The sequence below is a fragment of the Coptis chinensis genome, chromosome 8 (genome assembly GCF_015680905.1).
Source record: "Coptis chinensis isolate HL-2020 chromosome 8, ASM1568090v1, whole genome shotgun sequence".
NCBI lineage: Eukaryota > Viridiplantae > Streptophyta > Magnoliopsida > Ranunculales > Ranunculaceae > Coptis > Coptis chinensis.
In genome coordinates, this window is record NC_141463.1 from 76,064,271 (window position 1) to 76,136,359 (window position 72,089).

At 37.2% G+C, this 72,089-nt stretch overlaps 6 protein-coding genes and 1 pseudogene across 21 annotated transcripts in view; 2 read left to right on the top strand and 5 right to left on the bottom strand.

The window, feature by feature from the left end:
- Positions 1–12,997: 12,997 nt before the first annotated feature.
- Positions 12,998–14,457, bottom strand: LOC147483094 (uncharacterized). Its single transcript, XM_086579488.1, has 2 exons — positions 14,076–14,457; positions 12,998–13,830 (listed from the first exon to the last, which is right to left on the bottom strand). The coding sequence occupies exons 1-2, from the start codon at positions 14,455–14,457 to the stop codon at positions 12,998–13,000; spliced, it is 1,215 nt and encodes a 404-aa protein (XP_086435614.1).
- Positions 14,458–30,690: 16,233 nt separating this feature from the next.
- LOC147483095 (uncharacterized) lies at positions 30,691–31,191 on the bottom strand. Its single transcript, XM_086579489.1, has one exon. It carries the CDS (start codon positions 31,189–31,191, stop codon positions 30,691–30,693), a length of 501 nt encoding a protein of 166 aa, XP_086435615.1.
- A 10,734-nt stretch (positions 31,192–41,925) lies between these two features.
- On the bottom strand, positions 41,926–45,436 carry LOC147483096 (uncharacterized; annotated as a pseudogene). Its single transcript, XR_015205506.1, has 3 exons — positions 45,422–45,436; positions 45,171–45,232; positions 41,926–43,729 (listed from the first exon to the last, which is right to left on the bottom strand). The product of XR_015205506.1 is annotated as an uncharacterized LOC147483096 (transcript).
- LOC147483097 (uncharacterized) lies at positions 44,405–50,082 on the bottom strand. The gene is made up of 3 exons (XM_086579490.1): positions 48,784–50,082; positions 48,550–48,566; positions 44,405–46,548 (listed from the first exon to the last, which is right to left on the bottom strand). Exons 1-3 carry the CDS (start codon positions 49,943–49,945, stop codon positions 45,457–45,459), a joined length of 2,271 nt encoding a protein of 756 aa, XP_086435616.1. The 5' UTR covers positions 49,946–50,082; the 3' UTR covers positions 44,405–45,456.
- Positions 50,083–51,553: 1,471 nt separating this feature from the next.
- LOC147483098 (uncharacterized) lies at positions 51,554–56,673 on the bottom strand. Of its 6 annotated transcripts, none has more exons than XR_015205875.1 (3): positions 55,321–56,628; positions 52,142–52,235; positions 51,773–52,038 (listed from the first exon to the last, which is right to left on the bottom strand). XR_015205875.1 is itself a non-coding variant. In XM_086580312.1 (2 exons), exon 1 carries the CDS (start codon positions 56,445–56,447, stop codon positions 55,347–55,349), a length of 1,101 nt encoding a protein of 366 aa, XP_086436438.1. In that variant the 5' UTR covers positions 56,448–56,628; the 3' UTR covers positions 51,554–51,771; positions 55,321–55,346. The 6 variants fall into 6 exon arrangements, 4 of the variants coding, with proteins under 4 accessions (XP_086436438.1, XP_086436437.1, XP_086436436.1 ...); XR_015205874.1 differs by having other exon boundaries at positions 52,142–52,241; XM_086580312.1 differs by lacking the exons at positions 51,773–52,038; positions 52,142–52,235 and adding an exon at positions 51,554–51,771.
- Positions 56,674–60,937: 4,264 nt separating this feature from the next.
- Positions 60,938–65,294, top strand: LOC147483099 (uncharacterized; the record flags this gene model as incomplete). Its single annotated transcript, XM_086580111.1, has 3 exons — positions 60,938–61,651; positions 62,974–63,080; positions 64,980–65,294. A coding segment is annotated over one exon (699 nt), but the record flags the coding sequence as incomplete, so codon positions are not given.
- A 2,655-nt stretch (positions 65,295–67,949) lies between these two features.
- Positions 67,950–72,089, top strand: part of LOC147483100 (putative CCR4-associated factor 1 homolog 11) — a 5,773-nt gene continuing 1,633 nt past the window's right edge. For 4 of the 10 annotated variants that reach the window (XR_015206728.1, XR_015206721.1, XR_015206726.1 and 1 more), the window contains exons 1-2: positions 67,950–69,134; positions 71,288–71,402. Coding sequence is in view for 1 of the 10 variants with exons in the window: in XM_086581215.1 (XP_086437341.1) it covers positions 68,276–69,127 (852 nt within the window). In the remaining 9 variants the exon portion in view is untranslated. Of the gene's footprint in view, positions 69,135–70,963; positions 71,108–71,254; positions 71,403–72,089 lie in introns of all 10 variants that reach the window. The other 6 variants (XR_015206720.1, XR_015206725.1, XR_015206722.1 and 3 more) reach the window with 5 other exon arrangements.

The following is a 72,089-nucleotide window of genomic DNA, read 5'->3' on the forward strand; positions in this document are numbered from 1 at the left end:
TTCTTTTTTGAATGAAAGGGTGTCCAAGTGAATGAACGTGAGAAAATGGATGGTTGTGGAAAATACGTAGGATATGGATAAGTTTTAGAAGGATGGAATGGAAAAAATGAGAATGTGGGTTTAGCACAAAACTCATTTATGGTGTAAGTATGAACTGTCTCAAATCTAAAAATAAAGGTGTCAGGTGGCTTGTCTTTGGGTATTATTTTTGTATCAAGAGGGTTTAGAAAATCATGAAGCATAGGAGAAGCAAGAAAGTCAAGTACAAACTCAAGGTTCCTTTGAAAATGTGGAAGGTGGGGAATATTGGAAGGTGGGGAATATTGGAAGGTGGAAGGTGGAAGGTCAAGTACAAACTCAAGATTCTGTATCAAGAGGGTTTAGAAAATCATGAAGTACAGGAGAAGCAAGAAGGTCAAGTATAAACTCAAGGTTCCTTTACAACTAGATTTATCTAACATATTCTTACGTTATCAATTATTTATTTCCTACTCTCACATATATATTCATGCAATATATAGAGTATGGAATCATTCCACTCTTAACTCTCTAGACTTAACAAATTCAACTAATCAAACACAAGAAAACAATGGTGATAGCAATATTTATGGATGTGAATTTATACTATGAAACTAAATATATGAATTTAACTTATACTAAATTAATTAAAGCAATTGAATATGACTTGAATAAAATATGGAGAAGAATAGAGAGAGATTGAAATCCACTTTTTAATTTCTTAACATGCTAACATAGATTTGTATAGAAAACCCTAGTCTAGATAGTCTCACACAAGGTTAAAATATAAAGTCCAGACCTTTAATGACCTCTAATTATTTGATACTATCTCTAGTCATAAACTAATTAGTATGAGAGAAAGCTTGTTCCCATTCTCATGGCAAACTCACTATTCTCTAGTTTAGGTTAAACTCTTATTATCTCTAAGTCAAGAAAAACCTAAACTTGAAACCCTAAACAACAAATCTATACTAACAAATCAAGTCCTCTCAAAACTTCACCAAACTCCCTTTAATGGGAGTTTAGCTTGATTCATGGGACTATCATAAATAAAAGAATGAGAAGAAGACATAATAGAAAGAGAAGCAATTGAATTGAATAATAATAATAACTTGAAGGTATTTTAATGGAGGTTTTATGGAGGCTACAATTACAAACCCTAATTACTTAAACTATATTAACTAAATAAAGGAGAGAGAGAGAGAGAGAGAGAGAGAGAGAGAGAGAGAGAGAGAGAGAAAGAGAATCCTAATTTACAACTAAACTAAAGAAGGGAGTAGCCAAGTTTTGTTTAGCCTTAACCCTCTTTATATAGGAGAAGGTTAGGTTTACAATTTCGTGCATGGGCTTTAGAGCTGTGTTTTAGGCTACTAAATCAAGCCCAAAACCTAATTACTTAAGTCCAAAAAGGGTTTCTCTGTGGTAATTTACTATAACACTTTTTTCGTCCATTTTTACTACTCTAATTGGGTCAAAGCTTGAACCATTATAAATCTCTTTCCGAGCTGGTCGTTTTGACATATAATAGGCCTAATTCCGAGGTATGAGTCCAAATATACGGCCTGCGAAAGTTCTGTTGACTTTTCTGCTCTTTTTTTACCCGCGTTGACTTTGACTTTTCAGCTTTGACTTGGCTTTAAAAAGGTTTTTTCTCCTTGAAACTTAGGCTTTAATCATATAATTTCTCTAGCAAGCAATTTGACTCATTTCTCTTACAAAAGTTATGTATTTCTTACATAATTGATTCCAAGACCTGAAATACACAAAAATACGTAAACATTACTAACACTTATTTATTATAAACATAATTTGTCTAAATATAATATTATTAAGGGGTTGAAACTACAATTTTGGGCTCTTATCATAAAGAGAGAGAAAATAGATTTTAGTGAGTTTGAGAGACAAGAGAGAAAAGCATTGTAATCTTTCTCTACCCCTTTCTCATAAGATCTTGCTCTTGTGTACATAGGCACAATTGGCTGAACCACGTATATCGCTTATGTATCTTGTGGTATGTTTTACTTTCTTTGCTTTATTATTACTTGTTTGTAATAGTTGTTGATTGCTTAGAAAGTTGGGTTGGTTTGTTTGATTGGTGATAGTGAAAAGTTAGACCTTTATTAGAGTTAGAGTGTCCAAGTGCAAGTTATCTTAGTGGGGATTGATTGGTATCGTTTTTCCCAACAATTAGTATCTGAGTCGTGGTTAGATCAATCACAAAGATTGTTGTTCCAAACTTTGCTCGAAATGTATGTGATTAAATTCCTAAGAGAAAGTTTGAGTTGAAATAGTTTGTTGAAGATGGATAATTCTATAAACACTCGCATGACTAGTCTAAATAGAAGTAACTCCACTATTTGGAAAGCCAAGATGGAAGACTTGCTTTATTGCAAGGACTTGGCACAACCTTTTAAGAATAAAGGAGTAAAACCGAATGCAGTAGTCGATGCCGAATGGAAGAAGCTTGATAGAAAAACTATTGGGTACATTCCAAAGTGGATTGACGATAGTGTATTCCACCATGTATCCCAAGAAACCACAACCTATGGTTTGTGGAAGAAATTGGAAGACCTGTATGAGAGGAAGTCTGCAGGAAACAAAGTGTTACTCATTAAAAAGTTTGCTAACTCGAAGTACAAATAAGGTTATTCAATGTCTAAGCATTTTAATGAAGTACTGAATATCATCATTTCAATCAGTTGCATTTGATGAAGATAGACATGAGTGACGAAGTTGAGGCTTTGTTACTATTGAACTCTTTACCTGATAGTTGGTAGAGTTTGGCAGTTTCTATTGGTGAAGCCGCCAAGGACGGAATCGTTTCAATGAAAATGATTAGCGGGGCATTGTTGAATGAAGAGACAAGAAGGGGCACATGGAGTAGCTCCTCTCACTCAGAGATCTTTGTCAGAGAACAGTGGGGGAGAGGCAGCAGCAAGTAGAAAACCACCTCATTCTAGAAGTGATGACATAAACAAATCTAAGGTTTAATCTAAAACTCACAAGAAAGAGAGACAATGTTACTATTGTGTCACCAAGGGTCACTTCAAATATGAGTGTATAACACTAGCGAGGGATGAGAAGAATAATTATGTACATGAAGACATGGTAAAGAGGAATGGAAGCACAAGCTGAGATACTACCGTAGTAGTTTCAGATGATGATCTTGTAGGAATTGTGTCAAATTGTGGTGAGTATTGTGTTAGTACCTCATGTCAGGATACAGAGTGGATGGTAGATATCGGAGTATCCTATCACGTTACACCACACAGGAGTTTCTTCACTACCTACAAATATGGTGATTTTAGTGAGGTAAATATGGGTAACAGTGGAGTATTAAAGATTATAGGCACTGGTGATATTCATGTAGAAACTAATGTTGACTACACCTTGACACTCAAGGATGTAAGGCATGTCCCTGACATTTGGCTAAGCCTAATTTCCACTGGGAAGTTAGATGACGATGGCTTCTAAAACTCGTTTGATAATGGGGTATGGAAACTTGTTTGGTAACGGGGTAATGCGACACAAGAAGAAGCTTCCACTGATCTATGGCATAAGCGATTATGTTATATGGGAGAGAAAGGCATGAAAGTTATTGCCAAACATCAAAGGTACGCATTTAAATAGATCTACTCATTGTGTGGTTAGAATGCACATAAAGTGTCTTTCCAAAGATTCCCCTCTCACAATGAAAAGAATGTTCTTGAGCTAGTACACTCGGATTTATGTGGTCCCATAAAAGTGAAGTCCCACGGGAAAACTTTATACTTCTTGACTTTCATTGATGATGCTCCAAGAAAGATATGGGCATATGGTTTGAAGACCAAGGATGAGGTTCTTGGTGTGTTCAAGATTTTTCATAGCATGGTGGAAATAGAAATCAGGAAACCATTAAAGTGTATCCGTACAAACAATGGGGGAGAATACATTAGGTCGTTTGAGGAGTATTGCAAGAGTCATGGGATTTTTCATTAGCAGATAGTACCCAAGACACCACAAAGCAATGGTATAGCCGAGAGGAGGAACCGTACCATTGTAGAGAAGATGAAATGCATGTTGTCTCATTCTAAGTTACTGAGAAGTTACTAGGTAAAAGTAATGCGCACAGCCGTACATGTGATCAACCTATCACCTTCGAAACCTCTAAATAGTGATTATCCAGAGAAAGTATGGTCATGCAGAGATGTTGATTATGGATACTTGAAGGTATTTGGGTGCAGAGCATTTGTTCATATTCCCAAAGATGAAAGATCCAAGCTTGATGACAAAGCCAAGTAGTGCATTACTTTTCTGGGTTATGAGGATGAGAAAACTTTATGATCCGATCAACAAAAAGGTAATCTAAAGTTGAGATGTTGTGTTCTTGGAAAATCAGACAATAGAGGATTTTGATAATGGTGAAAAACTAGAAGTTTTTGTTAATGATCTTGTTGATTTATAACCATAAGTTCCTACTATGGAACGAGTTATATAAGGCATTGAAAATGCAGAGCGAGAACCATAGATTTGAGGCTCATGATGATGATATTATTGTTCATGATGAAATTGAACCTATTAAGATAGAAGATGTAGAATATGTGCATGAACCACCACCTGAGCAACCAGATGATGAGTTGAGGAGATCCGAGAGAGAAAGACAAGCTTCAACAAGGTACCCACCACATACATATGTATTGTTATTAGATAGTGGAGAACATATATACTATCAAGAGACTCTTGAAGGTACAGACAAAGAGAAGTGGTTGAAGGTCATGCAAGATGAGATGGGTTCTTTGCATAAAAATCACACCTACGACTTAGTTGAGAAACCGAAAGGAAGAAAAGTTCTAAAAAATAAGTGGGTTTTCAAAGTCAAGTATGAAGATAGTAATCCACATCGCCTTATTATGAAGGGATTCGGTCAGAGGGAAGGTATTAATTAACTTTGATGAAATTTTCTCTCCAGTAGTTAAGATGACTTCTATCAATATGGTATTGGGTTTGGCCACAAGTATGAACCTAGAGGTTGAGCAACTAGATGTCAAAACAACTTTTCTTCATGATGATCTTGAGAAAATTGTCTACATAGACCAGCCAGAGGGTTTTGACGTCAAAGGCAAGAAGCATTTGGTATGCAAAGTGAAAAAGAGTTCGTATGGCTTGAAGCAGGCACTGAGACACTGGTACATAAAGTTTGAGTCATTTATGGTGAAGCATGGCTACAAGAAGTCTACTTCCGATCATTGTGTATTTGTTAATAAGTTTATATATGGCGATTTCATAGTGCTCTTGTTGTATGTAGATGATATGTTGATAGTTGGCCAAAACATCAACAAAATATCCAAACTAAATAAAGGCTTGTGTAAGTTCTTTGAGATGAAAGATTTGGGTCAAGAAAAGCAAATACTAGGTATGCGGATCACTCGTGACAGAAAGAGTGGGAAATTATGGTTTTCTCAAGAAAACTATATTGAAAAGGTGTTGAAGAGATTCAACATAGATCAAGCGAAGCCAGTGAGTTGTCCACTTGGTGGCCAATTCCACATGACCAAAGCTAAGTGTTCGAAAGGTGAGCATGAGAAGAAAGAAATGCAAAAGATTCCTTATGCATCCGCAGTGGGCAGTTTGATGTATGCAATAGTGTGTACAATACCAAAGATTGCTTTCGTCGTGGGTGTTGTAAGCCGATTTCTGTCAAATCCGAGTAAAAAGTATTGGGAAGGTGTTAAGTGGATATTAAGATATCTAAAGGGAACTTCCAAAGTGTGTTTGTATTTTGGTGGAAGTAAGACATTACTTAAAGATTGCTTTCGTCGTGGGTGTTGTAAGTCGATTTTTGTCAAATCCGGGTAAAGAGCATTGGGAAGGTGTTAAGTGGATATTAAGATATCTAAAGGGAACTTCCAAAATGTGTTTGTGTTTTGGTGGAAGTATGACCTAACTTGAAGGCTACACAGATGCAAATATAACAGATGATGTCGACTCGATGAAGTCCACTTCCGGTTATCTATTTACATTTGCAGGAGGAGCAGTTTCTTGGTAATGAAAGTTGTAAAAGTGTGTTGCCCTCTCCACTACATAAGCCAGGTATATTGCAGCTACTGAGTGTTGCAAAGAAATGTTATGGATGAAGAGGTTCTTAAATGAACTAGGGATAAAACATAAACTGTTTGTGGTTCTTTGTGATAACCGAGCTCCATCCATTTGAGCAAGAATCCGAGTTTTTATTCTAGATCCAAGCATATACATGTGTGCATTATCATTGGATTAGATAAATTCTTAAAGAGAAGCGATTGTGCATTGAGAATATCCATACGGATAAGAATGGATTGGATATGATGACCAAAGTTTTGTCGAAGGGCGAGTTTGATGCTTGTTGTGCTACAACCGGATTGGTAGCACTGCACACTCCTCCTGTTGATTTGGGAATGCGTAGAGTAAACCCCCCCTCATGGCTCAGGAGGGAGAGATTGTTAGGGTTGTCCCTCACCATGAGACACCCAAGAGCATGGGCAGAAGTATGCAACTCAAAATGGCATGAAATATGACACTGTTTGTGGCATATGCAGTAATGTTTCTGTTCGGCTCAATGACACCGAACAGAGGAAGATGTTTTCAGAGTTTCAAGAGGTCTGCCGAAGTATATCTGCGTGATTTGTGGGGGTACTACACCTAGAGTGAAAACTCTGTACCCATCCCTATGATGTAGTAGTACCTTCTGTATCATTTAAAGGATGAGTGAATACTCTTAATGCTTTCTATAGCTGGTTTTTCCAGTGGGGTGTAAAGATACAGTACACTCCTGATAGAGGCACCTATATGAGTGAGGAAGTAAAGTCGCTTCCTATGAGAACTTATAGGCTTGTTCTCTAGAGCACTCATGAAACCTGGGAAGCTCATGGCTATACGAGCACAACTGAGGGAACTCTATGATGTTTTTGAAGTTATGTGTGTTACACGTTGACTTGGCTTACATATATGTTGAACAGTTCAAGACTAAGGTCACGGGTCAACTAGTAATCCCGACAGACAAACACCAGCCGAAGGTTCAAGTCGTGATGACACCTTCACCCATTCATAACTTCTTCATACTCCGGACATTCTTGTTTTGTTTTTCTTTTCTTTCGTTTCTTAATAATTCCATTCATGTGGGGATTGTTGGAAATGTGAAGGAATTTGTGTCCTCATGGGTTTGAACCCATGACCTTTTGTATCTACTACACTCTAATGTGGGGGCTTTAGTCCCATTATTGGTTACTAAACTTAAGACTCTTAAGTTTATATTGGTTGTGTCGTTATGGAGGGATAGTGTAGAGAGATATAAGGAGGTGCTCGCGACGCACACAAGGCCTCCTTGGTTTGGGGGCTCGGGAGGTGGGAGCTCCAGAAAACCTTAGTCTTGGCGTGTGCCCACACACCGCCGCTGCAAAAGTGCAAATCCACCCAATTGGGCTTCAAGCGTGGGTGCGAAAGTAATTGGACTTGTTTTGTGGAATCTTTTGGTCTTCTTTCCAACTCAGAACCGTTTCAAAATCTTTCCTTATTGATTCGAGTCAAAACAATATCACGCTTTTGCTCGCACATTAAAAGCGGAGTCGCGGACTCTGCCTTGAGTGGCAAGTGTCAGATCTATAAAACCAAACTCTCTCTTAAAATCAAAAACCTCGTCTGGAGTATGCTGAGAGTTTCTACTGAGCAGGTCATTGGCTGGTGACACGCTCATCCATTGTTGTATCCCGAGAGGCGGCGCTTTGAGGTGGGCAAAGAACCATACCGGCGGCGTTTTTCGTCTTAAGGAAATTGTGCCGAGCACAATCCTCAGTGATAAGTTTTACTTGCTTTCTTATTACTGTTTTTCGATACTATTTGAATACAATCTTAAGACGAAAAATCGATTGTCTAATAACGATCTGTTATTATCTAGTATTGTGCTCGTTTGTTCTTAATACTGCTAAGATGGAGAAACCTAGTGGTAAGTCTGTCAAACCTGAAATTTTTGATGGCAGAAATTTTAGTATTACCGCGAGATGAAAATGCGGTTTTATCGACTACTCTGAAACCGGTTGAATGGATTTCGATTGAGAAACCCATTTACAATGAAAATGAAAATGAACCCGGTCGATTCGGTGGTGTGGAGAGATGGGAAAAGAAGGATTATTTATGTCGAAATTATATACTTGATTGTCTTTCCCTTGATTTGTATGATGTTTATTTTTTATGCGGGTACGATCGCTACGTGAATTGTGGAGTTTACTTGATAAGAAGTATGCTACTGAAGATGCAGGTTCTAAAAAGTTTCTTGTAGGAAAGTTTCTGGAATTCAAGATGGAAGATGGGAAATCTGTTGTTTCTCAAGTGGAGGAGCTGCAAATAATCATTCATGAGATTTTGCAGGAAGGTTATAAAATCTGCAAAGGTTTCCAGGTTGCGTCCATCATTGAGAAACTCCCTTCCTCGTGGAAGGAGTACAAAAACAGTCTCAAACATAAGAAGAAAGAGATGACCTTAGAAGATCTGATCGTCAACCTTCGGATCGAGGAGGATAACAGGAAGGCTGAAATCAATGTGGAGACTTCATAAATGAAGGCTAAGGCTAACCTGGTTGAAGGTAACGCTGCTAGTTCTTCTAAGTCTAAATCAACTAAATTCCCCGTCAAAAAGAAACCATATGCGAACAAGAATAAACAGTCCCAACCTCACTTTAAAAGAAACCTTACAATCCTGAAATTCATTGCTATGTAATGCGGATCACGAGGTCATATAGCCCCGTTGTAAATTCAAAAAGGTCCGAATGATGGGAAGAAAGATAAGGCACAAGCAAATGTAGTTCGGGATGGTAATTTTTCTGCTGTGGTTCCGAGGTTAACTTGGTGAGTAACATGGTGGGTAGACACCGGGCTACCAAACACATCCGTGGCACCAAAAGTGCATTTCGTCCTTCACTCCCTCGGGAGAAGGAGAAAGTCTGTTCATGGGTAACTCATCTGCTTCTAGAGTTGAAGGAAAAGGGACTGTTAATTTGAAGTTCACTTCTGGAAGTGTTCTTAATTTGAAGGATGTTCTTTATGTTCCTGATATTAGGAAAAATCTGGTTTTCGGTTCTTTTTAAGTAAGAAGGGGTTCAAACTTGTCTTTGAGTCAGACAAATTTGTTCTGACTAAGGGGGGAACCTTTGTGGGTAAAGGTTATTTAGATGAAGGCTTGTTTAAGCTCAATGTAACTGATTTTGAATTTAATAAAGCATCTACTTCTTCTTATATGGTTGAGTCATTTGATCTGTGGCATAGTAGACTTGGACACGTTAATAATGTTTCGATTAAAAAACTGATGCATCTAGGTAACATATCCAAGTATACTATTTGTGAAAACAAGAGATGTGAAGTATGTGTAGAATCTAAATATGCTAGGAAACCTTTTAAAAAGGTAGAAAGAAACACTGAGTTGTTGGCATTGATTCACACTGACTTATGTGATCTTAAAGGTTACATGACTAGGGGAGGTAATAAATACGTTGTTACATTCATTGATGATGCTTCACGTTTCTGTCATGTTTATCTTCTTAAGAGTAAGGATGATAGCTTAGCTAAATTTATTTCCTTTAAAACTGAAGTTGAGAACCAGTAAGACAAGAAAATAAAAATAGTTAGGTCCGATGAGGAGGTGAATATTTCGGTCCTTTCAATAAATTTTGTGAAAATAATGGTATTGTACATGAGACCATCTGCCCTTATGCTCCCCAATCCAATGGGATAGCAGAGAGGAAAAATAGGACTCTCAAAGATATGATCAATTCAATGATCAATAGCTCGAGCTTCTATGAACCTATGGGGGAGGCTTTGCTAACTTTGTTATATTCTGAATAAGATACCTTTCAAAGACATGAGATAAAACTCCATATGAGATGTGGAAAAATAGGACACCGTCTTATAAATTCTTTAAAGTGTGGGGGTGTTTGGCTAAGGTGTCTATACCAACACCCAAGAGGACTAAACTTGGCCCTAAAACTGTAGATTGTGTCTTTATTGGGTATGCATGGAATAGCGGCCCTCTGGGGTTTTAGTTTTCAAATCTAAAAATAAATTTGTTGATGATAATACCATTATTGAGTCTAGGGATGCTGTCTTTTTTTAGGATAAATTCCCATTTATTGAGAGATCGGGGGGGACTCCGAGTTCTTCTACACTTGCTCCTAGAGTTCGAGAAGATTCTTCTGCTGAAGATGAAATTGAACTCAGGAGGAGCAAGAGACCTAGGACTAACACCTCTTTTGGACCTGATTTCCTTACTTTCTTGGTAGAGGATGATCCTCAGACTTATTTAGAGGCCATGTCATCTTCTGATGCCATTTTTTGGAGGGAGGCCATTCTAAGTGAATATGAGTCCATTATAACCAATAACACTTGGGAGCTGGTTGAGTTGCCCCCTGGTTGTAAAACTATTGGGAATAAATGGTTATTTAGAAAGAAACTTAAGGCAGATGGATCCATTGATAAATATAAAGCGAGATTAGTAGCAAAAGGCTATAAACAGATAGAAGGGTTTGATTTCTTTGATACTTACTCTCCTGTGACAAGGATTACATCTATTAGGATGTTAATAGCTTTTGCTTCTACTCGTAATCTCGTAATTCACCAAATGGATGTCAAAACGGCATTTCTAAATTGGGAATTACAAGAGGAGATATATATGGATCAGCCAGAAGGGTTTGTTTTAGAAGGCCTTGAGAGAAAAGTTTGTAGGCTAAAGAAATCTCTTTACGGTCTCAAACAAGCTCCTAAACAGTGGCATGAGAAATTTGATAGTGTGCTAATCTCTAATGGTTTTAATATTAATGAGGCAGATAAATGCATTTATTGTAAATTTGAGAAACAATCTGGTGTAATTATCTGTTTATATGTGGATGACATGTTGATCATTGGAACCAGTTTAGACACCGTCAATAAGACTAAATCTTTTTTGAGTAAGCATTTTGACATGAAAGATTTGGGTATCACTAATGTCATTCTTGGCATTAAGATAGTGTATAATTCTGATGGAATTACTTTGTCTCAATCTCATTATGTAGAGAAAATGCTTAAAAGATTTAATCAATTTGACTGTGTACCTGCCAGAACACCATATGATCCTAGTATACATTTGACTTCCTATAATGGGAAATCTCGACATATTCGTCGAAGACATAACACTGTGCGACAGTTGTTAAGAGATGGGATCATAGCTATTGACTTTGTGAGGTCAAAAGAAAATTTAGCTGATCCTTTAACTAAAGGCCCGGCTAGAATTTGGTTTTAGTACATCGAGGGGGGGGGCTAAAGTCTATTAAAGACTAATTGCCTATTTAATTAAATCACCGATAACCGACACCCAACCTTCGTGAATGGAGATCCCGGGATCAAGGTTCAATGGGGAAACAAGTTATCATTGTGATTTGTGGGGGTACTACACCTAGAGTGAAAACTCGTACCCATCCCTATGATGTAGTAGTACCTTCGTGTCATTTAAAGGATGAGTGAATACTCTTAATGCTTTCTATAGCTGGTTTTTCCATTGGGGTGTAAAGATACAAGATTACACTCGATAGAGGCACCTATATGAGTGAGGAAGTAAAGCCGCTTCCTATGAGAACTTATAGGCTTGTTCTCTAGAGCACTCATGAAACACAGGAAGCTCATGGCTATCTGAGCACAACCGAGGGAACTCTATGATGTTTTTGAAGTTATGTGTGTTACTGTTGACTTGGCTTACATATATGTTGAGCAGTTCAAGACTAAGGTCTTTGGTCAACTAGTAATCCCGATGGACAAACACCAAAGCGAAGGTTCAAGTCGATGACACCTTGACCCATTCATAACTTCTTCATACTCCAGACATTCTTGTTTTTGTTTTTTCTTTTCTTCTGTTTCTTAATAATTCCATTCATGTGGGGGATTGTTGGAAATGTGAAGGAATTTGTGTCCTCATGGGTTTGAACCCATGACCTTTTGTATCTACTACACTCTAATGTGGGGGGCTTTAGTCCCACATTGGTTACTAAACTTAAGACTCTTAAGTTTATATTGGTTGTGTCCTTATGGGGAGATAGTGTAGAGAGATATAAGGAGGTGCTCGCGCGCACACAAGGCCTCCTTGGTTTGGGGGCTCTCGGGAGGTGGGAGCTCCAGAAAACCTTAGTGCGCGTGTGCCCACACACGTCGCGCGCAGGGGGGGTGGACCGTTTATATCACGCTTTTTGCTCGCACATTAAAAACTGGAGTCGTGACTCTCGCCTTGAGTGGCGAGTGTCAGATCTATAAAACCAAACTCTCTCTTAAAATCAAAAACCTCGTCTGGAGTATGCTGAGCAGGTCATTGGCTGGTGACACGCTCATCCATTGTTGTATCCTGGGAGACGTGCGCTTGAGGCTGGCAGCAACCATATCGGCGGCGTTTTTCGTCTTAAGGAAATTGTGCCGAGCACAGTTTTACTTGCTTTCTTATTACTGTTTTTCGATACTATTTGAATACAGTTAGCTCCATCAGAATTTTATAATAACCAATCTTCAAGGGATGGGGTCCATAATCACCACAGCCAACTTTCTGTATAACTTTTTGTCATCATAAGATGATGCGCTTGTAATTGTTCTATAAATTTTCTGTCAATCTCCAATAGAATGTCATATCTACTATTCCGTTGAATCTCTAGACTCTGGCTCCATCGGAATATGCAATACAATACAATCTTCCTTGAAGGAATTCCCAAGTTCATTTGAGCTCTTTGCCTTCTCCTAAACCTCTGGAGTCACTAATAATTTCAGAAAGTTGACACAGAAAGAACATAAACTTTTGGGGAGGCAAAGCATCTATACATTTCCCAATAACACCAACACAGAAACAGGTCATAAAACATATCCACCAAGAACAAACAGAAGTAACGTAGCAGCAACTGTAAGGATATACATTCGCCTTTAGTTTCTCAAGTTACATTTTACTAAGATCATCTGATGCTGCAACAAAATTATCAACTATTTGTCTTTCCTTGATATACACTCAAAAGCTCAGGAACTTTACCTTCAAATTCGGTGACGTACTTCCTCAAGAAGTCCTTCTCAGACATGTTTACCAGAGTCATGATTTTGTAATCTTCCTTCACAATTCCATTTGAAACTAAAACTTGTATTACCGATAACCTCGGAATAGTCCTCTTCTCCAAACTGTATGATAGAACCACAGGGGTCTTAGAAATTAGTAGCGGATCAAAACCCATCTTGTTCACTAGAAATTCCATGGTGCTCATTATGTTCTTCTCAGATAACCCCATGCAAGTAGGTTGTAGTGTGAATGCGGAGCTTATCTCCTTCTCAGACCAACCCCACCTCTTATAGATGCCACACTTTGCTTCCCAGGATGATTTGCTCAAGCATGACAATACATGAACTGCCATAACAAATACAACTTTTGAAGGGTCGAACTCCCTTTTCTTAGTTTCCTTGACATTCTTAATAAACGAGTCTGTCCTCAAAAATGAGCAACCACTTAACAGTAACAGCTTTGAAATATTTGAATCTGGTACACCATGAGTTCGTAGGAGCGCAATGCTGGGTACAAGTGTTTTTTGTGGATCTTGGGTAAGAATCCATCTTGTGCGTTTAATCATTCTTTTGACATCGGTTTCTGAGTGAACAATACCTTTCAATAAAGCAATTGATGGTATGATTTTCTTCTCTAAGCTATCCATCAAGATCTTTGGGTCCCTTAAAATGACCTCCGCAAGGTCCGGACCAGAAAGACCAATAGACTTGCAGGGGCGATCCTGAGTTGACCGGGGCCCAGTCGAATTCCTAAAGCAGAGGCCTAATTTTACACCGGATAAATTAAAACTTAAAAAAAATTAGATTTGTAGGTGGATTATATGGCTGGTAATGCTGCTATTAAAGAAGCTTGAGCTGTTGAACATGGTAATGGTGTGTGAAATTTATAAATGTGTCAAATGGACTTATAGTTTGGGGCCCTTTTTTGGATCAAAATTTGGGGGCCCCAACCTCCCCCCCCCCCCGACCCCGCCTGTGTGGACTGTCCTCAGGGCCACCCCTGTAGACTTGAAAAACTCAAATTTGGGTTAAGGGTTTTATCGACCTTGGCTAGGAGCAGTATTAGGACACTTGAATTATTTTGGAGATGCATGTGGGTGTTGGGGAAATTATGTTCTCTAAACAAGGTGAGGACTAAATCTGGTTTGGTGGAGGTCTCGAATTGGACTTTTTTGGATGCAGAAACAGCTTTCTCATGAGACAGTCCACATGAATCAACGAGGTAAGAGACTGCGAAGGGATGTTCATGTTTGGGTTTGCTAGGTCTAATGAGAAATGGAGTTTCAACAAAATGCACTACTGTTGTTGAATATTGAGTAAACGAAAACGAAAACCCCTTTGATCTACTGCTACTACTAGTACATACTCTTTTCCAGGCAAAACAAAACATTGCTAAAACTAAAGAGCATTCACTTGTTTAAAAAAGAGGGCAATTTTAAATTGCAGTCGTTGTAGCTGCCGCTTACTCAAAACTCAAACCCCTCCACGGAAAAATTGCAAGGAGGTTGCACGTGAAATATGAAATATCAACTCTCAATATTTCGAGGTTAGGCTTTGGTCCTCCTAAAAATAATTTGTATTAGGCTTTGGTCCTCCTGACTAATAGTAAACCAACCAAGTTGACTATTTGTTGGCTGTTGGTATTTTGTAAATACCCATCATACCCTTACGTGTGTGAGGCACGTGACTGTTAGTCACGAGAACCAAAACCTAATAAGCCAATTAACGCGGACCAAACCACAAATACCAACTATTTAGGAGGACCAAAACCTAAAAGACCCATAAAAAAAACACGTGTCAAGATCTCCATACTTCAAATTAACAGTTATTGTGATACTAATAAGTCGATTAGTGATGCGGACCAAACCCCAAATATTGATTATTTAGAAGGACTAAAACCTAAAAATACCCGAAAGAAACTAGAAGAGTCTAGTTTAGTTTCCCACTTTTTTCCTGCCGTATTTTTGAGATTGTGATAATACAAGTGTCTGTATAACAATGGTTTAGATCAAGTTAATTTATGCATTATGGCTGTCAGGTTCCATTATATAAAGAAATCATGAAGTACGATTAGATTTAAAAAAAACAATAACACAAAAATTTCTTAACCCACACTCAAAAACTTGAAAGAAATAATATTCACCGTCGATGTAGAAAGATAACTGCATAACCATCCTTCACAAAATACCGACAACATCACCTGTGAGTCCTTGTAATAATTGATTATGCATAAAGAGAATTGTCCCAAATTGAAGGGTCTTTTAGGTTTTGGTCCTCCTAAATCATCAATATTTGGGGTTTGGTCCAAATCACTATTGACTTATTGATATCACAATAATTGTTAATTTGAAGTACGAAGATCTTGACACGTTTTTTTTTTGGGTCTTTTAGGTTTTGGTCATCCTAAATAATTTGTATTTGTGGTTTGGTCCGCACTAATTAATCAACTTATTAGGCTTTGGTCCTCCTGACTAACAGTCACGTGCCTCACACACGTAAGGGTATGATGGGTATTTACAAAATACCAACAACCAACAAACAGTCAACTTGGTTACTGTTAGTCAGGAGGACCAAAACCTAATAAGCCTATTAGTGCGGACCACCAAATACCAATTATTTAGGAGGACCAAAACCTAAAATACCCTATTTCGAGATAAGCTCGCCCGTCATATTGTTACTTTGGGATTTTGGTCAACATAATTATAACACCCTGTCTTTTATTTGCTTTTCCTATAATAATAGTAGTAATTAATAATAATAATAATAATAATAATAATAATAATAATAATAAAATAGATAAAACAGATATATGATAACTATCAGCTTAGGGATAAAAATCCCGTAAGTAAGTAGATAAGTTTCAACCCTTGTTTTTCGGTGAGGTTTTAAAAACTAGAAAAAAAAAAAAAAAAAAAAATATATATATTCTCACGTAGAGTTTTTGAGGGAAAGACAGCGAGAGTTTTAGAAAAAAAAAAAAAAAAGAGTTTTACTGAAAGAAGAAAAGGTTTTGAACGAGGAAGATCGTCCTTTCGCGCAACAGTCGACTTCGGTCTTTCGGGATTTTTTCTCACTGTTCGGTTTATAAACAGTGAGTAGTCTGAAGATATTTATTTTTTAATATTTGTTTATGCTAATCATATCAGTAATATTGTTTCCATATTTTGAGATATTGTAAACCCTGTTAATGGTGCCGGCTATTAGATACAAAATTTAGCAGTACTATAGTATGTAAAACTCTGATGAATTTGAGAATTTAAAACTGTCTAAGCCTTGACGCCGGTTGTTAAGGGCGTCGCCATCAGAACCAAATCGTCCTATATATTTTTTGTTGTGTTTGAATGATGTGTTTTTGTTGATTGTGTGGTGATGTTAATTGTTGTGGTTATAATTGAACTGAATGGTGGTTGTGGTGGATTTTACTTGGTTGTTAGTCGTTGGATGGTGAAGAATAGAGTGGGTGCTGGAGAGCGTGAGGGGAAGCTTTGGAACCGGTGCATTAATGGAGGTCAATGTCGATCTAGTGTGAGGGACGAAATTGATAAACAATGATTTGGGTTTTTGGTAGGAATTAAAGTAGTAGGGGTTTTGTTGTAGGTTAATTTTGGTTAGTTGGAGAGGTGAGTACGTGGTGGTCCGGCGAGCTCTACGGTGGTGGTGGAGGCGCTGGAAGAGGTGACCTAGCCTAAGATTGGGAATCGCGATTTGTGAGTATAGGTATGTAAGGGTTTGCAAAATGGACCAAACCGCTAGGTTAACTAGTGGTGGCTAGCGGTGGCTGGTGGTGGTGGTTGAATGGTGGTGAATGCGCTGGACAAGGGTGAGAGAGGAAGATGAACAGTGTTTTGTTGTTGTTGGGCTTGGGCCCGAATTTCGTGGGTGGGCTTGAATGTTTAATTTTTGAATTTTCTTTTTTGGACTTAAGTTTAGACTTTGGGCCTTAGGAGTTGGGCTTTTTGGGTTAGAGGAGTTTAGGTCTGGTTGACTGTTGTTGACCTCGCTAGTTGACTGCTGTTGACCATTGGCAGGTTGACTTTGAATGTTGACCAGGGTTGACTTTGACCAGTTGACCCAAATTTGACTTTTACTTTAGATTATGATTCGGTCTATAAGGATAGGTCTAAGATTATTAGCATGCTTGACTTTAGGCTAAGACCTTTCTAAATAGACTTGTGTACGTGTATTTACTACTCTGTGATATGTCAGTCTTTTATGATACACAACGTTATGACACTTATACATCCATGAAATTAATAATGCGTAAACCAAAAATACATGAATCAAGATATTCCTTCGTTCTCTGAAATAATATATGCAATAAAGTTCAATAATGCCAAAAAGAAAATTTACCGCACTCTTTTAGAACTCTCCACGCCTCAAGTTTTGGAATTGAGTTTTATGACTGATGATGTCATATGTTAGGTGGGCATTTATTGAATGTGCCATAAATGGCCCGTTAGCGTTATATATGGGTATTCATTGAATGTGCCATGAATGACCAAATTGTTTGGACTGCCCTAAAGAGGAACTAAGGTATTCGCCTTGCGGGTTAGTTGTATTCCTTGAGAGTACGGGAATGTAGGGTTGGGTATTCCTTGAATGTGGCGGGAATGACCTAGGGCATTCATTGAATGTGCCATGAATAGCCCGTTAGTGATATGATAGGTATTCCTTGAATGTGGCGGGAATGACCTAAGGTATTCATTGAATGTGCCATGAATGACCTGAGTTTTGTGCCCAAAGAGGTGTGAAATATGTGTATGAATGCCCGAGGAGGGCTATGATATTGTGGTATTCGATTGGGAGAGGAGGCACAGGGAATGTGTGATTTGGCAAATGTGTGGAGTGTAAATCGTGGAGTAGGTACTAAAGGGTGGGTGTATAAGAAAAGTAATTGATTAATTGATAAGAGAAATTGATTTGATTATACGAGTGTGTTTGGACTTACATTTGAATACCTATAGGATATCTACATATGTTACATAAGATTTCTAACTTTCTTTTGCAGGAGAGTAGGACTTAATAATATTTTGTGCAGGGACGTGGTCCTACCCTAATACAGCAGTGGATATCGGTAAGTTTTAGTTCAATTACTTAGTTATCAAAACAAGTTATTATAACGAGTTAATAAGATGGGAGTCTTACTTGGGAAGAAACTATGCCGGTTGAAATGACGGAACTACCTGTCTTCCAAGCTGAGAATGATTATATTCTGATATATTTAAGGTGTTAGTTGGATAAGTAAAGATTGGAAATGTTTATGTGGTTAGTCTCCTCATACCAGCAAATTCCATTTTGCTGACCCATATTTGCTTTGTTTTGGTAACATGGGTGTGTTCTTGGGAACATAGGTGGAAGGCAGTGGAACCGCGGCGTGTGATTTGGATTCTTGCCTAGAGCAGTCCGTTAGTTCTTTTATTAGGTCTGATTCTTATTGAAAGGATGTAATAACGTAGTTTATATTTTTTTGCATGACATGAGAACATGGTAGTGAGGACTATTATTCAGAAAGTCTGTTTTATGTTTTGTTTGGACGGGAGATAGCTTAATAAAGTGATGGTGGAAAATTGTTGGGATTATTTTAATTTAAGTTGATTCTTGTATGATGTGGGTTTTAGGTTTTGGACAGGTGTTGTATCCACCCCGTCATAGCCTGGGTTTTTAGACAATTAAACCGAGTGATGTTTGAGATATTTATATTTCAAATATTCACTTTGCAATTGTTTAGAAATTCGGGCTGTGACAATAATTACAGAGGGTTTTGACTTGGGGTTCATGGTTTATTAGAGCATTCCCAATGCAAGAAACAATTTTTCACCTCCACGTAGGACTATTTCTCCTCTTTGCTATCTTTATGGTGAAAAGATGTCAATGGTTGCCCAATGCAGAGGTGACTATAAACTTCGGACGGAATGTTGTATTCCGTCTAAACGTAAAAATTGAAAAAACGTGCCCGGAATGAAACATCCTGTCCGAAATTTAAAAAAAAAACAAAAAAAAGTCGGAAAAATATGGTGGTTCATTCTGTCCGGGGAAAAAAAAACAAACAAAAAATTTCAAAAGAACACACGAGACGGAATAAAAAGGTTCCGTCCGAAGCTCACAACTCAGTAACAATCTCGGTAGCAAGTGCTATCTTCATTGTCACTAAGTTACAAGCTACCCTTGTAGTGATCAGAGAAACTAACTAAATCTAATAAGAATGAAGAAACTCAATATGAAAAAGCAAAGATTCAATTGAACTACAAATGAGTGTTTTTGAAGAATAATATCGGTTATAGTTCTCTCTCTCTTTTTCTCTCTCTCTTGTTCTTGTTTTACAGATTTTGTGTAATGATTTTGGAATGGAATCATTTTTTCCTTTTCTAGTCTTTATATAGTGTTGTAAGTACAGCTTTGTCCAATCAGCTTGTGCCACGTGTCCCTTCTCTTTCTCTTCCTTCTTTTCCCGCTTAGACCTGCAACATACAAACTACAATTGCGAAATATCGACCCTTACATCGATATTTCTCATTTGTCACGATATATGGGCTGGAATATCAGGTTGACGATATTTTCCCACGACATCGCCCCCTTTCGACACTTTCAAATTTCGATCATGAAAAATTTGAATGTTTCGAGAACCAACATAAATTTAAAATTTTCAAAATTCAAAATTTCAAAATATCAAGCGGTTACCTCTGAAAAATGAACAATTATCACGAAATATTAGATATAAAAGCTTCCAATCACTTTCTCTCTCTTCACTTATTCACAAAAACTTGAGACACTCCAAACCCCACCACCATTAACGAACTGAAAAAGCTTCAACTTGGATTGTTCTGCTGTCTCTATCATCAAAACTTTCTGCAAACTTGTTAGGTTAGTCAACATAAACACTTAATATATGATTTTCTAAAATAAACTCGTCGTTGTCTTTAATTTTCTTGATGAATTAAACCTGTTTCTCTTTCTAAATCACTAAAAATTAGGATTAGGGTTTTGAGCTTAAACGTGCTATTTGTGTATCTCTATACTAACTAGACCTTGAATTATAATTTTTAACAGTATGGCTAGGAGAAAAACTTGTGTTAACTTTAAACGCACCCTCTTGAAACAATCCTAGCTTCAACGTCAAGAACGCATGCTATCGACACACAGTTCTTCACCTCGAAACTCGACATTATCCCCAAGAGACTTCGATACGCGTTTAATTAATAATATATTATATATTTATACTAGATATAGCGATAGTGGCTCAGATAAAAGATATAATTCTAATAAAAAATTTATTGTTTCTAGTGATACCGACATGTCAACCGAAAGTATTGAATTTGCAACTCGAATCAACTCATCCTTTTCAGCCTCGTCATCACAAAGGAACGAGACTGACGAACCAGAATGGCGTGCCACGTATCTGGCTGATGGCTTAGCTTGCCATCCCTTCGAGACCGTGGAATCTAACTCTGATCGCGAAGTTATGGACGATCATAGCATATGGAGTAGTGGTCTAAACCCTTACTTCCCAAAAAGACCCAACTTTGACATAGTTAGAGTTGCCTACCAAATACAAGACTCTATCCATCTTCGACATTACGCTGGAGGTACAAAAGGAACTCGATGCCAAAGTGGCGAACTCAAAACCACCATTATTACTGTTGGGCAACTAGCTGCTGGCTTGCGCCTTCTCCTATCTAACCTCGATCGAGAAGTGCTGAACTACCTGGCCATTTCTCCTGGCCAAGGCATAGGCAATTTTTGGAGATTGTTGTACATTTGTAATTTCTATAATTCTCACCTTGCCCACAATATCCGGCCATCCCAAAGAATTCGTCTTATCGATATCCAAAAACACTACTCCTTTCTTGAACATAATGAGAAGAACAAACATGGTATAAAAGAACCCAGTGGTTATTTTTACCCCAAAAAATGAATGAACCGCGCAAGCATCATAAGGATAAATCGAGATAGTGATTTCAGATGGCCATTATACCCTATCGTCATATCTGGTCAATGGGAATCATCTACTGCGATCGTTGTTCCATCCTTGATACATCCTGTCTTTAACACTAGAGGTACGTTATTTTACGACATCCTATCCCTCCTCCATCTCGGAGCTGCTATCTGATTGGTCTATCGTTGCGACTTTGTTTTAGTGCCAAAACCAGCCTCGATGAAAAGTCTTGGAGAATCCACTAGAGTAACAGATCTTCTAAGAGGCACTGATGAGGAAATCACTGCTCGAACTGGCGCTGATAAATACGGCAATCCAAAACTAACAGTCGATCTTCCAAATATCAACAACTATGTCACTCCCTTATACTTCTTAAAAAGTACCATCCTTCGAGGTCAAGATTCTTTACCTCCCCAATCTATTATGCCATGTAAAACTACTCCATGTCCCTTACAACCTTGTTCCTCTGAAAAAGTATTAAGAAAAACTTTTGATTCCACTGAATTACCTGCTAATACTCCTCGATGTTATTTTAAATATATGCTTAATGGTTTTAAAATGACTAAAGATCTTTTTCCTCAAATCAAACAAGAGATTCCCGATTTCTATAATTATCCTCTTTTGAACGATGTGTTTGATCACCACTGCTTATTGTTCACAGATATGACATCTCGTATTCCCCAAGTTCCAGTCAAATCATCTAAATCTCTAGACAAGTGTCTTAAAGGAAAACCAACAGATGGCAGTTCTTCCCAAGCTCCCACTTCTTCCAAAGATAAGAATGTCGACACCGGACTTCTTTCAAAGAAAAGAAAAGAACCTTGCCATATTCCCGCACCACCAGCCTCGAAACCGAGCAAAACTGCAAAAACTATTACCATCGCACCTATAAATATGCCCTCCAAATCTTCAACTATTCCATCAAATCCAAAGACTACTACTTCTGATTCTTCTTCCTTAGGTGGTGATTTCGAGGTGAAACTTGTCCTTCGAGATCACACCAAAGTTCCCAAAACTGCTTCCCTGTTAGCTGAACCTCCGATACGAGGTCTCGGAGAAGCTCTTGTGCTGAACGCTATACTTCCTCGAGATAGGTCAGCAATGACTGAAATCAACATAGATGAACGATTCCAACTTCTTTGTTCTTCTATTGAAAACGTAAGTATCTATCAGTCCCTTTACTCTTCCCTTAATTTACTTATTCCATATTCATTAACTATATCTCCCTCCCAGGTTAAAATTGATGTTGTGGGACAGTTTGATAGCGAAATGGCTAGTTTTTGCCGTTATAGGGAGGAGAATCAACAATTGAAGAAGGACAAAGAAAATCTTCAACAAGACCTTGATAAAGCTCAGAAAGATCATGTCGTCGAGATGAAAAAATATTTTGTTGAACACAAGGCGATGCACCAGAAACTGCAAAGCTCTTTTGAGGCTATGGAGAAAGAACTTGCCCAAACCAAAACCTCCCTCGCTACTGAAAAAGCTGAAAGGGCAGCTGAGAAAATTGACCTGGAAGCTGAACTGGAGAAAACCCATTCCAAAGTGGCTGCTTATGCTAATAACATGCAATACTGTGTGGACACCATGAAAAGCTTCAGACCATATCTACCTGCCGCTCTTATCAAAGAATCCAATCTTGATTCAGATGACGAGAGCGAGGTGCCCTCCAGTATTGCTGCTCAGGATTTGGATATTGATGCTGTGGACTCTGCAACCCATGCTGCTAGGACTGTCGAGGCCAACATGTCTACCCCATTATTCAATCCTAATTCTTTCATTAGCACTCCTAGCTGCTTGGACGATCCAGAGGTTTGAGCTGGTCTCAATACCCTTCTCGAGACGAAAAAGCTTGATACAAATCCTAACGAGATCTCCACCCAGCTCTAGTTTCCTTGTCTTAAAGCTTTGTAATTGTACTATTGATACAATGATCTGGCTATTTCTTGGAAATGATCTTGATGTTAAATATTGAATATTGATGCTGGTTCAACTGCTCTTGTAACTGCTTAACACTCCTTTTGAATTATGGAAAATATATTTTTTTGCTTTTTATAATCTCATTTTGTATGCAACACATATGATATTTATCATACTTAAACAGGAAATAATCTCATTTTCGATACCACTCCTAATCAACAAAATATTGATACTTCATATGGGTACTTAACATATATTTGAATATAAAAAACGAGTTTCGATACCACTCCAACTAAAACTAGTATCGATACTGAACATATATTTGAATATAAAAAATGAGTTTCGATACCACTCCAACTAAAAGCAATATCGATACTGAATATATATTTGAATATAAAAACGAGTTTCGATACCACTCCAACTAAAAGCAGTATCGATACGGAACATATATTTGAATATAAAAAACGAGTTTTGATACCACTCCAACTAAAACCAGTATCGATACTTAACATATATTTGAATATAAAAAAATGAGTTTCGATACCACTCCAACTAAAACCAATATCGATACTGAACATATATTTGAATATAAAAACGAGTTTCGATACCACTCCAACTAAAAGCAGTATCGATAGTGAACATATATTTGAATATAAAAACGATTTTCGATACCACTCTAACTAAAAGCAGTATTGATACTGAACATATATTTGAATATAAAAAACGAGTTTCGATACCACTCCAACTAAAAGCAGTATCGATACTTAACATATATTTGAATATAAATATATTTTGATATCAACATTTGTATTAAAATATCACTTACAAATACATACCTTATTAATTCACCTCACATTGCTGCCCGGAATTGAATATTTTGATTCTGATCCGAAAATTGGATTTTATTGACCCGAACTTGACATTTCTGCCAAGAACTGAATTTTATTGACCTGAACTTGCATTTCTGCAAAGAATAGGATTTTATTGACCTGGTATCGAGATGAGGATCTACAGATCACCAGGATTTTTCTACCCGAACTTGACATTTCTACCAAGAACTGGATTTTATTGACCTGAACTTGAATTTCTACCAAGAACAGGATTTTATTGACCTGGTATCGAGATGAGGATCTACAGATCACCAGGATTTTTCTTGACCTGGTACCGAAATGAAGATCTACAGATCACCAGGCTTTTGCTTGACCTATTATCAATCATATAATTCTAGATATACGAATATTTATTATACATTTATAACTATTGATTTCGAGAATGACAATATCTTTATTGAATGTATAACCTTGATAACAAAAATTACATCATGATACTTGAAATATTTTTTATTGATAAAATGCTTTCAAATTGCTTACATTTTGAGGCTTTGGTAATATTACACCTTCAGCCGTTTTTAAGTAATAAGCTCCATTGATTCCAACCTTGTGAATGATATAAGGCCCATCCCAGCTTGCTGCTAGTTTGCCAGCCCCTTTTTCTTTAGTAGCTTGAGCGACTACTTTCAATACCAAGTCACCTTCCTGAAAATGTCTTTCTCTTACTTTCTTGTTGAAAGCTTTTTTAAGCTGCCTATGATAGGTGTCGAGCTTTAGCCTTGCTTGATCCCTTGTCCCCTTGAGATTGAGAACTTCTGAAGCCATTCTTTCATTATTTTGACCATTCTCTATCATCTTTGTTCTGGATGTCGATACCACCATTTCTAATGGAGTTACTGCCTCCATACCATAGGCTACACCATAAGGGCCAATTTGTAACAGACAATATTTTGGATTTCTAATGGATATATCCGTAACTAAGTAACTAACGAATATAATTGTTAATTATCAAGTTATCCGTTAGTTTATTTCTTTTTATATTCTGAATTGTTTTTTAATTATTTTTCTAGCAAATAAAAGGCAAAAACATAAAGGATTAATTGTTCTACCCGACTAGAACTCTCTCAAACCCCGACTCTCTCCATGTTATTCAAATCTAGGGTTCCAAATATATCACCCATGAAGATGAAGATGACGCATCTAGTTCGATCTTCGATTAAAATTGGAGGTACACCGTTATTTCTCTTCCTCACTTGAAATTTTTTCTACTTATTGTCACTCGGTTTGGGAATTTGATTTTGGATAATTCAATTGAGGAGCTATTGTTGCAGAAGTCAGTTTTTCAAGTGTTGGGTTTCATGTTTAGGATTTTTGTTAATAAGTCTTGGAAAATAATAAATCTTGTTACTTTGTGAAGTTGTTGTGTCCGTCTGTGTCGAAGTAGTGTGTAGAAGAAGTAGTGGTGTTGGAAGATGAGAAGGTGGACATGGGGTTCATCTCTCGTTACTTCGGCCGGGACCCTGCTACTGTCAAGCTCAACAAACACTTAATCGGCAATGTGTGTCCTCTTCTTCTTCCCTCACTTGGAAATCCCTACTCTCTTGCAGTCGTCCGAGTTTGATTTCTTTGTCTGCTGAGTAGCTGCTATTAAGCATGTTTACTCTGGCATGCCATTTGTTTGTAACTTTGTTTGTGCTTAACCTTTTATGTGTACCTTATCTGCATTTCTTTTTTAATCATCTCTTTATTACTGTTGTGATTGTTTTGTAATAAATTGCAGTCTCAATTCTTGACAAGTGGAGCCCAAGGAGATGGACAATGGATTGTCCCAATCATAGTATGCTGTGGTTTATATAATGCTCGTAAAAAATTTCTCTTACAAACAAAATCAGAAACTATAGAAATGATGGATCTTCTGGGCTCTACAAGTGCTACAAATAACCACCAAAAATGGATTAAGCTTAATGTTGACCAAACAGGCTTCTACAGAGTAAAATATGATGATGAACTTACAGCCAGACTCCGACATGCAATATAAGCCAATCACCTTTCTCCAACGGATAGATTTTGTAAGATGATTGTTCACTATGACAGGCTAGCTTCTGCAGTATAAAAAAACTCAGTCATTTTATTCTTTCTGTCAGGCATTTTGGATGATTCATTTGCTCTGTCTATGGCTTGCAAACAGTCATTGTCTTCATTGTTCAACTTGATGAGCGCTTACATAGAAGAGCTTGAGTATACTGTCTTGTCGAAAATGTTCACTGTAATGTTGATCTCCATAGTTTGTATGTGCTCGCTCTTCCTAGTATATGCTTCCTTAACATTAATTTCCGGTTTCCTGATTTGTCAGATGAATAAGAAAGTTGCAAGGATTGCTGCTGATGCCAGTCCTAAGTTGTCAGAGTACATCAAACTATTCTTGATCAATCTTTTTCAGTATTCTGCGGAGTAAGTCTAATATCTTCATTCCATTAGTACTTAAAACATACTTAAATATTCTTTTTTCTTTACCTGTAAAACTTATGTGATTCTAGATTAAACCATTTATTTTCGTACTTGTTAACAGTTCATGATCTTTAGCCTAAAATGAATTTTTTCTATGTGCCTTACCCTTTTTTACGATAAATTTTTCGAGAGGCTGCTAACAATGGCTTGCTTGGTCCTCCTTAAATGTCTCTAGAACTAGGACAAAATGTAATGAATATAACATTCTTCCCTATTGAACTCTCTTTAATTTGAGAAAGTGACGTCTGATTTGTTGAACAAAGTACAAAAAAACTCTGCGGATTTACTCTTATGTATCCATGTTTTCTCCAATTTTTCTACATGAAAAGATTCAAAGCATCAAATGATGAAGTTGAGAAAAAAAAAAGTTTACACCAAAATGGTCAATTCCTTCAGAACAATACTAGGTAAACTATGTAGGCTCTGTTAGCTTGCGATGATAACCTATTTCTTGATTCTTCTACCTGCATTGTTTATTGTTTGACCTAAATTTATGATATGAGATTATAACATGGTGTGAAACTATCATTTTTATTTTTATTTTAATATAAAATGAGTATTTCCTTGTAACATACTTGTTATGCACTGTCTCTCCTCCATTGAGATGTTCTAGAAATATCCAAATTCTATTGAAGCCCTGGACCTGGACTGCTTTCGTTTTGTTGGGTAGAGATTTTAACTTTCTTTCTTTTTCTAACTTTCCCTTGAGATCTCTTTTACCACAAATGATAAGCCCTGACACAAATCTTCTTCTCAACAGTGAAGTGATTCTTTGATGCTTTTCAAATATATTTAATGTTTTTTTTATGGGAATATATATTTAATGTTAATGGCAATGTACATCTAAATGATCACCTTAAGTGGGTTGTGTCTTCCATATGGAATAACTTTTCATAAGTTCAATATCAAAATCTCCAAATGCTTTTTTGATTTTTCTCCAATAGTTAAGTCTTTTTGGGGAACAATATTCCATCCACATCTTCAGTTTGGAACGCTGCTCTTTTGGAAGAAAAGAATGTGTCTTCTTTTCTAGCTTTGTGGTACATACCATTTCTTTCCCTATGGTTTTAAATTTAAAGATTTTCTCCTAGTTATGCTTCTTTTGCAATATAGTATTTCCATCTTATTTGAATCAGCTATGTCTTCTTTCCATTAAGTTTTTTTCGTTTTTAAAGTCTGCTCAATGATTTCCTCTGGCATCTTTTGAAATTACTATGATATACACATTTTTGAGTTGTGTGAGATCGTAAATAGTGAAACCTTCAGAATTCATGTAGTTGTAACATGTAAATATGGACTCAACTTATTTACGTCATTACAAGGAAAGTGTCAGTTACAATCACATTGTTTACTGCAGTCTAGATGGTATCTTGGAGTTGAAACCAATGAGTTCGTATAATCGCCTTCTTTTGCATCGCCTGGCGAACATTTTCGGGTAAGTTTTTTTTATGTTACAGCCCAACTTCTTTCTTCATTTTCATATCATAATTATATTTGAAAGTTATAGCTAGATTTAAAATTTCTAAATCTTTTTGCATAATTATTTGATACTGCCGATCATATTTGTTTCACCCATATGTCTCTGCTACAAGATCATTCTAGTGACTCCGTGAAGTTTTTTTGGTACTAGATTGGCTCATGAATCTATTGGTGAAGGAGATGACCGCCATTTAATCCTAGAGAGATCCCCTGAGTCATCAATGTATGTTGATCCCACAGTCGAATGGAACATTGGTTCATAGATTACTTTTCTTGAATGTTTCTTGTTCATGTTTGGAATTGCAGACCATCAGTCTCCTGCTGCATCCCATCAACTGTTGAGGAGAACAAAGGCTTTACCAGGTACTGCATTTCCCACTTCTCTTTGTGCTTAGTATCAGTAGTTTTAAATAACAATATTGAACTCGACCTAATATATGTCCACGAAGCTTGACTTCGTACTTATTAAAAGTTTGTCATTTTTCACATTTTCATGTGCTACAAGCATTACGTAGAACTTATAGCTTCGTTCTACAACGTACTGTATCTTTGATAGACTGAATGGTATAAACACATAGATTGGAAATTGTATGCATCCATTTATATAAGTGATTAAAGAATTGTCATAATTGTGTACTTTAATGTCTTACTTTTCCTGATTATGATATCTTTCTCACAAAATTTAGTTTGTTACCAGTGTGATTGACTTTTTCTTTTCTTTTCTCTTTATTTAAGCCACAAAGAATAATCCAACATCTTTGGGGACTACGCTAGAGGAAAGAGAAGCAGCTTATCTTGCTGCTCGTGAGCGGATCTTTTTTTTAAGAGAATGGAGGGATAAGAGAGTCAGTCGCACCAAAGCCGCAGAATGTACCTATATATGGTTGCACACCAAATGATTGCTCATGCACTGTTTGAAAAGAATGAGGAAACCTCAAAGAACCCTCATATTCATGCAAATGCTTCGGGTGTCAAAGACGATAAGGAATTTGAAGGTCAGGAGATGCTTCATAATAGCATATTCTCTCTCCTTTACTTTTACTCCTTTTTATCATCTCTCCTGGTGTCATGTAAGACACTGAAAAAGGAAAAAAAATAATCACTTTTCTTCCACTAGACTGAAATAACTTGCATTGTGATATTTCTTCCTTACATTGTTAGGTGGCCTTGCTAATTTCTAGTGAAGTTGCAATTGCTTGTCGCCTTGGTGTATAGGTACTTCCAAAATCCTCTATGTACAATTCCCCCTTCCACTTCTGCATCTAATACCTCTTTTAAACGGTTTAGGTAGCAATTGTTATTGGAGGTCGGATTCTTTTTTTGTGAAGACTCATGGATAACTGTTACTGGGCTGGGTAGACCTACAGCCTATAAAATCGGGTAATGGCTTTGTGATTTTTCTTCTTTCTCGTTTGTATTACGATGTTCATATAAACTTGTGCGTAAGTTTTCTGCACGTTCTTTGTTGTGTGCCTTATGCAGATATTTAGGCGCCTAATGCCTTTGAATGATTCTTTTTTGTGAGTGTGATTGTGGGTGCTTTAGTTGCTGGAATATATTATACAGAACCTTGTGCATGCCAAGGGTGCATTCACAAACCTGAATATGAAGATATGGCTCTTGGAACCCGATAACAAATTGAAACACGCAGTCCACATGCATTTGCTCCAGAAATTGTACGTCATGTGATGGCATCCCTAACAAAGAGTAGAGTAAGGACTCTCTTTCCTAGTGTCTCAAAAGAAGCGGGGGGTGGGATTTGCAAGAAGCCCACGTGTTTTGGTGAATTCAATTCTTTGTAAGTTTGATTTGTAAATTGGGATTTGGATTGGTGACTATGTTCTCATAATAATACTTAATTGAGGATGTTTAATTGATTGGTGGTTTTGTTTCTGGATATTCATTTGTTGATCAAGTTTGTCGTATGTGATATCTCTATAAGAGAATAATCTGCAGGGGAAACAATTTGACCCAGGAAATTTAATTCGTATTTTTTTTTGTTTATTGGCTATAGATTACTAACAAATATTTCTGTTACAAACAATAGTTAGTAAATAACACATCTATTACTAACGGATCCGTTAGAAATGACAAATTTAATCGGGCCATTAATTGTTGGTTATCTGTTACAAAGAATTTTAGTAACGGATATAACCGTTACTAAAATTATTATCAGTAACGGTTATATCCGTTACTAAATTTGGCTTAAGTGAGAGTGACGCCCCAGAGCTAACGGATATAACCGTTAGTAAAAATATAAGTAACGGATATAACCGTTGATAAACGCCTTTTCTGGTGTAGTGGCCAAAGTAAAAGGTGATTCACCTGTAGCTGTTCGAGGTGTTGTTCTATAAGCCCATAAAACACTGTTTAGCTCATCCACCCAAAGACCTTTCTTATCTTCTAATTTTTTTCTTGATATTATCCATAATGGTCTTATTCGTTGCCTCTGCTTGCCCGTTACCTTAAGCATAGTATGGCGCAGATGTGAAGTGCTTAACCTTGTAAGATTCCAAGAAAGCTTTCACCTTTCTTCCTTCGAACTGCGGACCATTATCTGATATAATAGCATAAGGCAATCCATATCGACATATGACTCGTTCAAAAAGGAAATTTATGACATCCTTTTCTTTGATATACTGCAGAGCTATGGCTTCTACCCATTTTGTAAAATAATATGTGACTGCTAATATGAACCTTCTTTTGCCTCTCCCTGGTGTAAGCGGACCGACAATATCCAGAGCAAAAGGCCATGGGTTTGAGACACAATATAACTCTTCAGCAGGAACATGTATGGCTTTCCCATGAACTTGGCACTTTACACACTTTTTCGCATATCGAAGACAGTCCTTTCGCATTTGAGGCCAAAAATATCCATGTCTCGTGATTTTATTGGCCAACGATCTACCAGTTGAGTGATTTCCACATTCGCCTTCGTGAAGCTCAACAATGATTAACTGCGCGCTTCCTCATACGATATGCATTTCAAATGTGGACCTCCAGGATTCTTTTGATACAATTCATTATCAACCAATACATATCTTTGGGCGCCAGACTTGATTCTTCTGGCCTCATTTTTGTCCTCCACTACTTTCCCATCAGCTAAATATGAGATGTATGATTCCATCCATGACGCCCCCAGTGTATCAATTTCCATGACTGCTGAGTTGTCAATGTCGATGCTTGGCTTCTCTTGAACTCCGATATGCAGAGTACGACCCTCTGTGTTTTCCAGCATCGCTGCAACATATGCTAAGGCATCCGCGTGCCTATTCTCATTTCTATTGAGATGCTGCAGTTTTATTTTACTGGAATTCTTCAACTTGGATTTTATAAAATTCAAATAATCAACTATATTTTCACATTTTGCCGTGTATCCCCCATTAATCTGGCTGACCACAAGCATCGAGTCACGAAAAATCGATAACTCTTTTATATTGAGAGATTTAGCCATCTCGAGACCAGCTATTAAGGCTTCATATTCAGCCTCATTATTGGACGCATGGAAACCCAATGTTATTGCAATCTCGAGCCTTTGATTTTCAAGAGTAACCAACACCACTCCGATGCCACACGCTTTCCTCTAGAGGATCCATCGACAAATAGTCTCCAACCATTTGTTCCCGCCCATGGATCGTCTGCATCGATAACATTTTCAGGCTTTTGCAGCATTGTGAATTCTTCTCCTTCCATACCCCAACTAGCATCCTCAAATGGAAAATCAGCCAAGAAGTCGGTCAATACCTGACTCTTTTCTGATACGTGGTTTCGATACTCAACTCCAAATTCATTTATTAGCACAGACCATTTAGACATTCTTCCTGACTTAGCAGTTTTCGCCAGAGTTTGCTTTAATGGGAGATTCATCATCACGATCACCGAATGCGCTTGAAAATATGGCTTCAATCTTTGAGACGAGAATAAAAGTGCCAAGGCATACTTTTCTATCATCGAGTATCGAGTCTCAGCCTCAAGCATTGTTTTACTTTGAAAATAAACTGGTCTTTCCAATCCATTTTCTACTTTCATGAGGACAGAACTTATTGCAAAATCTGGTACAGCCAAATAAAGAAGCAAACTTTCTCCCTCATCTGGCTTTGTAAAAGTTGGCATTTCTTGCAGATATTTCTTTAATTCAGAAAATGCTTCTTCACATTCCTCATTCCAACAGAATTTGGCATTCTTTTTAAGCAACTTAAAAAGTGGCTTACAGTGATCAGAAGTTCTGGATATGAATCTATTGAGCGTCGCTATTCTCCCCATCAACCTTTGTACATTTTTCAGGATTAAGCTTCATATTAAACTCTCTCAATATTCTAAATACAGTGTTGAGGTCTTTTATGTGATTTCCAGCTTTCATAGATTTGATGACCATATCATCGATATAGACCTCGACAATACGTTTGATGAGTTTCCTGAACATCTTCTCCACTAGCCTTTGGTAAGTGGCTCCCGCATTTTTCAATCCAAATGGCATTCTAATGAAGCAGTATATTCCTCCATTGACCACGAATGCCGTTTTTAATTGATCTATCATAGCCATTAGAATCTGAAAGTATCCTGAATAACCATCACAAAAACTGATCAACTCGAAACCAGCCGTTCAATCGACCAATTCATCAATTCTAGGCATGGGATAGTGGTCATTTTGACACTTTTTATTCACATCGGTAAAGTCAACACAAATTCGAACTCTACCATCTTTCTTGGGCACAACCACTATGTTTGCTACCCATTCAGAATGCTCAACTTCTCTGATGATGCCATTATCTAACATCTTTTATATCTCCACTTGCACAGCTTCTTTATACATTGGCCTCATTTTTCTATGTTTTTTATGCACTAGAGTTGCGTTTTCTTCCATATTTAGTTTATTCGAACATATATCTGGATCGATACCGATGAGATCCGACATCAACCATGCAAAAATATCTTGATTCTCTTTCAAGAATATCACTAACTCCTTTCTTATACTTTCAGCCATTTATGTACCAATGAACGTATGACGCTCACTTTCTGCTATACCGATATTAATCTTCTACACCGCCTCTATGGTTTTTCTTTCCCATGGTGGTTCTTCATGTTTGTTCATCTCTTGAGTGAACTTTACCTGCTCTTGTATCTACATTTTGGTATCGGCAGGTAAAGCTTGCTGTAACTACTAAGCGGAATTTTCCAAGACTCCCCCAGTGTCTTGGATTTTCCCTTTCATCATTCCCTTTACTGTGAGGAAATTACACTTTTTTTATTCGGACTGATCACCCCTGATCTCGTGCAGTCCATATACAGTTGGGAATTTGAGGACTTGATAAAATGTACTAGGCACAGCACGCATTTTGTGTAACCATTTCCTTCCCAATATGGCATTGTGATCAGATTGGTGCTTGATGACCACGAATTTCGTCATCACCGTTTGAGGCCCAGCTCAAACTGGCAATTTTATCTCTCTAGCAGGTTTGGTAGAAGTTCCATTAAAACCATATAAATTGAACTTTGGTGGTTTTAAATATGACTCATCGAGATCAATTCCTTTGAACGCTTTCCAAAATAAAATATTAACTGAACACCACAGTCCACTAATATCTTCTGTACATCATAACCCAAAATGCGCAAAGTGATTAGCAACACATTATCATGTGGCAACATTACCTTAGACAAGTCCTCCGGTACAAACATGATTGCCCCAAGAATGCTAGCCGATATTAGCTGCTGACTCACAAGTACTGGTTCGATATTGACCTCGAGCACTTCTTTGACCGTCGAGATCTTCCTTATCTTATCTCGAAAAAAAAATCTGAGGAATTTCCCCCTTGTAAATCATGTTTATTACGCCCAATGGCTTCTCCCTTATGGTCGCTGTCTCCGCAGGTCTAACATCAGCACGAAACTCTCTCAGCTTCCCATCTTTCATTAGCCTGTCTATTTCTTTTAATAATTGGAGACACCTATTAGTCCCATGATTCTCGATCTTGTGAAATTGACAATAAGGCCTTCCTTTCATTTCCCTAAGAGTATATTTCGGCCATACCACAAAATCTTCCTTTGCCTCCTCTACTATGATATCGCTATCCACCTTATCATACAACTCTTGCAATGTTTTCACCTCTTTCCTCAACAGATACTTATGCATATAAGATCTTGGTATTACCCCAGCTTGAAAAGCTATGACAGTTGTCATTTCTGATTCATCCAATCTTTCTACTGCCTGCGTTTCAGCCTTAAACCTTGTTAAGAAATATTTTAATGACTCCTTCTTCGCTTGCTTCAATTGGAATAAAGCTGACACCTGCTTTGGCCTCACCCTCTAGTGACCGTAATTAGTGAGGAACCTTTCTTCAATCTCTCTGAAGCATGAAATGGATCCCTCTAGAATTGTGCAAAACCACTTTAATGCTTTCCCTTTCAAGCTTGACAAAAATGATCGACATAATACAGTATCCCAATATTCGGTGCCCTGATATATCGAGAACTGATATCAATAACCAAAAAGATGGTCCATGGGGTCAGTAGCTCCTTCATATTGGCTCAATTTTGGATTTTTGAACTTCAGAGGTAACGAGGCCCTCTCTATTTCCTTTTTTAATGGATTTCTACCAACATCATCTGCCAGCTTTCTTATCGACGCCGAGACCTTTTCCAATAGCTGGTCTCCTAATTGCTTCTACATCATTTCCTGAACCATTTCCTTTATGACTAGTGTTTTACCTTCTTCTTCTTGCACCACTTTCAATGTCGTCCTCGCTACAGATTGTACTTCTTCAACATGACTCCTTCTCCTCTCCTCGAGATGACTCTTTCGTACTACTGGAGTTCCAGAACTCGACTCCTCGTTATCCTTCTCATATATAGCGTCTTCAGCACGCTTCTCCTTCTCCTCCCTTATTGCTTTATTCTCAGCCATTAACATCTGATTTTGCTTTTCTAACTCATTCATCCTTCTCAACAAGTCTTTCAGAGATACTTCTTTTTCTTGTATTTCCTCTACTTCTTCTATCATTCTACTTGTTGATCTTCGATCCTTATTCTTAGACACAGCCTGAGAAGTGCTTCCCTCATTCACCATCATTGCTTTACTTGCTGTAGCACGCTTTGGAGGTATCTTGATTACTTTCTTTAACCAAATTTCTATTCTCCACTAATCCTATCAAACTCTTTCCAACTCCTTCACAATAGATTGCAAAACTTCAAAGAAATTAAGAAAATAATGTCCTTTCTTGATCCTTAATCCTTCCCTGACCTTACCAACAGTTTCTCTTTACCACCATTATTTCAATCAATGGATTCGATCAAAGAAAAAGAAACGAAAAACAAAACAGTCGATCTTTGTCTTTGAACCCAGACGGCGCCAATGTAGTGATCAGAGAAACTAACTAAATCTAAATAGAATGAAGAAACTCAATATGAAAAGCAAAGATTCAATTGAACTACAAATGAGTGTTTTTGAAGAATAATATCGGTTACAGATATCTCTCTCTCTTGTTCTTGTTTTACAGATTTTGTGTAATGATTTTGGAATGGAATCACTTCTTCCTTTTCCCGTCTTTATATAGTGTTGTAAGTACAGTTTTGTCCAATCAGCTTGTGCCACGTGTCCCTTCTCTTTCTCTTCCTCATTTTCCCGCTTAAACCTGCAACATACAAACTATAATTGGGAAATATCGACCCTTACATCGATATTTCTCATTAGTCACGATATATAGGCTGGAATATCGGGTTAACAATATTTGCCCACGACAACCCTATCACTTTTGCATTGGACAAGGGTTTTTGGCTCCATAAGGGTGACAAGTCCCTATTTCCCCTCATAGTGACTTGTATTGGGAATGCTTTTACAGTACCACACAGCTAATTGACTAGCACGCATGTATTGATATTGGACCAATGGACCATGCCATGGCATGGAAGAGTTTGAGCGAGAAGATCCAGAATTCAAAGTTTGACTGCATACAATGGAATGATGTCGGGCATAGGACTAGGACCAAGCTTTTGATAATTAAAGAAAATGTTGTGAATATATGACTGCGGAAACAACGTTACCCACAACAAACGGATCGATCCTTCTCAATAGACAAGACTTCAACACCCTCCAAGCAATATCCCAACACTTCTCAATATCAAATAACAAGCATATAAAGTAAAACAATTAATGTAAAAGAAGAACAAACCACAAGACGAGATATATCGTGGTTTGGCAATTTGTCTACGTCCACACTGCGAGTTCCAAGCTTTACTAGATGTCCGGAGTAACATATTACAAGTCTCTCAATTCACTCACAAAGAATGAATACTCAACTCACAAAGAATTGCTCTCTTATAATCTCTCTCTTTCTTGGTTTTGGAAAAGTTAGGTTTCTACAGAAAAAACCTATTTTTATACTATTTCAGAAAAGCTTCCGAAACAGTGAATTTCGGGCTGAAATTGGTGGAGCGCAAGTCGCGCCCATCGGAGGCGTAGGTGCGCCCAAAACACTGGAGGGTCGCGCCCATCGGAGGCGCAGGTGCGCTCAAAACACTGGTCACAGTGCAGGTCGCACCCATCTGAGGCGCAGGTGCGCTCTAGACATGAAAGAGAAAAAAAATCCCTTTTTCTCTACATTCTCCACCTCGGTGAGGTTTTAACACATAAAACCAAGCCGAACACATAAAACCAAGCCGAACACATCCAGCAATAACACATCCAGTAGGAACACATCCAACAAGGAAGACTCGCAGTCAACTGCCCCGAAGGGGCATGCCCACAAAAGGCTCTTTCAAACATGTAAGATTTGGAGCAAGTCCAAATAGTGTTGGAACTTAACTCCGGTGACAACTTTCGTCAACATATCAGCAGGATTGTCATGGGTGTCCACTTTCTCAAGTGCTACATCATCATCCTCAACGACATCCCGTATAAAGTGATAACGGACATCAATATGCTTGGTCCGAGCATGATGAACTTGGTTCTTCGCCAAATGAATAGCACTCTGACTATCACAATACAAAGCAACATTGTTCTGCTCAATACCCATATCATCTAGAAGACCTCGAAGCCATAGTGCCTCTTTCTTCGCCTCTCGCCAGCGCCATATACTACGCCTCGGTAGTAGATAGAATCAGCTTTGTAGCATAGACCTCCAACTAACCGGTGCACCGTGCATCATAAACACATAACCAGTAGTCGATCGTTGTCTATCTAGATCACCTGCATAATCAGAATCCACAAACCCACTGACATAACAAGTGCCTCCACCATAAGCTAATCCCACATCCAAGGTACCCTTCAAGTACCTTAGTACCCATTTCACTGCCTCCCAATGCTGCTTCCCAAGATTTGCCATATACCTACTTACAACACTAACTGCCTGTGAAATATCTGGGCGTGTGCACACCATAGCAAACATCAAACTGCCCACGGCACTTGCATAAGAAACATTAGCCATATGCTTTTGTTCCTCCACCGAACTAGGAGAGAACTTAGCTAAAAGCCTAAAATGCCCAGCTAAAGGTGTAGAAACCGACTTTGCATTCTCCATACCAAATTGAGAAATTACTTTCTGAAGGTATTTCTTCTGAGATACAACTATCCGTCGCTTTTTTCTATCTCTGTCAATCTCCATGCCCAGTATCTTCTTGGCTCCACCTAAGTCTTTCATCTTAAACTCAGAGCTAAGTTGAGATTTTAACTTGTCTATTTCCACCATGCTTTTGGAAGCAATAAGCATGTCATCTACATAAAGCAGGAGATAGATGAAGTCATTATCACGAAGCCTTCTAAAAGTAGACCACGCGGTCATACTTACCCGGGTGTACTCATGTTGCATCATGAATGTGTCAAAGCGCTTGTACCATTGCCTGGGTGATTGCTTTAACCCGTACAGTGACCGATTCAATTTGCATACATAATCTTCTTTCTCATCAACGACAAACCCTTCAGGTTGTCTCATATAGATCTCTTCTTCCAAGTCCCCATGCAAGAAAGCAGTTTTCATATCAAGTTGCTCTAACTCCAAGTTGAAGTGAGCAACTAAACTCAATAACACACGAATGGACCTATGTTTGACCACCGGGGAAAATGCCTCATTGTAGTCGACTCCTTCCTTCTGTGAAAAACCCTTTGCTACCACTCTTGCCTTGTACCCGTCTTTGTCGGTTCGGGGAAGGACCTCTTTCTTTCGAACACCCATTTTTTGCCGATAGTCCTTTTGCCCTTTGGCAATAAAACTAGGTCCCATGTGTGATTTTTATCAAGAGATTCCATCTCGCTTGCATAGCTACCAACCAATCTCGTAATGAGCATCTCTAACGGCTTCCTTGAAACTATCCGCTCATCATCTTCGATATTCGGTTGCATATGCCACTAAATCCACGACCATAGTGTTTCACGGCTTCGTGCCCATACTTGTGCACTTCTTTAACTTGTCTCGTGGCCTAGGGTCGGCCACTACAAGTTCGCGGATGCTCTTGCTCTTCTTCTTCTGTTCTTTGTGTGGTTCCATGATTTGGTACCTCATTATGATCTAACCGGTCATCTGGCGCATCAGACAACTCAAGCTCAGTAGCTTGAACTTCTATAGACTCACCATTCTGCCCAGCTACTTCCGGCTTACTGAAAGATAACACGGAAGTCTCATCAAAGGTAACATCTCTGCTGACCAGGAACTTGTGGTCTTCTAGACACCACAATCTATATCCCTTTACCCCATTTGCGAAGCCTAAGAATATGTCCTTCTTAGCTCTAGGATCTAGCTTGTTGTCCCTCACATGGTAGTAAGCTGTCGATCCAAACACTCGCAAAATACTATAATCAGCTGGGTTATCTGACCACACCTCATAAGGTGTCCTGCAATCTATAGCTGGTACTGGTGACCTATTATACGGGTAACACGCCATGGACATAATCGTGCATCCGCCTTAATACTCTTTGCCTAGACGGCATTAGACAATAAACATCTTGCTCTTTCAAGCAAAGTTCTATTCATCCTCTCGCCATTCCATTCTCATTGTGGCGTGCCCCTCGACGGTATCAATGTCGGCAATTCCTTGTTCGCCGCATTTAACTCTTGGAAAGGTCCATAGGTATACTCGGCATTACCATTGTCGATTTGTAATGTCTTTACCTTCCTATCGTGCGATTCTCAACCCTTGCCTTCCACTTCTTAAATGTCGCAAACACTTCATCTTTCGATTTCATCATATACACCCACACATAGCGAGTATGATCATCAATGAATGAGACATAATAGCAGTTACCTCCCTTGGAAGCCACCCTGGAGGGTCCCCAAACATCCGTATGCACATAGTCAAGGATGCCTGTTGTCGTGTGCTTGCTTGACTTGAACTTGACTCTGCACTGCTTTCCATAAACGCAATGCTCACAGAACCCCATACTTGGCTTCTTTAAGTTCTTCAAGAACCCTCGCTTGCACAACTCAGACAAACCCTTTTCACTCATATGCCCTAAACACATATGTCATATCTTAGTGCACTCAGAATCATTACTACATGCACCCACTACTACATCGCCTATCACCGTACTACCTATCAGAGTATACAAGGTTCCATATTTTGGACCCTTCATAACAACTAAAGAACCATTAACAATATTTAGGACTCCACCTTCGCCCACAAACTTGTGGCCTTTGGAGTCCAAGGTACCAAGAGAAATAAGACTTTTCTTTAGCTCAGGAACATGTCTCACATCGGTTAAAGTCCTCACTACACCATCATACATCTTGACCCGTATAGTTCCAATTCCTACCGTCTTACAAGCAACGTCATTACCCATTAAAACGGAACCACCACCAATGCTCTCATAAGAAGTAAACCACTTTCTATTCGGGCACATATGATAGGAACATCCAGAATCAAGAATCCACCTTTCGGCCATATAATCTTGTGTGGACACACAGAGACTGAACTCATCCTCTTCAGAGCTTGAAGCATAATTTGCCTCAATTTTTGCCTTACCTTTCTTCTGACCATCTCTCTTGTTCTCTTTCTTCGGGTGAGGACAATTACTTGCGTAATGTCCATTTTCATTGCAATTGTAGCACTGTACATGTTTTAAAGGCTTCTTTGACTTGGACCTAGAATTCTCATTACTTGAATAATTACGTTCATCTTTAATTTCCTCTTGCCACTAGCCCCCGACTGCATCAATGTTATTCTCTACACGTGTCTTCTTCATCAACTCATAAGAAAGAAGTGCACTCGAACTTCGTCAAGATCGGCGACTTCTCTGTTCATGAATGTAGTCATTAGATGCTCATAGCTTTCGGCAAGGAGAATATTAAACATGTCGCTTTGATCCTCATCATCCATCTTCATACCAACATTCAAATAATCCGCTAGACGCGTCGACGGAACTCACTAACGTGCTCTTGCATCGTTGAACCATCGACCATCATGTACCGATAAAGACGCTTCTTAAGGTACATCTTGTTAAATCATGCTTGGTCATATACATAGACTCTAGTTTGAGCCAAATACCGCGGCGGTATTTTCTCCCATCACACTATACATGACCTCATTAGCAAGACATAACCGGATTGATGAACAAGCCTGAAGATCGAACTCTTCCCAATCATCATTACTCATACTCGCCGCCTTAGATTTAATCCTCTTTAAAGCCTTGTGCAAACCTTGTTGGATGAGGATGTCCTTTACTTGGACTTGCCAAATCCCAAAGTTATTCTTCCCATTAAACTTCTCTACTTCAAACCTTGTGTTTGACATCTTGGGAGCCATCTTTCAAGTTACACACAATAACCCAAAAAAAAAATTCACCTCGGAATTTAATCGAACACCTTGTCTACACAAATTTCGAGCACTAAACTCAAAATCCTAGGTCGTATACCTACGCTCTGATACCAATTGTTGTGAATATATGACTGCAGAAATAACGTTACCCACAACAAACGGATCAATCCAACACAAGGATCGATCCTTCTCAATAGACAAGACTTCAACACCCTCCAAGCAATATCCCAACACTTCTCAATATCAAATAACAAGCATATAAAGTAAAACAATTAATGTAAAAGAAGAACAAACCACAAGACGAGATATATCGTGGTTCGGCAATTTGTCTACGTCCACACCGCGAGTTCCAAGCTTTACTAGATGTCGGAGTGCAGATTACAAGTCTCTCAATTCACTCACAAAGAATGAATACTCAACTCACAAAGAATTGCTCTCTTATAATCTCTCTTTCTTGATTTTGGAAAAGTTAGGTTTTCTAGAAAAACCTATTTTTATACTATTTCGGAAAAGCTTCAAACAAATTGAATTTCGGGCTGAATTGGTGGGCAGTCGCCACCGAGGTGTAGGATGCCCCCAAAACAACTGGAGGGTCGCCCCATCGGAGGCTTGCGCTTAAAACACTGGTCACAAGATGTCAGGCAGCCCATCCGAGGTAGCGAGTGCGCTCTAGACATGAAATAGAAAAAAAATCCCTTTTTCTCTACAGAAAATATATTGAGAAGGATGAAATTGTTGTGAAATGCCTACTCTAAGAGTCTAGGATATGTATATATGTTGAATGTTTTTTCTTTGAGCATGCGTAATCATATAAAATCTGCAAGGGATGGGACGTGGGAGAATGCCACATGCCTCTCCAAGGATCCAGTATACAAGAGTACGAGACAGGAACACACACATCCAGAATAATTATTCCATGAAACACCATATAGAGGTCGACGTTTGAACCAGGCATCAGACATTGACTAACGATAATCATATCTAGGTAAGTATCGCAGATTGGTTCGATAGAATTCGACTTAATTCTGTGGTGGAATCTGGATTAAGGATTTTATTGAATAAAAAATTATTGACGAAAATATAATGGATTTTATATTATGGGTACTGTATTATTATTTTTGTAAAATAGAGTACCGTATATTTCAAATATTGATAATATGCTAATATGGGTACTAGTTATGTACGTTGTTAAATATTTATACGTATTTGATGATTTGGCAAACAAAGTCAACTAATTTTGCAACGGTCAAAATGTGTTTGCTTTATAATTGTACAATGGTCAAATTTTGAAATTAGTTCTCTTTTTGTCAAATCATCAAATACGTATAAATACTTAACAGCGTACATATGGAGTACCCATATTAGCAATATTTAAAATAAACGGTATCTTATTTTACAAAAAAAATAATACAGTACTCATAATGTAAAATCCACTATAGTTCAATACCCATATCAATAATTTTTTCTTTAATGAACTTAAAGAGCTACAAAAATAACAAAAGATGATATTTTGGGAAAGTGTATTGTTTTCCCTGAGCACAGTGACCATTTTGACTAAAAAGCTCTATGCTAAAAACAGCTGCTATTAACCTTGAAAATACACAAACATACCCCCCTAAGTTTAGACTCCAATCAATAAGTAAACATGTGTATTGAATACCACCATCACAGACGAGGTAGAACTAGGGAGAAAAAAAAAAGGGCATGTAGCTGCTGTTGAAAGTTAAAACCTCCGAAGCCCCAACCACTTTTGCTGAACAATCTTCCAGCATAATGGAAAACATAGCACCACCGTTTCACGAATCAAAGGCTTGACTGAAAAGCCAAATAATCCAACAATGTCCTTCCTAGTAAGTTCCACGCCTCAACAAGGCAATTAATGATGTTTCGAGCTTCAATGAATTCCCTGCACTTCTGCATAAATGGTTCCTCCAATTCTGCCCATGTTACTTTCATGTCAGCTCACGATCCCTCTAGACAATTATGCAATCCTCTGTGACTCGTCAGAAACATTCTCCTACTACTTCCGATCTAAGTTACATTGACTTGGACAAATATTGTCTTTCAAAGCAGCAGGCCACTTTCCCTTTGTTTGCAGTAATGCTCTCGCAAGTATTTGTCTCTACTAGTCTACTACCAGACTCAGAGTCTAGCCATTCTAACTTGTAAAAGAAATCAGCATCACCAGCACATTTTTGTTAGGATTTACTCAGCCATGAAAAATGCTAACTCTATGGAATTCCTGTCATTATAAAAGATCTGTAGGATAAGGGAGAAATTTAATTTCAGTTTTTACCCGACCGTTTAAATTCAACTGTTCAAGGTTAATCCAAATCCATACAATTGGTTCTATTTGGATAGAGAACTCCAGCTAACTTGCAGTAAGGTCATCTGACGCTGCAGCAACAAGGTCACAAACCATTTTTCTTCCCTTGGTAGACACTCAAAAGTTCAGGAACTTTACCGTCAAATTTGGTGACATACTTCCTCAAAAAGTTCTTCTCAGAAATACATAACAGAGTAGCCAATTTGTAATCTTCCACAACAATACCATTTGAGATTAAAACTCTTATTACTGATAACCTCAGAATAGTCCTCTTCTCCAAACTGTATAATAGAACCACAGGGGTCTTAGAAACACAGGGGTCTTAGAAATTAGTAACGGATCATGACCCACCTTGTTCACTAGAAATTCCATGGTGCTCATTATGTTCTTCTCAGATAACCCCATACAAGAAGGTTGTAGTCTGAATGCTGTGCTTATCTCCTTCTCAGACCAACCCCACCTCTTATAGATGCCACACTGTGCTTCCCAGGATGATTTGCTCAAGCATGACAATACATGAACTGCCCTAACAAATACATATTTTGAAGGGTTGAATTTCCTTTTCTTAGTTTCCTCAACGCTCCTATTAAACGAATCACTACTCAACAATGAGCGAGCATTTAACACTAATAGCTTAAAAATATTGCAATCGGGTACACCAAGAGTTCTCAAGAGCGCAAGAACTTTTTGTGGATCTTGACTAAGAACCCACGATCCGCCGCGTTTTATTACAGTTTGGACATCACTTTCTGTAGGAAGGATACCTTTGAGGAAAGAAATGACAGGAATAATTCTATTCTCTAAGCTTACCATCAAGGTGCTAGGCTTCTTGAAAATGAATTTGACAAGGTCAAGGCCAGAAAGACCTATAGAGTTGAAATACTCGAGTTTGGGTTTAAGGGTTTTATCAGCATCAGATGATAGTAGTCTGGGAAATCATGGTTTCTAAACAAGGTGAGGACTGAATCTGGGTTAGTCGAGGTTTCAAAATAGACTTTTTTGGATGCAGAAACAGCTTTCTCATGAGACAAACCACATGAATTGACGAGGTAAGAAACTGTGAATGAGTTCTCATGCAGAAATGGGTCTGATGAAAAATGAGGTTTCAACAAAACGCAAAACTGTTGTTGAATCTTGAGTAAACAAAAAACCCCTTGATCTACTACTATTACATACTCTTTTGCAGGCAAAACGAAACATTGCTAAAACTAAACAGCATTCACTTGTTTTAAAAAGAGGTGAAGGATAGAGAAAGCTCACCAAGCCTATAAATTTTAAACTGCATGCCGTTCCCCAAAGCTAAAACCCCTCGAAGAAGAAAAAAAAAATTGCAAGGAGGTTGGAGCCGTGAAATATCAACTCTCTGCTGATATCCATTTGTCAATGTTTCGAGGTCAACATAATTAGAGAGGATTTTGACTTGTGTCCACTACTGGTAGACTCCGCTAATTGCCTAGCACGCATATACTGCATTATCAGCCCTCCCATATTCCCATGGCATGGAACTGATGGAAATGTAGGGCTAGGACCAAGTATTCGATAGTTAATTAAGTCTTTGTTAGCTAAAGCATTTTTTTTTTAGAGGATTAAGTGGGATTACAGATTTACGGCAATCCTAGCTTTCATTAATAAATCTTTGATGCACAGTACCTAGTCCATCCTCCGTTACAATTTTGCTAATTCTTTCATCAAAAGGAGGATCGAACATCAATACATAGCTAGAAGTCTAGAACTATTACATTCACTAAAGTACAGGGAGGTTAGATAATCAGCAGGCCACCAATTGAAAGATGGATTCTAACACATTCATACAAAAGCAGGGAGGTTCCTACATTCTCATGATTGCTTGAACAACACGCAAAGAATCCAACGCCACTTCCATGCATCATCTTGCAAGCCTATAATCATTCCTTAATGCCTAACACTTCTTGGTAGACCACTGAAACATTTGCTCTCCTGAAGTTATAGGACCAAATTCTTTCGTAGTACCAGACAGGCAGACACATACATTCAGAACAATTAATCCATAATGCACCAATCAAAGGCTTGACTGAAGAGCCAAAAAAATCTGACCATGTCATTCCTAGTAAGTTCCACGCCTAAACTAGGCAATTAATGATGTTTCGAGCTTCAATGAGTTCCCTGCCCTTCTGCATAAATGATTCCTCCAATTCCTCCAATGTTACTTTCATATCAGCTAACGAGCCCTTAGACATTTGCAGCAATCCTCTGTGACTCGTCAGAAACAATCTCCTACTATTTCCGATCAAAAGGGTCCCCTCCTTTGTCTTTCAAAGCAGCTGGCCATTTTCTCTCTCCACCTCTTACAAAAGAATGAAGCTCGTTTACAGTACTGCTCTTGCAAGTACCTGTCTCTACTACCAGACTTCTGAATGTAGCCATCCCGGCGTATAAAATAAATCAGGATCACCTGCAAATTACTGGATTCACTTAACCATGAAAAAATTGCTAACTCTTTGAAATTTATGTCATTCTAAAAGGTTGGTAGGATAAGGAAAAAATTTAATTTCAGTTTTCACCCAAATGTTTAAACTCAACTGTTTAAGGTTAACCTAAATCCTCAGAATTGGTTCCAACCGGATAGACAACTCTAGCTAACTCGCAGTAAGGTCATCTGATGCTGCAGCAAAAAGGTCACAAACCATTTGTCTTCCCTTGGTATGCACTGAAAAGCTCAGGAACTGTACCTTCAAATTTGGTGACATACTTCCTCAAAAAGTTCTTCTCAGAAATACATAACAAAGTAGCCAATTTGTAATCTTCCACAACAATACCATTTGAGATTAAAACTCTTATTACTGATAACCTCGGAATAGTCCTCTTCTCCAAACTGTATAATAGAACCACAGGGGTCTTAGAAATTAGTAGCGGATCATAACCCGTCTTGTTCACTAGAAATTCCATGGTGCTCATTATATTCTTCTCGGATATCCCCATACACGTAGGCTGACGTCTGAATGCAGTATTTATCTCCTTCTCAGACCAACCCCACCTCTTATAAATCTCACACTTTGCTTCCCAGGAAGATTTGCTCAAGCATGACAATACATGAACTGCCCTAACAAATACATATTTTGAAGGGTCGAACTCCCTTTTCATAGCTTCCTCGACACTCTTATTAAATGAATTATTACAAATATAAAAAGTGCGAGCATTTAGCAGTAAAAGCTTACAAATATTGCAATCGGGTACACCAAGAGTTCTCAAGAGAGCAACGTTGGGCATAATTTTATTCTCTAAGCTTGTCATCAATATGTTTGGGTCCCTTGAAATGACATTGGCAAGGTCAGGGCCAGAAAGACCTATAGAGTTGAAAAAGTCGAGTTTGGGTTTAAGGGTTTTATCGACCTTAGAAGAAAGTAGTTTTGGCATCTTTTGGATGATTTTGGAGATGTGGGTGTTTGGGAAATCATGTTCTCTAAACAAGGTGAAGACAAAATTTTGTTTGGTGGGTGTCTTAAATCGGACTTTTTGGGATGCAGAAACAGCTTTCTCTCGAGACAGTCCACATGAATCGACCAGGTAAGAGACAGTGAAGGAGTTTTCATGTGTGGGGTTGCTAGAAATGGATCTAATAAGAAATGGGGTTTCAGCATATCGCAATAATATAGTTGCGGAATCTCCACTATTGAAAAACCCCTTTGCTCTATCTAGCCTTCTCGAACAGAGAGAACGAAACATACTCGTAAAAAGAAAATAACTCGCATTCACTTGTTTGCTAAAGAATTAAGGATAGAGAAAGCTCACAGTTTTCAATATTGAGTTGCAGTTTCATAACCTTCAAAACGCTCCAACTGGAACGTTGAAATTGCCAATTAAATTTGAGCCTTTGAGGGTTTGAGGGATAAAATGCCGGACAGATATTCGATATGCTAGCGCTACCAAAACTACCAGTTCGCAAATTTCGTTTTGGTATAAATGTCGTCTGATAACTAGGGTTGGCAATGGGGTCAGGTAAGAACCGATATCCGATCCGGTCCGAACCAAAAAAAATGGGTCTGATATAGGTAGTTAGCATTTTAGACCGGTTCTGGGTCTTGAAAATCAGAACCAATTTCTTATTGGATTGGTTATGGATTAAGTATGTATTGAACCGTGACCAAATTTTTTATGTGACAGTAAGCATTATAAAATATAATAAACAATAGTTTTTTTTTTTTGGCAAACCTATTTTAAATGAGATCAGTAACTCTTTGATAGAGTTCTAAATTGATTAAGTAATAAAATTTTCTTCTTTAATCAATGAGTTATGCCTTTTGGATTTTTGTATATATTTAGCAAAAAAATATATACTTATAAATGGAAATTAGGATTCAATTACTAAAGATCCGGTCCAAATTGAAGTTATTGGTTTGGAATGGATCGGATTCGGAATCAAAAAAGTTTTCGGTTCGAGGTTATTGGTTTGGAATGGATCGGATTCGGAATCAAAAAAGTTTTCGGTTCGGTTTTGGTTTCTAACTCAAATATCCATTTAGGTTCGGTCCGGTTCTAGATCTGCATTGCTAAAAAGCGGAATGGTTCTGGATTGCAATATATCCGAACTGATCCAACCCATTGCCAGCTCTACTAATAACAAAGATGGATACCTGAAAGTTCCACACATATTCCATGTGTTGCTGATTCTGCGAGCTTTTAACATTTATCGGCAGAGTCGTTTGTTATCATGATAAATCCAACAACATCATTTATCGGCAGTTCTGCACGGCACGGATACAGTACTCACTACCCAGAAATAGCCAAAAAGACCATTAACAACATGTAACAACTTGATCCCTCCTTTTGGGCAATGCAATGGTAGACGGGACAATTGTTGCCTATAAGGTCAGTTCCTGAAGGCTAAAGCTTGGAGTGAACTTGTTCACTGGAAAGACTTTTTTAGGAGTTTGGTCATTTCCTAAAGCGTGTTTTGTCATTTTAATATCCTGAGTTGTAACAATCCATAGCAGAGCCTATTTGGACATCTAAAGCACGTTTAACAACCGTGTTTAGTTTTAACTTTTAACACAGCATGAAGGCTTCAAACACAGTTTCCAAACAAAAGGCGCCTATAGTATGTAGTTTCCACATGATGGGATCTGTTTCATCAACAGCATTCAGCCTGATTCCATTTACTGCTGAGCTGACCAAAAAAGGTCAACCTCAGACTGTTCAGGCCGTGTGCGTTCGGCCTTTAGGTTTGCTTATGCTATGCCCGAGTCCAGTGCTTTGCTTAATAAAGAGCCGTAACAGAGAAAGCGGCCATCTAAAAACAGAAAAATAAAAGAGAGAATGAACTTCTAGTCATTCTAGATTTGGTGCTACAACACCAGACCACTCAAAATTAAAATCCTCTAGCTTCTGAGAAGGAAAGCTTAACTTGGGTAAGTTGACTCGTATAGGTTTCCACTGTCCAAAGAAAGTCAAAGCTGACGCTTGACACTAAACCGAAGAAAATATTTAAATAAAAGTGCAATTTGAATAAATAACTCTCAGCATGCTCTGAATACAATAATGCCCATGGAAGTTTTGGAGGTATTCTTTCAACAGCACACAAGTCCTCGACTCCCATAACTCCAGAGTGAACAGAAAATACGCAATGAGAACATGTGTAGACCAAATACTCAAAGATTAGATAGATAAGAAAAGCTATTGAAGGAAAGAAGCACTTAACACCCACACTTGCTGATAGAGAATAATCGGTCTTTCAGCAGAACGAAGCACTTAGAACCCATATTTTTTACCAACCAGAGGCAAGAACGCAGCTGAAATCATTAACAATGCAAGCATCCTTACTATGTTCCATACTCAAAATTCCACCACATTATTCCTAGTATGTTTCACACCTGGACAAAACAAAAAACTCTTTGACATCTCAGAAGTCAAAATAAATACTATTGCGTTACGGAGCTGAGGGAACGTTTCATTCAAATATTGATTCAGTCTGAGACTAAGTCCACCATTGAGACATGCGTTGTCAGCATGCAGGTGCTTCATTAACCATTTGTCTTCTGTGGTATATACTAATAAGTTCAGGAAATTTATCTTCAAATTTTGTGATATACTTCCTAATGAAGTCCTTATCAGACATTATCAACAAAGCACTGATGTTGTGAGCTTCTGCAATTATCCCATCTGAGACTAAAACTTGGATTACTGATAACCTTGGAATAATCCTGTTCTCCAAACTTAAGTTTAGAAGCTGTGGGCACTTGGAAACTAGTAACGGATCGTAACCCATCTTGTTCACTAGAAACTCCATTGAGCTCATTACCTTCTTCACAGATAAGCTCATAAAGAAAGGTTGCCGTTTGAATGCCATGAGTATGACCTCTTCAGACCAACCCCAACTCTTGAAAACGTCACATTTTGCATCCCAGGATGATTTGCTCAAGCCTGACAATACACGAATTGCTTGAACAAATCTATTTTTTGAAGGGTCAAACTTCATTTTCTTAGTTTCCTCGACAACCTCACTGAACCGAACCATCAATAATGTGTTAGCATTTCGTAGTAGTAGCTTCAAAATATTGGAATCCGGTACGCCATGAGTTCTCAAGAGCGCAATGTTGGGTGCAAGCCTTTTTTGTGGATCTTTATAAATAACCCACTTTGAATGTTTAAGCACAGTTATGACATCACTTTCTGTATGAAAAATACCTTTAAGGAAAGCAATGGATGGTATAATTTTGTTCTCTAAGCTTTTCAACAAGATGTCTGGGTTCATTGAAATGATTTGGGCAAGCTCAGGGCCAGAAATACCAATAGAGTTGAAAAAGTCGAGTTTGGGTTTAAGGGTTTTATCAGCATCAGATGATAGTAATTTTGGGCGGTCTTGAATGAATTTGGAGATGTGGGTGTCAGTGAATCCATAGTTTCTTAAAAGGTTAAGAACGGAATCTGGTTTGGTGGAGGTCTCAAATTGGACTTTTTTGGATGCAGAAACAGCTTTCTCATGAGACAAACCACACGAATTAACGAGGTAAGAGACTGTGAATGAGTTGTTATGTGTGGGGTTGCTGGAAATGGACCTAATGAGAAATGGGGCTTCAACAAAACGCAATAATATACTTGTTGAATCTCCACGATTCAAAAACCCCTTTGCTCTATCTAGTCTTCTTGAACAGAGAAAGCGGAAGTACATTATAGTGAAAATAAATATGAACGGAGAAAGCTCACAGTTGTTTTTTTGATAGAGAATTGATGTAGTTATAGGAGCCTTCACACTACGACCAACTCTCAAAACGTCGTCGCCAATTTCAGCTGGAATGTTGAAATTTGCAAAAAAAAAACGTCGTCGCCAATTTTCCTCCATTTGATTTTTATTGCCTTCAAAAGTTGTTATATGCAGACGTACAGTGTCTACATACATCCTTTGTGATAAATTGCCGATATTTGTTATAAAACTTGAAATATTTCACTGATTTTATTGTGACATTGTAGTATTGTACTATCCAAGTATCAACAATTGTAATTTGTCGAGATATTCACAACCTGTAGCTACTAGATCCCTGTTTTCGTTTCCCAAGCCTCAAAGAAATCTTGTTGCAACTTCTAGGCTTTCAGTAACTTTGTCCCTAGGGATTAGGGTATTGTGATATGTTATGGGCAGTTAAATGCTGGAATGCGTCTTCCTTTTTCTAAGTTGACGTTTGATGTTTCGAACTTCTGTAAAAAATCCCCATGTCAACCATAGTTTCTTCAATTCGAACAACATGAGTCGTCAAGGTAGCCTTGCAGGAGAGCCTCATAAACTGTTTTCGAAGAAAATGAGGGCTCCGCTATCGAGAATTATGGAATCTGGTTCGGAAACAGGAATTAGCCAGTTAGCCCGATGCCACGGGTACTGTAGTTCAGATTGTTTACGCTGTCTGACAAGAATTTATTCACCTTCGTTTGATCTCTAACACTTACAAGTGGTGCTGCCAATCTGCCATATCATGGAGCATTAACAGAATAAAGCCTCAGTTTTAAGGAATCTTCAATAATTCAGTTGCCTCATTCCAGGGTAGTCAAGGCGCGCGCCTAGGCGCGCTTAAAGCGCAAGGCGCACTTTTATGACCAAGGCGAGAGGTAATATTTTACAGTTTTTCTTTTTTTTTATCAATTTTACAGTTTTTTCGTTTTTTTTTACAATTTTTGCTATACGTGACACATTTACACTCGATCCAATTGTTGTATGATATAAGAAATTGTACAAATTTAGTAAGTTTCATTATAGAGTACACTTTAAACTTAATTTTGACTAGTTTATGTTAAGTTGTATGGATTGAGAAAAACACAAAGATGAATTAAATTTTAAATGAAGTTTTACGGGATTCTAAAATTGAATCACGTGTTCTATTTTATGAAAAACTCATTTGACTCAATTCTATTGGTTCATTATTTTAGTTTATTGAAGTTGAGCTAAATTGTATTGAGAGATACAAGTTTTATTTTGCTCTTTATTTATTGTTTAAGATTTTTCTTTTAAATGACTACAATAGTTTTATGTGTACAATCACATAAAATTAATTTTAAAGTTTGGCTAAGCAAATCAGTAATAATTCATGTCATATTTAATATTTATTTTATTTTTTATTTGATATATCTATTTTTTTATTACTACGCCTCGCCGATCGGCAAAGGCGTACACGCGCCTTGTGCCTAAAGGCGCGGAGGAAGGTGTTGCTTTAGGTGCTTTTAACGCCTTTACTACACTGCCTCATTCAGCTTATTTTATATTAAGCAAATAATGGCTAACAAAAATAGATTTAACCAAAACAAGAAGTGGTAATTCAAGAAAACTCCTGCTTTAATAGATAAGTCGAAGCGAGGTTTAAGTACTAGTTGTTCTAGCTTTGGTGCCGCCTTCATACAAGACCCCTCAAATATTAAAATCCACAGCTCTGATGGTGAAAGGAGGGCGCTTACATATGTCCAGTTGGCTCAAATCAGTCTTCCCACGTCCAAAGATAATCGAAGTTCACACTTAGAATAAAAAAGAACTCTTTCATAATCAATAGATAATCCACTTAGAATAAATAGCTTTCAGCCATTAACAGCTGCTATTAATTACAACCTATTGAAAAATATTTACTTCACTGAAATAACATTTTGGCACATGTGGGTACAGGATCTGGTCTCCCATAAGTAAAAGATCCATATCACCGAATGTGAAAAGATGTAGAGTACAAATTCACAAATTACATAGACATCTAACTTCTGTCTTGTATCTTGGAGCAGCTCCCACATTGCCTAGTAGAAGAAAAGACAGATAGCTGCTGTTGAACTTTCTCACCACAATTGACAATATATAATAATCAATATTTCAGGAAAATGGAAGTACCGAAGCACCGACCCACATTTTTACCAACCAAATGCACGACTGCAGAACTAATATCATATATACTGCAAGCATCCCAAAGATATTCCGGATTCCAAATCCCACCACACTATCCCTAGTATGACAAAGCAATTAAGATCACAAAATATAAACTATTACTAGATGTTTAAACGCAAAAGAAACTTTTCATTTGTGTATTGATTCAGTCCAAGACTAAGCCTACTTTAGAGAAATGCGTAGTAACTAAATACTTGCAGAAGGCACAGCCTTACATAATATATATGCGGCAGTAACTAAATACTTGCAGAAGGCACAGCCTTGCATAATAACACTGTAAGTCAATTTCATTTTAAAGTTCCTGCAAACTTTTTACTTATATATCACTTAATAGTGGCAGAGAACAGCAGAGTAGGGACAGCCAGACAGGTCATATAGAACAGAAGGATAGTTATTAACAAGAATTGTCAATATTGGCTTTATATAATGGGAACATTACAATAAAGAGAAGGGTTTCACTATTACAAGGAAGGTTACCTCATCTAGTAATAACAAGGAATGGATTGGCAATATCAGCTGTAGTTATGCTGCCACGCATATTGCCTAGAGGTTAGTCCTTAGAGCCTATGTTTTTTTATCATCCTTCATCTTCTGGAAGGGCTACAAGATCAACTCGGTATTAACGCTATCAAAAACTTATTTTCAATGTATATTAGTAAACAATCGATCACCCATTAATCCCACATCCGCAGATGATTCATTATGATATTCATTGCATAAAATATCCTCTCCACGGTAATAGTAACAACATATAAAATTAGTGCCAACGCAATCAACAAATAAATAAATTTGTACACAATGTTTTTCTTTGTCTCCACCAATCAATGAAGCAAAAGTGTTTTAGAAAAAAAATTATTGTCACCATAGCAAACCAATAATGAAAATATTGAATAATGAAATCATCTTCGTCTTCACTTGGTGTTTATTTTTATTCCCTAAAATCAAAGCCTAACATAGCAATCTTTTCTTCTCTGAATCAATGCCAAAGTAGCAATTAATCAATGAATTCCATTACTTTAAATCTCAAGTCAAATAAAATATGGAGTCGAAACCTAGGAATTACTAGAAAGAAAAATAAAAATAACCCGTGGACACGCGAGTTATTTTATTTTACAATATTTACTTTTTGGTAATTCCTAAGTTTAAACTCGATGTTATATTTATCTTGAGATTTAAAGTAATGAATTTTATTCATTAATTGCTAATTAGGCATTGATTCAGAAAAGAAATGATTGATATTTTAGGGATTGATTTTAGAGAATAAAAACAAGCACCAAGTGAAGACGAAGAGGATTTTATTATTCAATATTTTCATTGTTGATTTGCTAGTGAGTGATGACAATATTTTATCATTTTTTTTCAATACCCTTTTGTCTCATTGTTGACTGGTAAAGATGAAGAAAAATATTGTGTATCAACTTATTTATTTGTTGACTACGTTGGTACTGATTTTACATGTTACTGCCACCGTGGAGAGGGTATTTTCTACTATGAAACATCATAAAGAATCGTTTGCACAATTAGATGGGGGATGAATAATTGATTTATTGTTTAATAACATAAATTGAAAAGGAAATTTTTGATAGCATTGATATTGTTTTGATCTTGTAGTGCTTCCAATGAAGGATGATAAAAAAACGTTGGGGACAACTATGAATAGATTGAAATTCACCTATTGGGTTTCTTTTTTCTTTTTGTTTTAAAAAAAACGCTGTATATTTTTGCACCATCTTTTGTAAATGATTTTTGATGTTCAATATTTACTTGTTTTTGTTATGGGGTTTAAATAATTAATAACAACAAAAATAATTTTTTTTTTTTTTTTTGGATCAATGGCTAACCCTCACTCAAAATCATGGCTCTGCCACTGAATTTGGATCCCATGGAACTCAGAGTCCCATATAATATTCAGATTAAGCTTGAGTTACGCACTTCAGCCAATGATCAGCCTGAGTCGGGATCACTGACTGTTATTAAACAAATTCACTTTTCACCAAGTCCTCTCGAATATTGAGTTTTCTAGGCCCAATAACTTAGAAGCTGATTTTGCAAAGCTATTGAAGAAAAGCTTATTTTTTTTAATGTACAATTTCCACAAAATATTGTTAATTGCCGAGTTGGAAGTCAGAGTCACCCCAGGCAACTCTTACGTCATGTACCACTCGGCACTCACTTGAATGAACTCACCTCGTATTTTAGGAAAGAGTGGTGTACTCTTATAATACACTAGCTAAATGCACATGCTATGCACGTGTGCTGAAGTTAGTACAACCCACATGTACCAAGACTTGTACCTGCACCTTTCTTTATAAGCATAACACGTCTCTCTTCTTTTACGGTCTCTCTCTCTCACAGTCTCACGCGGTTCCCACATCTCTCTACTTTTTTTTGTCTGGTAGGGCCCAAAAAAAAAAAAAAAACTGGTTCAAATGGCTAACTCGCCCACGTGTCGCAAATTGATGCATTGTTAGAACCGACAGACAGCTTATATGGCTAGCTAGGCCGCGCCACTTATAAGTAGTAGAGATGTCCTGTATTATATAATAAGTCCCCATTCTCCAAGACTTTTTGTCATAATTGAAAGAATAAAAAAAACAAACACTTGCTCCCCTTTTTATCCCAGCAAATTCAGGAAAGGTTTGCTTGTTAAAATAGAGCTAAAACCAAGGAGGTTTAAAGGCTTATGTTATCTTGTTAGATATTGTAAAGTTGGCGAGTTTCAATATCTATCAAAAGAATTCACTTAAACAATTGAGTATTTGCACTACTTGTAGAAAATCTATCAAAGACATCATGCACGAAGAATTAACAAATTTCAGTTGAATTAGGGAATGACCATCTAGAAGGTTTTCTGAAAACCAGAGGCTGAACTAAAGAGGTAACATAATCATGATGTTAATATCTTTTAACTAGGGTTCTATCATCGGCATGTACATAGCTAGTCAACTGAGCCCTTTGAAATTAGGATTTTTGCATATTGTATAATCATATATCTATTGTGATGTGTTAAAAAACTTTGGTCACTGTATTTTCACCATTGCTAAGAAATCTCGCAAGAGAACATCAGAACAGAAGCAGGTAATATAACAACATTAGTAAGTATTAATTAAGGAAAAAATAAAATTTTGCTTCATTACCTTGAAAAACATGGAGCCAAAGCAAGTCATTTCCCTTGGTACACATTTACCAATTCAGGAACTTCATTCTCAAACTTGGTCACAAACTTCTCCAAGAAACCTTGATTAGATAAAGTTAACAATCTAGCTTTATTCAAATCTTTCGGAACCAGACCATTTGACATCAAAGTTTGGATTACTGAATACCTTGGGACAAGCTTCTTCTCCATGCTATACGTTAGAACCTCAGGATTTTTCGCAATCAACAACGGATCACAACCCATTTTGTGGACAAGAAAGTCCATCTTCATCATTAACGTGCTCTCAGAAAACGCAAAACAATCAGGGCACGCTTTGAATACACTGAGAATCATGTCATCAGACCAACCCCATTTCTTAAAAACACCAAATTTAACTTCTTTGCTTGATTCACTCATAGATGCCAACCTTTGAAACATCTTACAAAACACATACTTTGTAGGGTCAGCTTCCATTTTCTTAACCTCTTCAACTATTTCCTTAAACCGTTGAACACTTCTAAGAAATGACCTCGGATGGGTCACTAGTAGCTTCGAAATATTCGAATCCGGCACACCATGTGATTGCAATACTTCAATATTGGGTGCCAAAGATTTCTGTGTTTTTTCCATAAGAACCCACACAGACCGCTTAAGCACACTAACAACATTACTATCTGTCTGAAGAATGCTCTTGAGGTAATCAACCGAAGGTTTAATCTGCTCTTCTAAGCTAATACTCAACGGTAATGGGTCGGACGAAAGTACCTTGGCAAGGTCAGGACCAGAAAGACCCAAAGACTGGAAATACTCGAGTTTGGGTTTAAGGGTTTTATCAACATCATATTGTAGTAGTTTCGGCAGCTTTTCGATGATTTTCGAAATGTGGGTGTCAGGGAAATCATGGTTCTTAAACAAATTAAGGACTAAGTCTGGTTTAGTAGGTGTTTGAAATTGGACTTTTTCGGATACGGAAATAGCTTTCTCTTCAGATAATCCGCATGAATTTATTAAATATGAGACTCTGAATGAGTTTGGATTAATGGGGTAGTTAGAAAGGAATCTAATTAGAGATGGGTATTTATTAATGTCTTGTTTCAGAAATACTTTGTTGCATATGAAACGAAACATTGTAGATGAAAAAATAAAAGAGGATTGAACTCACTCACCAATGTGTAGAAACCCGGTTCAGTGTTAAACCCTATAGAGGAGAGACTCCTCAGTGTGTGAAAAGGAGTGAGAAGAAATGTTAAAACCCTTAAACCCTACTTTTACCAGCGGAAATTCTGTGTTTCACGTGTTAGGCACGAAAGTTTTTATGTGATTTTTTTTATATTTTGGCCTTACTTTCCTTAAAGTTTACTGAAGAAGGGAAATAAATATTGTTTTCATTTTCCCTTGTCAATCATCTGTTTATGCAATTCCAAATAAATAAATGACTGAGAAAACATCTTCCATGCAAAAATTACATCGAACAAAACTAAAATACGTGCGTCTGTATCCGATACAGATACAAAATGTCTGTGACAACGGTGAAATAAATCATATACAACATCAACAAGTGTCCATATTGTTGTGTCGGAGGTTAAAAATGTAGCCTGTATTTTTCTTTTTTGTTTCGATAACCTCATAAAAATATAGCCTGTCCATATTGGCATGTATCAATGTATCATAGATGCGTAGCCTTTAAAATTTCAAACACACAGTTTTCCAATCTGAATATTATGAATCCAGAAATAATGGACTTGGTCACTGGGGTACTTTGGATTACTAGGACATTCACACACCCATAAGGCCACAGCCCATTTTATGCTAACATGCCAAATTGCCAATTATACCAGTTGGCAATGAGAACTTTTGATATTAAGAGCATCTTTAGCAAAGCAACTAAAAAAACACCAAAATTTTGAACCAAAGAAACACTAAGTAACTTTAAAAGCAACATCAAAAAAACACCAAACAACTATGCGGTTTTGCCAAAACAGCGTCACTAAAGCCCAACTGACAGGCCCAAGCCCACGCGGTTTTAGCAAAACCGCGCGGTGTTCAGAACACCGCGTGCTACTTCTATATAAACAGCTCCAAAGTCGCGTGGTTCAGTTACTTTCACCTCTTCTCACAATTATAAAACCCTATCCTTAGTTAAAAAAAAACAAAAACCTACCTAAACTCTTAAAATTTGATATGGATCCTTTTGAACCTTTCGACGGTGATGATTGGCAGTACACAGACGACATTGGCGATGAGGGAGAAGAACCTGAGGAAGTAGACTACGGTGGGGGAGAAGACAGTAGGGGAGAAGAACCCGAGGATGTCGCGCTGACTGATAGACATCCCTATGTACTAGAGTATCAGATGAACGGCTTCGATTGGCAATTTCCTATGTACTAGAGTATCAGATGAACGGCTTCGATTGGCAATTTGCACCTGGAGAAGCACTTGATATGGAAGTTGTGTCTTCTACACATGATACAAAACACGTGTCGAGTGCAGTGGCTAATACTCAGGTAATTAATTAGTTTTGATTAAATATTTTGAATATTAATTAGTTGAGTTGGACTAATTAATTATTTATCTTATACGCATTATTATTTTTTTATAATATCAGCATGTTGTTGACTACCGAGTTAGATCGGCTTTACTTGGTGTTAGAGAGTGGTGGAAGGTTATTAGGAGTTTTGATGAGTTTGTACATATTAGATATAGTATTTTGTATACACCTTTGAGTATTTTGATTGATACGGATTATGAGAATGCTGATTGGGCAGTGGTCATAGCTTTATTAGAAAGATGGTGGAGTAGAACTCATACATTTCATTTTCTTTGTAGGGAGTTAGGGTTCACACCACTAGACTTCACTATGATTTCTGGGTTGAGTATCGGTATAGGCCAACCGATACCTTTTCATACAAATTATGAGAATATGGATAGTATGCTTATGAGTTTTCCTCGTTTGGGTGCGGATGCTTATGATTCTTCTAGGATTAACCTATCTCATATTAAGACTGCATATATGGAACCCCTCTTGCATCCTGATACATGAGCGGAGTTAGCTTTGACTGTTCTACCGGGTAGTGAGGGTGCTGATCAGTATGTTAGGGTTTTTTTTATGTTTTTTATTATGCATGTTTGGTTTCCCAATGGTCATTCTACGGTACGACTGGGATATTATGCTTATGTATCTGATTTGCATACTATGAGAGATTATGACCTGGGTAGCTCAGTATATGCTACATTGATATCGGCGTTAGATAAAACTTCACAGACATTCGAAAGTAGAAGTCCTCATATTGCAGGATTCACGGAACTTTTAGAGATTTTGTTTTATGAGTACTTTCGATGTCTTTGTCCTAACATAGACATGATTACTAATACTCGCCCTAAATTTGCTAGTTGGTCAGGGCCTCACTTGACTCATAACAGAGGGCAGATTAAAAATAATATCTGTATGACTCGTGCTCAGATTGATATTAGATCATTGTCATCTATTGAGTGGAGACCTTGGCATTTGTCTACTGTCTTTGACAATCCAGTTGTACAGCATGCTTGTGTATTGTCACGTCACAGAGTTGTTTTTGCCGCACGTGACTGTCAGGTTTGGTACTGTGGCGACAGATGTTGGAGGCAGATGACTGGACGTTATGGAGTTCCATGTGCTCCCATGCCAGATGTTAGTGATGCAAAGTCGTGGGGTAGAATTCAAGTTCATGAAGTTCATGCCAGTGGTGGTCCTTGGCCAGATGCGTCTTCTTTTGTTGTTGAGCAGACTGCTGATCAGTATTATAGATGGTGGAACCGTGTCTCCATGGGTCCGTTGTTGCCTCCTGTTGGTCGGGCTAGCAACTTCGAGTTTGTGGGCCTGGAAGGGATGAGACGTGAGCTACGTATTCCTCATCCGGCCATACTTTTACAACCCACAACCTCACGAATGCATATCATCCGGCTCTCCGTGTGTGCGGTAATCTTGGATGTTTGCCGTGTGTGGACTCGATGGGGAGCCTACTTATATTTCCATTCCCGAGGTGCCTCATGCCCTGTTTCTCGAAGTTAGAGCGATATTGATCAAGATACCATGGTGAGTTTAATTGTTTTATTTATCTTCTTCATTATATATATAATATGTACTCACATTGTATTTTCTTGGATTTTTAGGTCGAGATTCTATAAAGATATGAGAACCGGGTTCTTATGTTTGATGGGATGAGGGACCGGCCCCTGTATCATTATAGCCAAGAAAGAGAGGAGGCATATTCCGGACATATCGCAATCCTAGTGTAGTGCGTATGGCGAAACTTCGGAAAGCGTGATGAAGATATCGCAAGTGTACACGCTAAAGAACATCGTGGGTATGAGGAACTTCAGTCGAAGTAGTTAACCTCCGTCGCATGAGAAGATCATAATTCTCGATTAGGAACTTAGAGGAGACTAACGGGCCCAACGCCCAAATAGAGAGGGAGGGATCGAGTGGTAAGGGGCGTAAGAAAGAGCTAAATAAATTTGATGTAATATGATAGGTTTTGGATTATTTTGGATATTATATGATTATATCATAATCATAGATTTTGGACCGCATAATCATAATCATAGGTTTTAATTTCTTTAATTTTTTCGATTTTGAATTACAATTCTTAATTTCTTCAATTGCACAATTGTTAATTTCTTAACTTCTATGCACAACTCATAATTTTTCAAGTTCTATGCACCACAGTTTTAATTTTAAAAAAGATGCGCGGTTTTGGCAAAACCGCGCCTATCATTCAAGCCCACGCGGTTTTGCCAAAACCACACCATAGAAGCCCATTTAGCAGCCCAAGCCCACACAGTGTTGGAAAAACCGCGCGGTTTTGACAAAACCGTGTGAGTGATTTGATACACCACCAAACCTGAAACCAAATATTGGTCGATTTGGTGTTTGGTTGGTGTTTTCATCAACATGTAGTTCTTCTGAAGTTGAAAAAATACCAAATTCTTGAGAATTTGGTGTTTGATGCTAGGTTGATAGCACTACTAAAGATGCCTAATAAATCCAAAGTACCCCAGAGGGAAAGTCTCTCAGTAAAGAATCTCCGCTACATTTTCCCAAACTGGTCTGTGTTAGGTAAGTTTTATCATCATTATCTCTGTTCATAATTCTGATTCTTCTGAGTGAAATGATTAGTTTTCTCTGTAAGTTTCATTTCAAGTAACAAAAAATAGAGTTTCAACTCCCCCATTTCCGTGTAGAACTGTAGATTCATATGTTCAGCTTCATCCATAAATGAAAAATCTTGCACACTCACTTACCTCATAAACTCATGTGGTTTATCAAGAGAGAAAGCTATCACTGTATCTAAAAGGTTGAAAACTTTTGGTACTAATAAATCCAATGCAATCCTCAAACTGTTAAAAGACCACGGTTTTAGTAATACCCAGATCACTTAAACTGTCTTTTCTTGGCCAAATGTTCTTTCAGCTAGTCCAGAAACTGTTAAACCCAAGATACAGTTTTTCTATTAAATGAGCATTTCTGTTCCTGAAGTTACTCAATTACTTGCTACACAACCACATGTTTTGCGTCATGGATTGGAGAAACAAATTATTCCTTCATTGCAGTCCTTGAAAACTTTTATTCAGAATGATGATATTATTACTGCCGTTGCAAACGATCGACACGAATACTTATACAGGATCAACTCAAACTGATTATACCGAATTATTTAGTTTTGCGAGATCTTGGTGTGCCTGAATCATATATCCGAATGTTTCTGAAAACCCAACCTGGAGAACTTATGCAAAAAGAGAGTCGATTTGATCAGATTATTAGCAAGATCGAGGCATTGGGATTTGACCCATCCAAGTATGTATTCCTTTTGGCAATCCATACTTTGACATTAATGAAAGTTTCAACGTTTGAAGAGAAACGATTGGCTTATTTGAGCTGGGGTTGGTCCGAGAATGAGATTTGTACTGCATTCAAAATGCAACCTATTTGTATGACGTGCTCTAAGAAGAAGATAAATGGTATACTGGATTTCCTTGTGAACAAAATGGGTTATGAATCATCTATTTTTGCTAAGCGCCCGGGAGTTTTAGTGTGTAGCTTGGAAAAGAGGACCATACCAAGGTGTTTAGTTATTTATGTTTTACTTTCAAAGGGTTTAGTTGAGCAGGATTTGCTTATAAATACAGCTTTGGTTGTGACTGAGAAGAGTTTCTTGAAGAAGTTTGTGACACGGTATCAAGAGCAAGTTCCTGAACTGTTGAAGGTTTACCATGGGGAAGTCAGTGTCTTGCCGATACCCGTTAGTTTTAACAAAAGGGATGAAATGAAGGTTTTGTAGAAACTGTTAACATTTGTAAGGAAAACATCGATACAACTTCTCCTATTTGGTGCATTCCGTTTATCAGCATGTTAATTGGTGTTTAGCTGTGAACTTTTTGTTTTTTCTAGGGATGCATATTTGATTGCACAAGTTAATTTAGACAGTGAAACCCACTTTTTATTGAAGATTTCATGATATAGGAGCATCCCGGGAGCTTTTTCTATGAAGAAATTTTACTATAAAATCTTTCACATGTCCTCTGAAATTTTTACTGTCAACATTGATCCTGAGTGTGGCGAAAGAAATACCCTTGTATGCTTCTTTCTTATAATATGGGCTACTAAAAAGTGGGTGTTCCATGGGAAATATTTCATTGTGCAATCAAAACTCCCTATATTGAACCGCTAGTTGTAAAAGTCCAGATTTCATGCTTATGCAGGAAGAATGTTTAGCAACAGTATGGCTGCAATCTTGTACACTCCTGATGATAGAGTTATATCTGGATTGACGGTAGTTTTGTAAGCTTGTAGAATTCTCTTATGATTTTAAGTGAGAGTGCTGTATCTTGGTGGAGAGGAGTTTTAACTCCCTGACCTCTGTTTCTTCTTTTCATTCTAGTATGGAGTTTAGTCTGACATTACACAACAAACTATTAATGGTTGCTCGTGCACATGCAAGGCAACCTCTTGTGTTTTTATAGTCGTAGGAGTCATGTCCTGTTGATGAGCAATAAGGGTTGCTTGCGCACAACAACCTAAGTCTAAACCTTCCAGGGGGTGGTATCTCCGGAGAACCGTAGTGCATGTGTACATGATCGTACTCAGCGGTTTGGGGGGAAGGGGGCGCAAATTACCAGATCTGGGCCCCATGTCTGTGCGCTGAGTAGCATGTTGCATCTTCCTTTATCCTTGTCACAATCTCCGCTAAGCAATTAGTTGGCAATTTCTGGTTTGGCTGTTCTGTTCTTCTCTTAGAGATGTAAAACTTATTCAAACACAGTTGACATAATGCTTCCTTTCTCTTTTTTCATATGTTCGTTGCTTTATTGTTTGCTGGAGTAGTTAGCGCTGAGAGTGAGAGTTCTAGGGCTTCCACTACAGTGCCGATTTCTAGTGGCCAAGACACTGAGTCCTAGTCTATGTTTGCCTAGCGGCTGTTTAGCACCATAGCAGTGGCAATTTCACATGAAGGATGCCTACATCCTTGGCTATCAATAAATTTTCTCAATCATAATTTATCTCTACAAATGTGGAATTTTATTGCTTGTATGATTGTTTCCAATGAGCAGGGTATCTTGCTAACCTAAGCTGGTTTGCTGGGTGGGTTTTTTGTTTTTTTTTTGGTTTATCTTGCAGTTTGATTCAGTGATCGTCTTGTCAGAATAGTATTCCAAGTTAATGTGGCTGCTCTTCCTGATAGCAATACTGTACGAGGAGAAGCAGATTGTCAATTAGCCAATTAGGTAACTATTTTCATTTTTCAATGCTCTACAATTGATAAAGGGTATCCACAAGGTAGGCATATAGGTAAATATGTATAGTTTAAACTCATTGCAAGATCTGTATCGTAGGCATCCTATTCTATTTAATATTATGTTCGTTCATGTATTTTGACAAATGCATTGCAGGTAATTATACTTTCTGATCAGTAATTAAATGATTCAAACCTCTATGTAACCGTATTTTGTTGTATCTTTTTTCCGCTTGGCATCGTTTATCAGTTATTAACTTATTTTCATATCTATTTACTAATTTTTTATCAAGAATGGTTTTAGTGTAGTCTTGTTTCTTTTCCTTGGTCCTTTTTTTTGTTAAGCCCCTAAAAGGTATTCTAGTCTTATGATGGCGGGCAAATCATATGATGGCAGAAATATATGAACTGATAGGACTGCTAGAAGTTTTTTCCATTATTCATGTATTCAGGGAGGCAAACAAATTAGCTGATATATTAGCTTCCACCATACCTACAGTTAGCTACATAGAGTTTACTCTTAGTTCTTTTTCGGAAGATGTAAAGAAGATAATATATGATGATGCCATGGGCAGAGAGTATGTACGAATGTAACCAAGAAAGTTTATTGCAATAAAATAGGGGTAAGGGACCTCTCAAAAACCCTGCTTGCCGTTCAAAAAAAAAAAAAAAAATGACGCTCTTCCTGTGTGTCAGATCAGTTTCCTCTCTCTCTCTCTCTCTAAACAAAATCAATTAATCAGTTAATTAATTTATTTAATTTATTTATTTTGAATCAAAGGTAGTCCTACTTGAAATAGTCTTTCATATTTCACTCAATTTCACAAGCGGGTGTCAGCTGTATTTGTAGCTCAAGTTGCTCCAGAGTCCAGTCTGTCTCTCGTGATTCTTTATAAGATTAAACTCATTTTTCCTTGGGACAGATTTGTATAGCTTTAGAATTCAGAGACACTGTGTGAAGTATGGTAATGGTACTTAAAGCAGTGATCTCAGACAGGCCAAAATCTGAAGGAGTCTGAGCTATTAAACTAGCTTCAAGCATACACTGATACACACTCCATTGTCCGTATACTAAGCATGTTTGTTACTCGTGATATAGAGAGCATATCCTAGTCTGGACTTGAGATTGATCGGATTTCCTTTGTTCCTCTTTAGATTTTTACATCTGCTATCAGTTATTGATTGAGCAGATATCATGTTTCTGTCTAGTGTCTTGTATAGTGTGGTTCAGATAAACGTAGATAGCTAAGAATAATGGTTTAAGTATGTCTTGCTTGCTTCTGATGATTATACAGCATATTGTTTGCTGTCGTGAATGCTTCTTCGATCTTGCTTGCACATTTAGTGTTGAGAAAGCAAAGCATGTATATGTACAACACACAATTATATACGACTTATGCTCATGTGAATATTGCACAGGAGCATCTGCAGTCATAATTCTAAGAATAGGGTGCCAAAAATAAAATGGTAGGAGACCCACTAGAGATGCTGAAGGAGGTCCCAGTTTTGTGAAGAATACAGAAAAGAAGTGTATTTGTTGTTTTATCCACTTAGCATTTTTCTTTTACTTTTCATTACTCTGCTGCTAAAATCAAAGAAATGTGCGGACTACCCTGTAAAGATGGTTATTCCATGAAAGTTGACTTGTTTATTGGTACTTCGACTGTTTCTTTTCTTGGTAAGTTTTTCCAGTAACTGGTGTGCTATTGCCAGTGTGTGACACTGGACATTTGGTCACACATATTAGAATTCAAAGGTCTTGCAAAAGAGATAAATTGTCTCTATTTGAAATTATACTTGAATTTGTTTGACGTTAATATATAGCATTATATTAAAAAACTGATTGTTTTAGTATTAGTCATTATCACTAATTAGTTGACCAATTTGTCAGGGCTGTGCGCTTAGTCACCAGATCGTCAAGCGGGAGCGCAAAATCCCCGAAGTTGAGAAGCTAGTCTATAGGACCAATTTCTGGCCAAAACAACTCTAGAGGACACTAATTTTTTTTTAGTAATTCACAATGACAAATTCCAGCATCAAGTAATCTACGAACCCACTATTTCAATTTTAGTAATCCTAAGCACAAAATAAGTTGGCCTAGCCTTTTTATTTTTATTTTTAAATATCTGTTTTATCGTGTTATTATAGATATAAAACATAGAAATTTTGATTTTTTTTTAAATACCAGTTTCACTCTTCTGTGTTATATTTATAAATCAGAGAAATTTGGTGATTGTTCATACCCAAATAGTTAGGTGAATGTACTTCATATATTATATTGATGTATGAACAATGATTGTTCATACTCCAGTATGTGTTCTTACTAATCATATATTATGTTGAGGTATGAACAGTGATTGTTCATATTTCAAATATGTATGAATAATGATTATTCGTATTCCAATAGGTGTTCATTGATCATACATTGTGTTGAGGTATGAACAATAATTGTTCATATTCAAATAGATTTGAACAATGATTGTTCATACTATATGCACTTGGTCGTTTCGGTTGGGTGAGCCATTTATTATTTTGCATCAAGGGTATACTTGACCTTTCATTTACCTGAGCCGTTTTTTATTCTACGTCAAGGGTATATTTTTCGTCTACCCGATCTTGTGAGTGATTAAAAAGAAAGGTGGTGTTAAGAGTTATTTTTTCGGTGGTTTTGTCCTTAAAAACATATATATATATATATATATATATATATATATATATATATATATATATATATATATATATATATATATATATATATATATATATATGGGTCGTACTATTTTGACATCTACAACTTACACAATTAATTTTGTGGAAATATGTTCTACATACAATAGAGATAATCTCTACAAAATATCAAGACATTTTGAGTATGTCTAACCTTATCAAAAGTTTGTGTTTAAGTTATATATATATATATATGACTCTTATTTCCAAGAACTTCGAAAGCTGGTAGAACTTGGAGGCTTGAATTTGAATGTGTGGCCACTGGTCAAACCGGGTAGCGGGCTAGCAGCACAACAACTCAAAGTTGTATACAGCGGTTAGCAAATAGTCAAATGCAAGCATAGGCATCAAGAAATTTCTTCCCTACTTCCCCATGGCTGGGACCAATGTAGACTGATCACTAATGTACATTCAGATCCGTCTCTAGTTTAGATGTGTTTTCCAATCTCAAATATGCAATTTAGGGTGCTTGCTGGCTTGTAAAAAATTATATGTGAACTTGAGGTAAGACAAGGTAGTTCTGAACTAAGACGAGCGTTTGTTGCAGCTTGCAAGTAGAACTGAGGCATTTTGTTCTTTATACTTGCTGACAAAGTGACAAATATCCAATAAATCCGTTATTCCTTTAAAAAATGCTCATTCTACTCTTTTGGAGTTTCTGTTTCTCCGAAATAAATTAACAAACTATTATAAAAACAAGAAACAAAAACAAAAAGCAGATCCATGGTAGAGCAAAGGAAGGTCGGAAGTAGGGTTGAAGTGGGCCTTATTAATATCCTATATAGTACCTGCACCTCTAATAAGTGAACAACAAGGTGCTTCCGTGCTTGTTCATTGAACACAAACACTGCAACTTGCAAGTGAGGAAACGGTGGGAGGGAATGAATGAGCCAAGAGAAAAAGGTACGATAAATTATTTGAAGACGGCAGTGTGCGGAGCATTCGTAACTCATAATTGACCTCAACTTTCCCTGGACGTGTTGACAAAAAAGGGGATGTATTTAGTGGATTACTATATTCATGCATTGTCCAATCGATATTATTGCTAGTGTAACTCACAGTGGTGAAACCGTAGAAGAATAAATAATCACACGATTTTCACACAGATACCATTAAAAAAGTCTTCAGTTCACTTTCAGAAAAGCACAATGAGTTTTGGTCAATTCAATTACTTCACTCATACACAGCTCACGCGGATTATTAATTCAAATTAGTCAAGCTGATTAGCCTTAGCTAGCTAAATTGTATTACCTGGCTTAGCCGTTGTCATATTGTGATATACCCGGTGTTCATTATTCCGAGCGGAATATCAGATTTCCACCCAATATTTTGGTTTTTCAAAAACCCGAAAAAAATAATATATAATAGAAATATTAATAATTCTAAAATTAGTTGAAATTTCAAATATAATATTAGTTGAAATATTATGAATTTTGGTTTTTGAAATTTAATTTTGAAACTATAGATATACCCAATAATTTTGAAATACCCATAGATTAAATTTATAGATATACCCAATACTTTATTGTTTTTGGGAATTTTAATTATACCTATGTATAGATTAAATTTAATAAAATATTACCAACGCAGGATTGAGGATGCTTGTTAAACAAAATATAATGATATTTAAGATGGATTTCAAAAAAAATAAATTAAATAAATTTATTTAAAATATGCTTTCACTCTTTTTTTGTTCAAATTTTCATAAAAAAAAATAATTAATTTTTCAAAGTGGATAATACCAAAAAAATTTATATCAATTTTATGAGATTTTGAAACCATAAAAGTTACCAAATAGATTTAAGGGGCTTGGACCTTTTTTTGTTTCAAAGTATTACATCATAAAAAAATTACTGATTAAAAGTACCACTTAATGCTTAATTTAAAAGTTTTAGATTTGCTTAAGTTTAAAATACGAATATATATATTTATACTCTTTTTATTGTTCAAACGAAAAAAAAAAAAATAAATAAAAATTTATATCAATATGATTGTAAATATTTGGGGCTTTTTACATCATAAAAAAAATTTATTTTAGGACAAAATAACAATGAAAATTTTTATCAAAATATTGGACAACATAACAATGTAACTTATTGGCAGAAGTCATGCTAATTTTCTTCATCTTTTATAACTAAACTCCCTTGAGTACCATAATAATCCACTCAACATTATCCAAAACCTAACCCACTAGTCCACTACCCCCACGAAGCCCACTGAAGCCGACTTAACCAAAATTTAGAGTAAACCCCAAGCTTAAACAGCTCATAGTCTCATACTAAACAAATGAGTCAAAATAGCCGGACCGTCCTCAAATTCAATTTTTAAAAACCATCCACGTCTTCCTTTCTCTCTATATATACCCCCCTCATCTCACTCTCCTCTTCTCCTTCATTCATTCCACCCACCCCCATTTTCAATCTTCTCACCCCACAATCCCCAAAAAAATCTCCTTTAATCATGTCAGATTATGAGGCGAGGCCAATAGTGATTCGTTCAGTATGGGCAGATAATCTAGAATACGAGATTAGTTTAATCACAAACTACGTAATCGATGAATACCCATACATCTCAATGGACACAGAATTTCCCGGCATAGTTCACAGACCCAACAAGGATGATTCATCATCAGTAATTGAATCTTATTTAGGCAGATTCGAGCCATCAGATCATTACCTAATGCTCAAACAAAATGTAGACGCCTTGAAATTAATCCAAGTCGGATTAACTTTTTCAGATATAAATGGGAATTTACCAGATCTCGATACAAAAAAATGTCGGTATATATGGGAATTTAATTTCCGAGATTTTGATGTTGACCAAGATTTGAAGGCAGATGACTCGATCGAGTTGTTGAGAAAGCAAGGGATTGATTTTGAGAAGAATAGAGAATTCGGGATTGACTCGGTGAGATTTGCTGAGTTGGTTATGAGTTCGGGTTTGGTTTGTAATGACTCGGTGAGTTGGGTTACGTTTCATAGTGCGTATGATTTTGGGTATTTGGTGAAGATTATGACGGGGTGTGTGAAATTGCCAGATGGGATTGAGGGGTTTTTGGATTTGTTGAGGGTGTTTTTTGGGACAAGAGTTTATGATGTGAAACATTTGATGAGGTTTTGTGAGAGTTTATATGGTGGGTTGGATCGAGTTGCGAGGACAGTGGGTGTGGATCGGGTTGTGGGGAAATGTCATCAAGCGGGTTCGGATAGTTTGTTGACGTGGCATGCTTTTAAGAAGATTAGAGAAATGTATTTTGTAAATGATGGGCCGGAGAAATATGCTGGCGTCTTGTATGGTTTGGAAGTGTTTTAATATTAAAGTACAAATTTTATCTTAATTCTTATTTACTTTTAATTCCTAGTTAGTTAGTTAGTTTTCGTATATTTCTTTTTATAGTTGATCAATTTATTTTTATTGTTTGAATTTTGTTCATATGAGTTGAGGTTGAGTTAAAAATGATGGATGGAAGTATATTCATCACATTTTTCAGCCCCATGTAATTTAATAAGCAGAAACATTAGAAGCACGAGACACTGAGTTAGAATAGGTCCCTTTTTTTGAGATAGATGCTGGTTTGAGAAGTGAGAGGGAGAAAGGGAACTGAAAGGGATGGGAAATGCATCCCTAGTAGGAGGATGAGGTTAGTGACAAGGATAAAAATTTAGAAACTACAAAATCTTTGTAAGGCTAGTGACTGGGTCTGAAACAATTATAAGAACCTGGTAGTCAGACGAGATGAAATTTATGCATGAAGTACATTGTATACATTGTCTACTAGTTCAATGAGTTGTAGTCTATAGTTTGAATTTTCTAGAAAATGCTTTGGACAGAGATTGGATTATCTATTGTGTTTGTGTGAGTTAGGTGCCCTTAATCTTCCATTGCAGGAAAGGTTTTGTGGAGAGACACATGTAGTTCTTTGTACAAGGGGATGCATGAAAGTTCAGCGAATAGATTGCAGTGATCTGGACTTGAGAAAAAGACTAGCAAAACTTACGAGTCTGGTTAAATAGTGGTTAACAAGGAGGCTGGGTTTCCAGGAATATCTGTTAGAAGATTAAGGATTTAGTGGAGTTCATTATACAAACTATATTCGGGTTGAACAAGATGATCGGGTACCCTGATTTTCTTACGGCCTTACGGGTGTCAAACAAATCGTTGAAAAGGACAGGGTACTGACAGATAGGCTGATGGAAGATTATTTTCTTAGTAGACTTGACAAATGTTGAGAAGTTAGTCATAGAATATGTGATTGGAGCTGCATTTGAAACTATTTAGACTGTAAATGTGAATGGTCAGATTATGCGTGGTATTTGCATTGGGCATTCTGATTTCTGAATTGTTTGAGAGTTTTACAAAAATATGAAATTGGCAACTGGTCAGAGTGTTGAGATTAATAAAAGTCAAGACATTCTAGGAGTTGACAGTTCAAGAGCTTATAGTAAGAGGAGGGAGGTTTGTCAGTGGTTTTTGGGACGTGTAATAGGACATACACATTTAGAACAATACCTCATTGATCTATACCAAGATTAGCTTGCCAGCTTACGGTCTAGTTCTTATGATAAGCATCCATTCTTGGATTCAGTGTTTGGATGAGATAATATTGGGACTGAATTGTGAGCTTCTAACAAATTTTTATCAGTTAACAACGTCGAGGGATATATTGTATACACTTCATGGTAGGTTTAAGTAAATTGATATATTTTTGCATCAATATAGTGATTTGGCATCTTTTTGTTATAACTGTAATATGGGTGATGAGGGATGAGTTCATACTTAATAGTTGAAATTAAGCTTATATGGGGTAAAAGATCCTTTTGTTACTTAGGATCTCATCATGAATAGTAATGGCCATAGTTTCAGCCTGTTTTTTTTTTTTGTTTTTTTTTTAAAATTTTTGTAATGATGAGATGGGGAAACATCTATGCACTGGGGGGCACTCTTTAGAGAGTTTCATAGTGAAGGAAAATAAAATTTGGCTGACCTCCATGGATAATACTTGTACGACAATAGCAGAAAGAAAAGTAATGATGCGTGCGTCATCTTAAGTGTAGAATTGTTTGAAATTCCTCTTTATACTTTTATCACAAGTGATAACTTGGTTGTTTCCAGATTTAAAGTTATGTACTTGTGTCTCTTCCTTGTCAGGTTTCATGCACGAGCTAGAATAAAAGCTTATATAGAAGAAACATAAGGTTTGAAAAATTATGATAGCTTCCAGAAAGTTAAGTTCTTTTAAATTAACAGAGGGAGGGAGGTTTACAGATAGACTGATGGATGTTTGCCTGTTAGGTATTACATGTATTTATGTTGACTGGCGTTTTCCTTGAAGAGTACTAAATCCTTTAAAGGATTTATTTTGTCAAGATTGTGGATGAGGATTGATTAACGTGTTTATGCTTACACGATAATTTCATAGTTTCCCCTTCGATTCTGCAGAACTGAGGTCAACTGAAATCTTTGCATGAGCAGGGAATAGCTTTTGAGAGTGGCCTTGATGTGGTTATCAGTAATACCAAAGTGGTCATTACGGCTACCACAAATCGGCCCAAGCTTGACCTAAGGTTGGGTCTGATGATCAGACAAGGTATGCGCTTCCAACTAGTAATATAAATAATAGTTCTGCTGCAGAAGTATTTTTGCATTTTTAGTTGAAGGAAAATAAACTTGAAATTTCATGCCCAAGTTTAGTTATACCTATTCGCATGTTGTGACTTACTTTAGTTTTTCTTGTAATTTGTTTGCACTTGTGTTCTTCACCTGTTTCTATTTCTTGCCTTGTAATAGATATCTCATCCTTGTTCCTTGTTATTATTCAAGAAATTGGGTTAGGGAGCCTGTTTTAGAAAAGTTTACACTTGAAAGATTGAAGAATATTATTTTATAGATTTACTATGATTAACCTTTTCTAGATAATGAAAACTGCTTGTTAACCAACTTCCCTTAAACTAATTTTCTGTGCTGTAATATATAATAACTACTTTACCAATCAAAAAAGAAAAAGGGAAAAAAAAATCTTATACATAAGTTCTGATGCTGTTTATTAGGGCAGAGTGCTGTTCTTAAGATTTTGAACCGAATTGTCTCATTTGAGAATTTCCTGAGTTTGATTAATTGTTCGACATATTGGCCTCACATAAAACTATTCAGCTAGTTTGGTTCTTGATAGCCCCTGTTTTAGATGACAAGTCAGAAGTAGGTGCAGTCCTTCTAAGCTGACTTGCTTCAGTAAACAATTGCATTCTATATTCTCTGGTAAGGTTCATGACGCAAT

Coding starts and splice junctions, on each gene's coding strand:
- LOC147483094 (XM_086579488.1), bottom strand. CDS start 14,457: ATGTTTTGTTTTGCCTGGAAAAGAGTATGTACTAGTAGTAGCAGTAGA. Junction 13,831..14,075: donor CCCAAATTTGAGTTTTTCAA/GTCTACAGGGGT, acceptor GTGTAAAATTAG/GCCTCTGCTTTAGGAATTCG.
- LOC147483097 (XM_086579490.1), bottom strand. CDS start 49,945: ATGTACTTCCGCTTTCTCTGTTCAAGAAGACTAGATAGAGCAAAGGGG.
- LOC147483098 (XM_086580312.1), bottom strand. CDS start 56,447: ATGTTTCGTTTCATATGCAACAAAGTATTTCTGAAACAAGACATTAAT.
- LOC147483095 (XM_086579489.1), bottom strand. CDS start 31,191: ATGGCTAAATCTCTCAATATAAAAGAGTTATCGATTTTTCGTGACTCG.